This window comes from Salvelinus namaycush, chromosome 40 (genome assembly GCF_016432855.1).
Source record: "Salvelinus namaycush isolate Seneca chromosome 40, SaNama_1.0, whole genome shotgun sequence".
Classification (NCBI taxonomy): Eukaryota; Metazoa; Chordata; class Actinopteri; order Salmoniformes; family Salmonidae; genus Salvelinus; species Salvelinus namaycush.
This window is the reverse complement of record NC_052346.1, coordinates 12,853,814-12,915,260: the sequence shown is the minus strand read 5'-3', so window position 1 is coordinate 12,915,260 and position 61,447 is coordinate 12,853,814. Positions and strand designations below refer to the sequence as shown.

The window sequence follows — 61,447 nt, the reverse complement described above, 5'->3', positions numbered from 1 at the left end:
CATTTCTGTATGGGCCTCGCCTTGTGCATGGGGGCATTGTCATGCTGAAACAGGAAAGGGCCTTTCCCAAACTGTTACCACAATGTTGGAAGCACAATCGTCTAGAATGTCATTGATTTCACTTTACTGGACCTAAAAAAAACAGCCCCAGGCCATTATTCATCCTCCACCAAACTTTACAGTTGGCACTATGCATTGGGGCAGGTAGCGTTCTCCTGGCATCTGCCAAACCCAGATTCGTCCGTCGGACTGTAAGATGGTGAAGCGTGATTTATCACTCCGGAGAACACATTTCCATAGATCCAGAGTCCAATTGCGAGCTTTACACCACTCCAGCTGACGCTTGGGATTGCACATGGTGATCTTAGGCTTGTGTGCTGCTGCTCGGCCATGGGAAACTCATTTCATGAAGCTCCAGACAAACAGTTCTTGTGTTGACGTTGTTTCCAGAGGTAGTTTGGAACGCGGTAGTGAGTGTTGCAACCGAGGACAAGCAGTCCCGTTCTGTGAGCTTGTGTGGCCTACCACTATGTAGCTGAGCCATTGTTGCTCCTAGACATTTCCACTCACAATAACAGCACTTACAGTTGACTGGGGCAGCTCTAGCAGGTCAGAAATTTGATGAACTGACTTGTTGAAATGGTGGCATCCTATGACGGTGCCTTTTCAGTACAGGTCATTGTTTGTCTATGGAGATTGCATGGCTGGGTGTTCAATTTATACACCTGTCAGCACGGGTGTGGCTGAAATAGCATAATCCACTAATTTGAAGGGTTGTCCACCTACTTTTGGCCATGTAGTGTATTTTATTGTGTTTGTATCCACACTGTATTTCTTAATAAGCTTCTCTATAACCGAAACTGTAGCTGCAATCAAATGTGTTTCTTCTTGATGGAACAGGGAACTTGAGTTTATGGAAGTGTTTTTCCTTTATAATCTGACAACTCCTGCTGAGACGAAAGTGCATGCAGAACCACAGAGTTACTGCTGTGGAGGGATGGATAAACGGATGGAATGAATGGATAGGACGCCATCAACTTCATGGATTCATCCATGTCATTCACTAGGACTTTCCCAATGTTTGTTGGGGTGATGGCACACCAGACCCAGTGATGAAGACATTGCACATGTTGTCATATCTTTATTTCAATTTGTTTTATTTTATTTCTCTGTGTTGCTTTTTTTGTAGTTTATGCATAAAGATGAACTAATATGCCCATTGTGCATCTGACTGATTTTTGAAAATGTTTATTAAAGCATGTGTGTTAGTTGATTCTGTAGCCTAATGAGGGAATAGTTGCTGAAAAAGGTGCAGGTATAAATTCCCTGTACCTCAACCACGGTTGATATAAAGCCCTGGGCATGATTCCATTTTTTTTGTTTGGGTGGTCCTTGCAGACAAAGACCCTCTTTGCAAACCCTTTCGCTGTATACTCTATGCGCTTCCTCGTAAGAACAGCCAATGTTATGTTACGGATGGTTTGTACGTTGTTGACAACTGTAGCATTTTAGCTAGGCCTAACCTTAACCTAATTATCCTAACCTGCTATGTTAGGTATTCTAACCTGCATGTTAAAAAACATCAGTATTGCCACAGCGACATGTACTTGGATGTACCCAGGTGAAACACTATCCTGTTGACAACAGTGGAAGTCCCATGATGCTGCAGGCCTGTCCAGACTTGTCTGAGTTGTGGGATAACTCTTGTCAGTTGGAAAACAAACTCCATAGGGATATACTACAAGCAGAATCAATGAGTTAGCCAGCTAATTTGCCTAAATATTCTGTTTTTTTTTTTTTTTAAGAAAAGGTTTAAAATGGGAATGGTGCCTTCAGAAAATATTCATACCCCTTGACTTATTCCACTTTGTTAAAGCCTGAATTCAATATGATTTCAATAGTTTCTCACCCATCTACACACAAAACTTTGTGACTAAGTAAAAACATGCTTTTAGAAATGTTTGCAAATTTATTGAAAAATTAAGTACAGAAATATCTAAATTACATAAGTATTCACACACCTAAGTCAATACTTTGTAGAAGCAAGCACCTTTGGTGGCGATTACATCTCTGAGTCGTCTTGGGTATGTCTATCAGCTTTGCACATCTGGATTTGGGGATTTTCTCAAGCTCTGTTAAGTTAGATGGTGAACAGCAATCAAGTCTTTCCACAGACTGAAGCCATTCCAGCATTGCTTTTGGTCATTGTCCTGTTAACATATATCTTCACCCCCAGTCTGTCATTTGCACTCTGAAACAGGTTCTCATCAACGATTTGCCTGTATTTGGCTCCATTTATTGTTCTCTCTATCCTTACCAGTCTCCCAGTCCCTCCCTCTGAAAAACATCCCAATAGCTTGATGCTGCCACCACCATGCTTCACAGTAGGGATGGTGTTAGATGGGTAATGAACTGTACCTGGTTTTCTACAGACATAACATTTTGCATTCAGGCCAAATAGTTACATTTATGTCTCATCACACCACAGAATCTTTTGGCTCATGCTCGGTCTTTCACGTGCCTTTCTGTAAACTCATGTGCCTTTTTCTCAGGAGTGGCTTCCATCTGGCCACTCTCCCATGAAGCCCAGATGGGTGAAGTGCTGTAGAGACTGTTGTCCTTCTGGCAGGTTCTCCCATCTCAGCCAAGGAACTCTGTAGTTCTGTTAGAGTGGTCATTGGGACAGCCAGCTCTAAACAGTCTGGGTAGTTCCATATTTTTTCAATTTCCACTCTGACATGCGCTGTCAACTGTGGGACCTTATATAGACAGGTGTGTTTCTTTTCAACTCATGCCCCCAAAAATGAATTGGCCACAGTTGTAGCGACATTGCAAGGATGCTCGAAGGAAATTGGATGCACCTGAGGGGTGTGAATACTTATGTAAATTAGATTTCTATTTTATTTTAATACATTTGTGAAAAGTTCCAAAAACATGTTTTCCCTTTGTCGTTATGAGGTATTGTGGGTAATGGGTGAGAAAAAAAATATATTTTGAATTCAGGCTGTAACAATATGGAATAAGTCAAGGGGTATGAATAGTTTCTGAAGGCACTAAAATTGACTCAACCAAAAACACAGTGCCTTGCAAAAGTATTCTGACCCCTTGGATTTTTTTGACATTGTGTTAAAGTGGGATTAATATGTCATTTTTTGTCAACAATCTACATAAAATAAATATAGTGCTTGCATAAGCATTCAGCCCCTTTGTTTAGGCAAGCCTAAATTAGTTCAGGAGTAAAATGTGGCTTAACAAATTACTTGTTACCTGGACTCACTGTGTTAAATAATAGGGGTTGTCATGATTTTTGAATGACCAACCCTTCCTCTGTCCCCCATACATACATCTGTAAGGTCTCGCAGTCAAGTATTGAATTTCAAGCAAAGATTCAACTACAAAGACCAGGGAGCTTTGAAAGCCTCATAAAGAAGGGCAGTGGTTGATAGATGGGTCACAATAACAAATCAGACATTGAATATCTCTTTAAGCATGGTCAAGTTCATAATTCTGCTGTGGATGATGTAAACCACCCAGACACAAAGATAGTAGTCCTGAATTGAGCTGCAGGACAGGAATGAAACTGCTCAGGGATGTTTCCATGAGGCCATTGGTGATTTTACAACCACTTCAATGGCTGTGATGGGAGAAAAACATAAATATACTAAAAATGCATGCATCTTGTATGCAACAAGGCACTAATGTAACACTACAAAGAAACACAGCAAAGGCCTAAATGTAAAGCCAGCACAACACTGAGTAACTGCCTCCTTACTTTCAAGCATGGTGGTGGCTGCATCATGGTATCGGTATGCTCGTCAGTGGAAAATACTGGGGAGTTTTTCTATATAAAAATAAATGGGATGGAGCTAAGCACAGGTAAAATCCTAGAGGAAAACCTGCTTCACACCGGAGAATGGGAGAGGAATTCAGCAGGACAATAACCTACCACAAAAGGCCAAATCCTCACTGGAGTTGTTGACCAAAAAGACAACGTTCCTGAGTGGCCAAGTTAGTTGACTTAAATCACCTTGAAAATCTACTGCAAGACTTGATAATTGGTGTCAATAGCTGTCATAGCCATGATCCCCAACATCATAAAGAATAATAGGCAAATATTGCACAATCCAGGTGTGGAAATCTCTTAGTGACTTACCCAAGACTCACAGCTGTAATCAATACCAAAGTTGTTGTAACATGTATTGACTCAGGGAGCTGAATACTTATGCAATGACTATTTGTCACTACATTTTTATGAATCTTTAAAAAAATAATCTTCCACTTTGACAAAGTATTGTGTAGATCGTTGACAAAAAAATTACAAATCAATTTTAATCCCCCTTTAACAATTACATGCGAAGAAATCCATGGGGTCAATACTTCTCTAAATTAATTTAAGCTTTCTTAATAAACCAGAAAATCAGCAATTATTTCTGGTTGTTCATCCAAGTTACCTGGCTAACTCATTGATACTGCTTTGTAGTATACCCACAGGCATTCTTGTATGCAAACAGGCAAGCAAATACAGACACACATACAAAAACCACTAGAAACAGTCTCTCCATTGAGTCATTTATTTGTAAGGCACCATAGACATTTCCTTACTGCTGAGCGCTTCTTTCAGTCATGTTGTGTAGTCAATGTTTCAGTTTGGTTGGTTTACATTGTGTGACTTTTCCCCGCCACGTCTTTTCTTTTAAATGAAGCTATAAGTATTGGTTTTTCATAACACAAATGACATACATTATCGCCAAGTACACACTTATGAAGTTTCACATACAATGACAAAAATTAAGAGTTTTAAAAATTACATTTACAAAGCTCAACAAGGAGGCGACATTTCCTCAGCATTGTCAAGGGGGCAGGAGAGGGGGGGGGGGTATTGGATAGTACCTCTTTCCATAGCACATCACATAATACACACGCTGCATTGAAACGTCATCTTCCATCACACGCATACACACTAAAAGCAGCTTTGAAACATACAAAAATGCTTAAAAAAGTATATGTATATTGATATAGTTATATAAATGGGCCCTTCACAACAGAAACACAAACCATTCATGTCCAAGTTTTTCTCTAAATTCAATCAAACCTGCCATAGCAAAGTTCACAGTGTCTTGGTTTACAAACTACTTCCCAAAAACGCTCTTCTTATTCTGAACATTTAGACATCTCCCTGTGAGGGGAGTCTACCTGGCAGCAGTAGTAGGTTTTTAGGGTCCTGTGATTTTAATTAACCCATTGGGGGGGATAAAGTCTGTAAATACTGTAATGGGTGTTTGATTGAATATAGCCCTGGGTCTGGTTTGGCTTTGCTGCCACCTACTGTCCTGGAGAAGAACTAAACCTTATCGCCTCGAATTAGAAAGACAGTTATGCATCTGAGGGTAGGTTATAGGTTAGTGCGCTACGGCTGTGTTCAATGGTTTGACAACATGCTCGCTCACCACACATTCTAGCTCCAAGTGCTATGCTAACCAACAGAACGACATATGCAAATGTATTCCTCTCCCTTTCCACCAATAGGATCTGATCTGAATGAGCACATGATTGATGTGAAGTTTAGGTCCCGTTAAGATTTAGGCCCCGTCCAGGATCAACCCTTACCCCTTGGACACTTCCTCTGTCTAGGGGAAAGTGCCTAGGGACTGGACCATAGACTTGGTCAGTTAAGAGAGTGGACAGACAGGGGCGGGAGGGTGAATACGAAAAGGTGGTTCGTAAAAATAAAACTTAAGTTTGCGCACACACACACCCTAGCTCCTGACTTTTACACTTGACTGTCTTATTCAAGTGGCCCTTTCAGAACACTGTCTGTGAGATCAGTGTGCAGAGTTAGCAGTAACTCTGCAGCCAATCAGCAGAGACCTACAGGAGGAAGTTGTCCCTAGACACTGATCAAAGGTCAGTAATGTTTTGATCGTTTAAATCTGAGCTTAAGGGCAACTTCTACTAGGAGAAGAGGAACAGAGGTCAGGGTTAAAGGGTTAGAGCTGAGATGGGACCAAGTCACAATTTTGCAAGTCTCAAGGTTAAGCTTTGAGTCAAGTCCCAAGAAATAACGGGCAAGTCCCAAGTCAAGTCCCACAGCTCAGGTCGAGTCAAGTCACAAGTCCCTAATTTTGGGTTTCGGGTCCTCAAGTCAAAGGCCAAGTGTTTTTTTTTGCCAATTTCATTGCAATCATTTTGGACCAACGCGTTTTAAAAACTGACTAACAGGGGTTTCCTCTACAGACACAACAATTGCAATTGGACAATACAACTCACAGGGCTTGCTTTATGCAGGTTTGCATCGTGTAGGCCTCTGCAACTTTAATTCAAAAGTAACTCACACAGTCCATGTAAATCAGTAGTGTTTGATTAATTTCAGTTAATAGTTTTGGATTGAAAAGGTCAAGGTAGCCTAGCCAGTTCAAGTTTGAATTTAACTTAAACCAAATTTGATCACATTCACATTTTCTCCTGACACAAATAATTGGTCTATAAAATAGGCTACATAACATTACCACCTGGTTGTTGTCAGTAGCCTAGTTGATCAGACAGAAGTCATCTCGTTTTCTTCCCATACAGTTTAGGTGTAGGCTGCTGTAAGAGTTCTTGCTTTTGTTTGTTTGGAGTGATGTGTTATCACGTTTGCTAAATAAATACCGCAGGACAGTGGAGAGTGGCGCGCTTTGCTAGATGACGTGCTTTGTGCCCGGCCTGCGAGAGCTGTGATTTCCGTGAATATCATTGGTGAAGACAGAACAAAACTCAAAAAACCTGCAGCACTCCGATATGAAGGACAGAGAGGCCTACCGTGTGAGCAAGATGACAAACCAAGTCTCGACTCACATAGCTTGTCCAAGTTAAGTCACCAGTCATAAATGCTCAAGTCAATGTCGATTGGCAAGTGTTCGTTTCTTTTTGCCAAGTCAAGTATCAAGTCATGAAATGTCCAAGTCACGTGACTCGAGTCCACATCTCTGGGTTAGAGGTCAGGGTAGTATCTGTTGGCAATGGGTTGTCAGCGGCAATAGTGAAGAGGAGGAAAGGAAAAGAGGAAGGAGTCAAACAGAGGAGACCTGTCCAACAGGCTTGGTGACAAACTGATTTGATGATAATAGAAGATGAAAAAGAAGGATAAGAAAGCAATGGAGTGGAGGCCCAGAGAGTAACTCTAAAGAGCTGAACCACAGGGTGACACCTACTGTATGAACACTCAACTCACCACCCCCCTCCCCTTAGCCCTCCCACAGTAGATCCACTCCTGGTTGTCCATCAGTCCAACTTGTCTCACCCCTCTCTCCACTCCTTCCCATTCACACTCCACCATCAGTCGGACTTGTCTCCATCCTCTTCCCTCTGTTCTCTCTCTGCTGCGTCTCTGGCCTTGTCTTCTTTAGCCAGCTGGGCCTGAGCCTGGTGGGGAGGAGACCAGAGAACAAAACACAAGGAAGAGAGCCGTGAACTGTCATGTGTGTGTTACCTGCTAGAGTGGTGCGCGCGTGTGTGTTACCTGTAGGGGGGGGGGGGTGTTGAATGTCAGGGTCAGGGCTCTACGCTGGCATTTTATACAACGAAAACATGTGCGCCTAAATAGAAAAATGTAGGTGCGCACACAAATAAATGCAGGCGCAAATTGAAAAGTAGTCGAGGTAGTGTTTTAATTGTCTCTAGGGCTGGCACAATGATCTGTTAACAGTGTCTGTTTCACAATTTTTCAACATCTCCAGCACTACATCAACGAATGTGAAAACAGTGAATTTCTATGTTTTGTAGTCAAAAAGACAGGGAGATAAGTGTTTCCAATGACATCAACCAATTCTTAGACAATTTAGTATGGAATGCCTACTCCTAATTGGTTAAAATTATAAGTAGGCATTCCATACTAAATTGTCTAAGAATTGGGTAATGATGTCATTGGAAACACTAATCTTCATCTGTCTTTTTGACTACAAAACATAGAAAAGTGTTGAATATGAAGTAAACATTTTTATGACATGTCCCTTTAAGTGAGGATTCCACACCACAAAGCTAGAATGCTGGCTTGCAAGTATTGGGTCGGCCTTACAATACTTGCAAAACATAAGCTTTCATTCACCTTCAAACTCTAACCTCAAGAAAGCTTTTTCCTCACTGTTGGATGTTCTTGTATGCTTCCCGCTGGCAGTGGCACTGGCTAGCAGTGCAACATTGGCGCAAACGTCACTTAGTGCTAGCGAAAGCTTCGTCTTCTTGTGTTGCTGGTGACTAGACAACCATAGACTCAGCCACATCCACATCAGTATCACTGGCAGACACATCGGCCTCCTGTTGTTGATCTTGTCGCTTAAAGCTGCAATATGTAACTTTTTGTCTGGCCAGGCCAAATTAACATAGAAAAGTGGAGTTATAGATCTGACATTCTCATGGAAAGCTAGTCTAAGAAGAGGTAGATACGTTCTATGTCCACTATTTCTATGCTTCTCGTTCTTAAGTTTATTTTTTGCGTCTTTTACGTTCAGTTTTGTACACCAATTCAAAACAGTGAAAATACAATATGTTTGGTTATGGAAAATATATTTCACCGCGGTTTAGATGGTACAATGATTCTGTACACTACCTGCTTGTTTTGTCACAAACTGAAATGAGGCGAACGGTTAACATTTTTGCAACCAAGCGGAGCGATTTCCTCATAGTACACCTTTAAAATAAAATGTGATCCTCTTCATCCTTCTCCTGACAGAAGCGAATGCAGATCCTCTCAAGGTAGCTATTCAAAGGCTTGCGTTTCCAGCCTACTGAGGTAGTTCCAGCCTCTGACTACATTAGGCTACGATTGGCTCGTTGAGCTGCATGTTGCATTATGGTATTCGTAGTTCTTCGTGCGATTACCAACCATAAAAAAGCAGAAATACTACAACCACGGCAGTATTGGTTTTGGGGGTATAAGTCCCTACTTGAATATATCACTTTTGCTATTAGCGCACATTTATTTTTAGTCACATATGCGAGTGAAATGGTCACACTGTAGAGCCCTGGAGGTGTGTGTTGCCCGTGTAAGGTGTGTGCGTCGCTCGGGTCAGGTGTGTGTCTGTTACCTGTGCATGTGCTGCCTGTGAGTGAGAGTGCGAGGCCAGGATGGAGGACAGGGACATCAGTCCGGCGCTGGAGGTTGGAGGGAGGCTGGGAGCAGACAGGCCCATGGGGAGAGAGGCCATCGTGGGGAGGCCCAAGCCCTGGAGCTGAGACAACTGGTGCACCTGGAGCTGCTGCTAAACGCACAGACAGATACACATGGTTATATACACACACATATTCATACACAAGTCACACACACACACCAGCACACACACCAGCCTACCCGTATGATAGAGTTCATCTCAGGAGGAGTGACCTGCTTGGCTCTCTCTATGGCCCCTAGGACCTGCTGCTGGTGCTGCAACACACACATCCAAACACATTTAGCTATTGTACAGAATTAAATAGATTGACATTGTACAGCACGTTGATATGGGATTATGTTATCCTAAAGGAAAAGTATGTGTAGAAAGGAGTGTAATACCTCTTGAGATAGGTAGGGGAGCACCTGAGCACAGATCCCGTTTAGTCTCTTCACGATCTCAGCCTGGGGAGAAGAGACAGACCGACAGTCAGAATCATAGAGAGGTTTCTAGTGTCCAAAGCCCGTTTTAAAATGGGCAGCACCATTGAGTACACTCACCATTTTGAAGTAGTTAACTGAGTGTTACTTCCTATGGGTTAAGGAAGGATCACATAATTCCATCCAGATCATCGGTAGGGATCAGCCAATGACTTATACTCGTGAGGAAACATTCCATAACTGCAGATGGCAGTAAATCGCCAACCTTGGCTGTATACCAGTTGAAAACAGCACACTTTAGTTGGCCGTGTGCACCCTTTCAGTTTGTTAACCAACTCAGTAGTAGAAGAATGTACTACTTCAAAATGGAGATGGCCTCAATGGTGCCAATGCTCTCACAGATGCCATAATGGGAAAGATACAATGTTGCGTCCTCTAAAGATCTCTATGGTCAGAATACAACACTGGCTTTACAATATAACACAGTACCAGAGAGAGAAGAGGGGGAAGAGAGAGCAAGAGAGAGAAAATAAGCTACCTGTTTGTGCATTTCAATGTTCAGTCCATAAGACATCTCGTAGTACTGCAAAAAGAAGATTTGGGGGTTTGTGACATAACACTAACATACTGCAGAATTCCAAATCAATCCCTAGCCCTCAATACACTTGTGTACAGTACCAGTCAAAAGTTTAGACACACCTACTCATTCAAGGGGTTCTTTATTTTACAATTCTCTACATTGTAGAATAGTGAAGACAAACTATGAAATAACCCACATGGAATCATGTAGTAACCCCCCCCCCCCCCAAAAAAAGTGTTAAATCAAAATATATTGGATATTTGAGATTCTTCAAAATAGCCACCATTTGCCTTGACAGATTTGCACACTTGGCATTTTCTCAACCAGCTTCATGAGGAATGCTTTTCCAACAATCTTGAAGGAGTTCCCACATATGCTGAGCACATGTTGGATGCCCTTCCTTCACTCTGCAGCCTTACTCATCTCAAACCCTCTCAATTGGGTTGAGGTCGGGTGATTGTGGAAGCCAGGTCATCTGATGCAGCACTCCATCACTCTCCTTCTTGGTCAAATAGTTCTTACACAGCCTATTGGTGTGTTGAGCCATTGTCCTGTTGAAAAACAAATGATAGTCCCACTAAGCACAAACCAGATGGGATGGCATATCGCTGCAGAATGCTGTGGTAGCCATGCTGGTTAAGTGTGCCTTGAATTGTAAATAAATCACTGACAGTGTCACCAGCAAAGCACCCCCATACCATCACACCTCCTCCATGCTTCACTGTGGGAACCACACATGCGGAGATCATCTGTTCACCTACTCTGCGTCTCACAAAAACAAGGCGGTTGGAACCAAAAATCTCCAGTTTGATCTCATCAGACCAAAGGACAGATTTCCAACGATCTAATATCCATTGCTCGTGTTTCTTGGCCCAAGCAAGTCTCTTCTTATTGGTGTCCTTTAGTAGTGGTTTCTTTGCAGAAATTCAACCATGAAAGCCTGATTCACGCAGTCTCCTCTGAACAGTTGAGTTGGAGATGTGTCTGTTACTTGAACTCTGAAGCACTTATTTGGGCTGCAATCTGAGGTGCAGTTAACTCTAATGAACTTATCCTCTGCAGCAGAGTTAACTCTGGGTCTTCCTTTCCCGTGGCGGTCCTCATGAGAGCCAGTTTCATCATAGCGCTTGATGGTCTTTGCGACTGCACTTGAAAAAACTTTCCGGATTGACTGACCTTCATGTCTTAAAGTAATGATGGACTGTCGTTTCGCTGTGCTTATTTGAGCTATTCTTGCCATAACATGGACTTGATCTTTTACCAAATAGGGCTATCTTCTGTATACCAGCCCTACCTTGTCACAACACAACTGATTGGCTCAAACGCATTAAGGAAAGAAATTCCATAAAAATGTACATTTAACAAGGCACACCTGTTTTTTTTATTTTTTATTTTTTATTTTTTTTTGTATTTTTTTATTTATTTATTTATTTATTTTATTTTTTTGGGGTGGATCAGCTTAATATTGCGGAAAGAATGTTGCTTCCAATGTAATTGTCTGCATCATTTCCAATCCCCCATATTTTTTTGGGTAAATATATATATCCATACACGCATGCATACATATATACATATATACATACACATACCTATATAGACATACATACTTTTTTAAAGAATATACCTTTATTATTATTCCCCGCAACCCTACCACCGCTCCCCCAATTGGAGTAAACTAATAAACACTTCTGCTTTTACCTTCAATTTATACATCTTATACCTATTTTACAGACACAGACTACTTTATAATAGTTCTCTCTTGTTTGTTCTTAGTCCTTCCTCTATTTCTGTTGTCCATCCAATTTTATTTCCACTTGTAACTGTGCTATTTCACAAAAGCTCCGCACCTATACACATTTCACAGATCCCGTATGCCCTACATTGTTTATCTTGTTATTAGTCCCACCCTTCAGTTCCACTCAACCCTTCCCATCTATCTTCCAACATCATCCATTTCGGATTTTTATTTGCCATATATTTTTCAACTGTGCTGTGATGCTTCACAAAAGATTTGAACCTTCCTATTCTCATAGCTTCTACAGATTGTAAATTAAAAATAAACATTTTTGCTAAAATAATTATTATATTATTGATTGATTGACTATGGCTTTTCAAATCCCCCAGTATTGCTATCTGTAGCGTTAGTTCTAGGCAAATGTTGCAATTCTTCAGCCATTCCTGGACCTGTGACCAAAAACGAGCTACATATGGACAATACCAAAATAAATGATCTAATGACTCTGCCTCCTCACAACAGAATCTGCAGAGCTGGGAAGATTGTATACCCCATATATATAACATTCTATTAGTTGCAAGAATTTTGTACAGTAATTTAAATTGAAAAATTCGAAGTTTTGAATCCGGCGTTGTTTTGCGTATCAATTCATAAACCATGTGCCATGGAATGGGTACATCGAAAATCTCTTCCCAACTATTTTGCAATTTATATGGCACAGCTGTCAGTTTTTTGGTCCTTAAATGAAATTGGTATATGTTTTTATTTATCACACTTTTCTTTAACCATTTATGTTCTTTAATACAGGGCCGACATACAAGTTCCTTACTTTTTTCCCCTTCTACTTGCCTCTTCCATTTTTGTGGTAATGCTGCAATTAATTGGTTGTAATTTTGGGTAGAGCAGACATTTCCATATGTCTGTGTTAGCTGCATGTGTGACATAACTCCACCAGTCCTATTTATGATATCATTCACAAAAATTATACCTTTTTTAAACATTTCTTCGATAAATACAGTTTTTTTATCAATTACTATATTTGAATTTAACCACAATATTTGTTGTACTATTTGTTCCGTCCTTTCAGGTGGATTAAACTGAAATTGCAACCAACTTTCTAAGGCTTGTTTAAAAAATAAGGATATTTTGGAGATTATTTCCTTTTCAAACAACCGAAAGTGAGCAGGTGTAATCTGAATAAAGGGAAAAAGGCCCTTCTTGAACATAGGATGAGACATTCGTACCAATTTACTAGAGAACCAGTTTGGATTTAAGTATAACTTTTGTATGACTGATGCCTTTAGTGAGAGGTCTAATGCTTTAATATTTAATAATTTCTGCCCTCCGAATTCATATTCGTTATATAAATAGGCCCTTTTAATTTTATCTGGCTTGCCGTTCCAAATAAAATGGAATATTTTTTGTTCATATAATTTAAAAAGCAGGTCACTAGGTGTAGGCAAAACCATAAGCAAATAGGTAAACTGTGATATGACTAAAGAGTTAATCAGGGTGATTTTTCCACAAATAGACAAGTATTTTCCTTTCCATGGTAGCAAGATCTTATCTATTTTTGCTAACTTTCTATAAAAATTTATTGGAGTGAGATCATTTCTTTCTTTTGGGATTTTTATACCGAGTATGTCCACATCTCCGTCAGACCATTTAATTGGTAAACTACATGGCAATATAAAATGTGTATTTTTTAGTGATCCAATACGTAATATGGTACATTTATCATAATTTGGTTTTAATCCAGAGAGGATAGCAAAGGTATCTAGATCCTCTATGAGGCCGTGGAGAGACTCTAGTTGTGGTTTTAAAAGAAAACATGAATCATCAGCGTACAATGACACCTTAGTTTTTAAGCCACGGATTTCTAATCCATTAATATTAATGTTTGATCTAATTTTAACAGCTAACATTTCGATGGCAATAATAAATAGATATGCCGATAGTGGACAACCTTGTTTTACTCCTCTAGATAGTTTAAAACTTTCTGAGATGTAGCCATTATTTACTATTTTACACCTAGGGTTACTATACATAATTTTAACCCATTTTATAAGAGATTCCCCAAAATTGAAATATTCTAGGCATTTATATATAAACTCCAGTCGTACTTTATCAAAAGCCTTTTCAAAATCAGCTATGAAAACCAGACCTGGTGTCCCCGATATTTCATAGTGTTCTATTGTTTCCAGTACTTGCCTTATATTATCTCCAATGTATCGTCCATGTAAAAAACCTGTCTGATTAGGATGAATAATATCTGACAAAACTTTTTTTATTCTATGCGCCAAGCATTTTGCTAGGATTTTGCATCACAACACTGAAGTGTAAGAGGTCTCCAATTTTTTAATTGGACTGGATCTTTATATATACCACTTGGGTCCTGTTTCAGTAATAACGATATCAGACCTTCTTGTTGCGTGTCTGATAATCTACCATTTATATAGGAGTGGTTAAAACAAGCTAATAATGGTCCTTTGAGTATATCAAAAAAAGTTTTGTATACTTCCACTGGTATGCCATCCAGCCCTGGAGTTTTCCCATCCTTAAAGGCCCCAATTGCATCAAGCAGTTCCTCCTCTGTAATTTGGCCTTCACATGAGTCTTTCTGTACAGATGTTAATTTTACATTATTAATAGGAAAAAAATCCATACAATTAGTTTCAGTTAGTGGAGATGGAGGAGCCTGAAACGAAAACATATTCTTAAAGTACTTTACTTCCTCTTTCAAAATATCATTTGGTGAATCATGCGTGACTCCATCATTTGTAACAAGTTTTAATACTTTTTTTTTGGTAGCATTTCTATATTGAAGATTGAAAAAGAATTTGGTGCATTTTTCCCCATATTCCATCCAGTTTGCTTTATTTTTATAATATATTACACTGGATCTTTCTTGAATAAGTTCCTCCATTTCTTTTTGTTTTTCCTCTAACTTATTCTGTGCCTCTATGGTACCGTTTTTATTGCTATCTAACTGTACTGTTAGTCCTTCAATTTCCTTTGTTAATATGGACTCTTTTGATCTAAATTCCCTTTGTTTTATAGATGAGTACTGAATTGCATGGCCTCTAAAGGCACACTTAAGTGTCCCATACAATAAGGGGATCTGCTGTACCTATGTTATGTCTGAAAAAGTCAGTTATAAAATCTTCTGTCCTAGTTCTAAACAATTTATCATCTAGTAGACTTTGATTAAATTTCCAATATCCTCGCCCACGTGGAAATTCTGTAAGAGAAATATATATGCCAATTATGTGATGATCCGACCGCATTCTGTCCCCTATCAACACATTTTTAACTTTTGGTGCCAGAGAGAATGGTATAAGAAAGTAGTCAAGACGACTAGCTTGATTCAGCCTCCGCCATGTATATCTCACTAAATCAGGGTATTTAAGTCTCCATATATCCACTAATTCCAATATATCCATGACATTCATGATTTCCTTAAGGCACACCTGTTAATTGAAATGCATTCCAGGTGACTACCAAGAGTTTGCAAAGCTGTCATCAAGGCAAAGGGTGGCTACTTAGAAGAATCTCAAATATAAAATATATTTTGATTTGTTTAACACGTTTTTGGTTACTACATGATTCCATATATGTTATTTCATAGTTTTGATGTCTTCCCTATTATTCTACAATGTAGAAAATAGTATAAATAAAAGAAAAACTCTGGAATGAGTAGGTGTCCAAACCTTCGACTGGTACAGTATATCAGAGAACTGCAGTAATGGCCAATGTGTATCCTAGGTAGGCTAAAAGTAAAAGAAGAGGTGATGATGTCACTCACCATGATGTAATGACGCTGCATCTCTGACTTCTCACTAGCTAGCTTGTCACACTCCATCTTCAAGCTGATTGGATATATGACAACATTTGGTTACGGACATGTCTGTGTATATGAGTGAGTGCATGTTGGAATCTGAGTGCATGCAGTGTGTGTGACTTGAGTGTTTGTGGGTGTGTGTGTAGGTGGGTATTTTGAGTGTGTGACTGAGCATGTGTGTGTTTCAGTGTTACCTATGGTATTGTGCTTGTAGGAACTGAAACTCGTCCTTAATGCGGTCGCAGGAGTCGGAGGTGGTGAACTTGAGAGGCTGGGAGGACTGGGAGGAAGCCTGGGGGACAACACAATAACAAACATACAACAGTCAGAATCCCCAAGACAACAACAAACAGTTAGACAATCAACAAGATAACAACAATCAGTGAGAAGCTGCGTTTCCATCCCCTACCCTTCTCACTGACGTGTGCATTTCTTCACTCCCCCTGTATGTGGGACTGTATGGGTATGTGATAGAAAGGGGACGGGCACGGTTTGTGACTGTGTGTATGTGTGTGAGACACATGGGGGTGATATTGAATGTTCAGTAACAGAGGGATTGACCTCTGAGATGAACCTTATAGCAGGGGTTTTTCTGTGCTTTTACTGAGGGGGGGGGGGGGGGGGGGGGTGTTAGCGCAGGCTGAGAGGATGTGTGTGTCTGAGTATGGTCAGGGTTAGATGAGAGTTTCCAGAGGTGACCAACTGACAAGAATGACCCCAGGCTGAGTCAGAGCCATAATCCAGCGTTAAGCTTCTCACCAAGGCCTTACTACTTCAGACTGGTAGAAGGATGCCACCACCCAAATTACACTAGGGCTCTACAACTACCATCCTGTAGACTTACTGACTGTGAATGCTTTTGCTCCAGCCCCTACACAAACACACTTGATTTAGCTAATCAAGGTCCTGATGAGGTGATTAGTAGGGCTAGAGCAAAAGCCTGCACACCCAGTAGCACACACACAAATAGCTCTCCAGGAGGGGCTGGTCATCCTTGGAATTGAGAGAGGACAGGTTTATGCAGGGGCAAACCCTGATAGTGTGAACTAGGATCCCGGCCTAGGGGGTAGTAGGACGCTAAAGAGAAAGAAGAAGCACAGAAATAGGCTCAACCATATCAAATCGTGTACATTCTTATTTCCCAACCAGTATCATCATTAGCGCACCAGTATTCAATTGAAAGACCTTTAGGCCTAAGTTATATAGCTACAACATCCTGTATAGCTCAGTTGGTAGAGCATGGTGCTTGCATCGCCAGGGCTGTGGGCTCGATTCCCTGGGCCACACATACCTAAAATGTGGGCATGATTAAGTCGCTTTGAATAAAAGTCTGCTAAATGGCATATTTTATTGTATATTACATCCACTTCTGTTGTGATGGCATAGGGGCTGGTAGTATTTGGGACTTCAATGTAACCAAGGATCCAAATTAAAGACACCCTTGATTGAGGATTCAATTGATAGTTAACTTTTAATTATGATTGTATGAATTGACTTAATTACACATGCCCTTACGTGTTAGGTTTGACTGAAAGACTGACAAGAAAAAAAGTTAGCGAATTTGTCTCCGCAATCTAGTTAGCTACGTTTTATTAGCACATGTCACTTTGCTGAGATATCCCTGTTCAAATATGTCACATAACGTTACTAATGAGTGGCAAACGTTTAGTATAATATTATAGACTAGCTAAAAGGTAAACACCCATTTACAAAGCTTAATGAAAACTGCTGTAGTTAGTAATCTTGGTAGCTAACGTTAGCTAGCTAAGAGGGAGCTAGCCTGGAATGTAAACAAATGCCGGGGGCGCGTGACAGACAAGCGATTGAAACCATCATCAACAACACAAATGAAAACATACCACGGCGTTATGGCCATCGTAGATATCCCCATTTATTCTTACATGGATAAAAGCTTAATTGCTTCTGTAGCTAGCTAGAATAGCTCGAATTTAGCTATCATCTAGCTAGTTATGCTAACGTTAGCTACTTACCGAGTGTCTTGATTGTGGAAACATCATGTCAATGGATTTATCAGTGTTCCTCAGCAACCAGGATAAAAATATATAGACCCCGTTTTTGGACAACTATAGCGTCTTTCTTTCTTTTTAGACAGCTACGTTAACATTAACTGGCTAGCTATTTATCTTAACGTTATCTAGGACACCAGTTACCCGGTCTCGCGTAGTGATAGTTTTTTTTCTCCAACGTTGTTGGCTAGCTAGCGTTGCTTTTGATTTGGTTCCTTGTCAAAAAATTAACAAATGGCACCAAAAAAGGCTGAACACCAAGACGTGCAACGTTAGATAATATGGCACCGATTGAAGAATCTTAAAATAAATCTGGGCTAGGTAGATGTTGACTAAGTAACAGCAATATCCTTTCTTGTTAGCTAACTAGCTAGCAAATCTTAGCAGAGAGAAGCGAGCCAACGTAAGCTTAGGTAGCAGATTTGTATATTGTCCAATTCCTCGTAGATATTATAGCTGTCAAGTGGGGCAATCGTGTCGAAAATCTGTTCTTGAAAACCGTCTTCAATTCCACAATGTGTTAGCTAGCTACCGTTAGCTGGCTGGCTAGCTAATGTCCACACACAAGCCTTCACTAGCTGAAACCACCCCTTGCGCTACAAAATGTACGAGTCATCGATGAGCGGGCGTTGCATGTGATGAGAGAAAGAGGTGGCGCTCCGAAGGCCCATTTTAGATGTCAAATGTATAAAATTACAGTTTGCGGAAGTGTTGCTGCTGCCGTGTGCCCCCGGTGGAAGGTGTGCAGAACTGTCCTCCGATGATGCACGCAAGTGTGAGATGTGGTGGTTCCCTAACACTCATAATAGCCTTCTCATTTAATGTATAATAACCCCAATCCCATAACTTCGTAATCATGATCCTCAATGTAGACGAAATATGTCCATCACTGATTATTTCTATTCTGTGACACTCCCATCTATTTCACTAGCAGAAGTCACAGAATGACAACGGACAATTCGGAGAAATGACAGCATTTCAATAACACCAAGAGAGGATGGAAAACCTCTATATAGAGCCAAGCCATATTGTATAGACCCTCTTTGATGGAACAATGGCCAGGTCCAGAAACAACCCCTGTTGTTCCTAACCATAGGCACTTGAAGGCCTACTTATCAAATCCTATGAGAACTACACAAGTGCATAATGGCTAGAAGAGAAGGGCTTGGGTCGTTTCTAGACATGGCATATGCCAGACTAGTCATTAACCACACACACACACACAAAATCAACAAGTATACGAACAAATTTATTTCAATTTAAAACAGATACCTTGTCATTATGTTCTCTCTTAGAAGGCGACGATGATCGTAATAAATCATGTTCATGTTTGAATGAGGATCAGGCAACAGTGGTTGAAACAAATGCATGAAAACACACAGAAAAAAATGAAGAAATATGGCGAGTAATGCAAATCAATAATCCATAATAACCAACCGATCAATCAATAACCGATTCCACCCTTTCATAAAGGTCTCTGCATCAGCCAATACATTTTTCTGAGCCCTCACCTCCTCCCAACACTAAATACATGCAATTATATAATTACACAATTTTAAAAAAAATGTGTACTTATAGTTTTTGTTAGGGGTGGCGTAGTCGAACATGCCACGTGTTTAGGTCTCTGGTGTTCTTAAAAATGGGACCATCCAAGATGGCTGTCCCCTGATGATGATGTCAGCATTGGCACTTAAGAGAGAGAGAGCCTGGCTCTAGAGAGTTGGGTTGGCACACAGTATAATACATCATTTACATTTGGTTTACATACAAAATAAACAAAAACAAAAACAGCATTGTATATTTTATACACCAACTAAAACATTTAACCCTCAGGTTTCCTTAGATTAAAAAATAAATCAAGTGGTCCTAAATACAATAGTGTTCCGGTAATGTTTTTTTATCTTACAAAAAAGATTTAAAGGAAATTAGTCAAGCTAAGTTCTCAATATGCACCATGTCCATGTTAATCTGACCAGGTAAAACTCTGTGTCCTAGTTACAGCCTAGGAACAACTCTGGGCACTAATGTGCAGACACTTCAGGAGTGCCAACCAATTAACCCACAAGAAGTGGAAAACAAGAGATTAGTAGTGTTTCCTATAAATATGACTGATTAATCACCAAGTCAGATGATTGTAGTTTGGGCTGTTTTCACCCTGCATTGTGGAGGCAGTACAGGAGCCCAAGTCCTTGTCTGTTTGGTATGCGAGTTGTATTCAACACATTGTTTGTGGGCAGGTCAACACCGAATGAAATACTGAATATCATACTTGGATAACATCCTCTAATACTGGCTGCAGTGTACAGGCTTTAGTTCCAGTACAACACTAACACACTTGGTTCAACTAGCTGCGGTCTAAATCCAAGACCATGATTAGTTCTCAATCAGTTGACTGGGGTGTTAGTGCTGGTATGGAACAAAAGCCTGCACAGGTGTGCTAGAGCTGTGTGTTGCGCAGCTATGCTTTAACTTGGAATATAATTTTAACACCTGGTTTAACACCCTGCCTCTACTGTAGGAGAGTCTAATGACAATGTGCAAAATCTCCTCAAAAAGCACAAAGCACACCCCCGGATGGTAAAACTAGCAGTAGGACAGTAGAAGGAAAGTTCCCCTTAACACTGATCTAAGGTCAGTTTTGCATCCCCCCTAATGGATAAAGGCCCAATGCAGACGTTTTTACCTCAAAATCAAGTCAATTCTGGGTAACAATTAAGTACCATAATGCGATTGTTTTCACTCAAAATTGTCAAAAAAATGAACCAAAATAGCTTCTTGGCAAGAGTAATTTCTCAAGCATGAATTTTGCTAGGACTGTCTGGAAGTGGTGGTCTGAGTGGCGAGGGGAAAACTGAAAACTAGCTGTTACTGGCAGAGAGGTTTGAAACTTTTTTTTAAATTGGTCTATTAACTAATTTACCACATGGTGATATCAAACAGACAAACCAAAACTCAAACCCACCAAAACAGGCAGAAATTTCAGGCGGTCTTTTCAAACAGCTCTTACACTAAAATAGCATTATCACCATTTCTCACAGTATTATTCCAACCTTAGTGTGGAAATCTATACAAAACACAGGAAAAATCACATTTGACTGCACTGGGCCTTTAAGGTTAGCATTGAGGGAGGGTAAGCTGATCCACGATCACACCCCTGATGATAACGCATCAAACAGTGAAGTAGGGAACTTGGGGCTTGACAGATTCCCTCATTCGGAGCTGGAAGCTTGTCTGATCCACTGTTGATCCAGAGAAAGATCAAGTAAAAAATGAATGGTAGTGTTGGTCATGTATCCTACCACAGCTGCATTCACACACGGTCTTTGTTGAACAAAATGATCCCCACAAACACTCTTGAGTGAATGGCTTAGTTGACTGTGAACCTAAAACCAGGGGTGCACAACCCAGTGCTTCGAAGTCTGCATTCCTGCTGGTTTTCATTTCTCCCCGGCATTTACTTGATCAATGAATGTTACCAATTGGCTGGGGATTGCAAACACCTGATTTCACAGGTAGAAATCCGTTTTTGGTTAGAAGGCAACAGAAAAAACCCAGCAAGACTGCAGCCCTTGAGGACAGAATGCAACCGTGTACCCTTGTCCTCTACTGCCCATCGCTTTCTAGGATTTTTGAATTCACTCATTGAATTTCCACTCACTTCATGAATTGAAAACCGAATTGAGCCCTGTCTTATACTAGTTCTCCCCCATCTGCCTGTCTGATGCATGGCGATAGCCCTTAATGAGAATAATGAAGAAAAGTTGCCTGTAGAAAGAGGTTCAAAAGTAGATCTGCAACGTCACTGGTTCTATCAAAGCAAGCCTCGGAACTTGAACTAAAACAACTCAAACCAACGACAAAGCAAACTGTGTTTAAATTACAACGACAGAGCAAGCATAGACCGTACTGGTCTCCAATCACTGGTTATAAAAATTCACCTACGTTCATATGGTACATTTCCTATGTATGCAGTTACAGAGCTGTGCCTATTAGAAACCCAAGAGGAGAAATACAAGTTTTCATCAATGAAACGAAACAAAGTGACTTAATGTGAGAAGAAAACCATAGAATTTAACATGGATATAGATAGAATGGCAAAGTACATCTGGAATTGTCTTAAGAGAAAAAAAGAAAGCAGAGATTTAGTACATACTATAGTAGACGTTTGTTTTGTTACAGCAGTTTAGACTCAAGTCTAGCCCCGACCGCATTTCAACATGATAGAAACAAAAGCAGTCAAATTATCAACACCTTCAAACCTGGTTCCATAAATTATTAGATAAATTAAAAAAAAAAAAATCTTTATTTAGTTACTCTTTTAATATCATGTCTTTTGTCAACATATTGTGAATAACTAATCTGCTCTAGTGTTAGTAGGGAGAAGCTGCAGAGGAGAGCCGAGGATCTAGAATGTTCTGAAGGTTCTAGACTAGAAGGCTCCTGATGGTTAAGAACCTCTGTTCTGAGACTGTTTCTTTCCTCTCACTGCAGCCCTCTATGTGTGTAGTCCTCTTATAATCAACTGATTATCAATAATCAAACAAATCCAGAATCACAGTATAAATACTAGTAAATTCATAGGAAAACAAAAAAACAGTACACTATCGGGAAAAAAATGGATTTTCTTCTCTTTTTTCTGTTGTTGCCAAAGATGGTGTACTGTACCACAGAGTGTTTTTGTACAGGAGCGTTTCTGTGTACATATATTTACAAACAGAAATATACACAAACAATAACTTTTTGACTTCAGAGTATGCTTGCCTGGCCATCTGGGAGACAGGATCTTACGTCTCCTGCTCCCACCAATCAACAACCACCTCTCATCAACAAACAAAAGTGTCTATACAGTAAAAAAAAAGAAGGTAAACAACATATAGCTTCCTGTGTGTCTGGAATAATGGATGCCACCGTGTCATTTGTGGGGATGGATTGCCCAGAATCTCCAGAGCACATCTAATTGGGTCGCTGGGCGACTTAACACGTGATGTCATTCTTTCACAGACTGATGTACCGTACGGTGATGACATCATATCCATACATGACTCCCTCCCCCTCAGCAACTGTCCAATCAGAACATAGTAGCGAGTATCGGATGTTCGGTAATCTTAATGTAGCGTGTATCAAACAGAACGTGGTACTGCGGATGTCAAACGGAAGGTTTCGATCTATCAGTCAGTAAACCAGTGAAGGAGGGAAGCGATGTGATCAAACCTAAACATGAACAAACACAACCGTCTGTAAAGGATAAAATTATAGTCCGTTTCTGATTACCATCTTGTTTTTGTGATATTTTGGCTATTTTTCAATTTTTTTAAATACAAGATTTTGTTTTGTTAACCGCTTCTATAACTTTTCAAACAACTTCTTAGTCATCGGATAGAAGTTGACATAGCAACAAGTTACTATTATTAAAAACTATTTGTAAAAAAGCTCAGCGATACACAGATTTAATCAATTTGCTTTTTCCTCTCCCTCTGGTGCTTTCAGTCTTAGTGTATTTTGTCTACATACGTAATTACTTTATAACATATTTAATTATATTTTTTTGCGTTTGCGATCCTCACTCGGAGTATACATTCATCGATGCGAGGTGGAAACAGAATCCTTGGTCTGCCCTCTCACTTCTGTGTGACATCACTTCCTGCTCGCGTCCTGGTGGCTTCCTTTGTTACCTCATCGTCTCCACCCCCCTCCCAGTCTATAGCCCCTCCTTTATAGAGTGAAAAACGTCACCCCCTCAAGTGTTTTTTGTCTTGCGGTTGGGTCACTCCTTCCGCAAATCAGAGGATGTGATCTCAGGTCAGTTGACTGAGGGTTCAAGGGTTAAAGACCCACAGTTCACTGACCGCACTGGTCCTCTTCCTCACCTTCTCTCACACACACACACACACACACACACACACACACACACACACACACACACACACACACCCCCCCCCCCCCCCCCCCCTCCCGTAGTCATGGCATGTGTGTGGAGAAGAGGAGACTGACAAGCTGCTGAGAACGAGGGAGAGGACAGGCTTATGGCAAAAGGGTAGAAAGAAGGAAGGAATGGGAGAGCGAATGGGAGGAGAGATATTGGAAGAGGGGGGTCTTAAATCGCTGGAGTGAAAAGCAGGGGGGGAAAGATCAACTAGATGTGTAGGTGTGTGTAAGCTTCATAAGTGTGTGTGTGTAGGCTAAGCTGTGCAACTGGGAAGAGTGTGTGTTTGCGTGCAAGAGTCTTTCAGACCAGGTTGTATTCTTTGAGGTTGAGCTGCAGGATGGTGTCTTTGACGGCAGCGAAGACGAAGCGGATGTTCTCGGTGTCCGTGGCGCAGGTGAAGTGGGAATAGATGATCTTGTCGCTATCCGGGTTCAGGTCCACAAACATCTTCAGGATAAACTCCCGGCCCGCCTGGGCATCTCGCTGGGGACCTGGGGCAAACACACACACACACACACACACACACACACACACACACACACACACACACACACACACACACACACACACACACACACACACACACACACACACACACACACACACACACACACACACACACACAGTGAATCCCGCATCACGGTAGTCAGGAACCATCAGTCACGCGGTATATCACTAAGGTAACTGTAGACAGACACACACACACCATCAAACTCAGGGAAGTAGTCGACCAGGTGGGAGTATGAAATCTTCTCCTCCAGCAGATCCTTCTTGTTGAGGAACAGGATGACTGAGGAGTTCTGGAACCAGGGGTAGGTGATGATGGTCCTGAACAACGCCTTACTCTCCTCCATACGGTTCTGACAGCGGGACAGAGGACAGTTAGTAAGGGTGTTTGATGTGTGTGTGCCGTGATGTGTGCGGGCGAGTGTGTGGTATCTTTGACATGATAACCACAGATCTAGGATCAGATTACCTAACCACAACACCAAAAATGAACCATTAGGGGATAAAGGCATATCAGATCCTGGATCACTGGAAAGAGTCAAATTCTACCTAGTGCACCAATGTTTCACTATGGGAAACCGTGTAGACAAAAAGGCGAACCATCTCTCCCACCTTTCCCTAGTGCGTGTGTACACACCTCGTTGTCAGATTCCACCAGTACTTGGTCGTACTCGCTGAGGGCTACCAGGAACATGATGGAAGTGACGTTCTCAAAACAGTGGATCCACTTCCTCCTCTCTGACCTTTGACCCCCTACATCCACCATCCTGGAGCATGGACGGAAGGAGGAGAGGTGCCAGGACACGGAGGACGAGAGAGAAGAGATGTTAAACAGTGTTGTTGTGTTTGTAGAACAACTAATAAGACTGTCTAAAAACTCTAAAATGGCTTCCTGAATCCATCCATGCAGAAGGGTTGGTGCCAATCAGTCCTCATTGATTTTCTATGTCTGTGATTTAACTCCACGTACAGTTAGTGTATGGATGGATTCAACAGCTACATGAAGACCTAGCCCAAAACCACACACATATACAGAGGATGGTGGAAAACTTGAGAAGGTTCAAAGTGAACTTGAGATGTAGAATCCTAATGACCGCCATTTTGGCACCTAACGTTCCAAGACAATCCCATTCAACTGAGACTCTAAACGAGAACGTTTGGTGGCAACATGGAGGACAGTTTGTTCACTGAACTCTGTCTCATCTATGGCCCTGAGAGGTCACAGTTAGGAAAGCCTACGGTGGAAAACACACAGATCATAAACTGACATACAGTACCAGTCAAAAGTTTGGACACACCGACTCATTCCAGGGTTTTCTTTATTTTTTACTATTTTCTACATTGTAGAATAATAGTGAAGACATCAAAACTATGAAATAACACATATGGAATCATGTAGTAACCACAAAAGTGTTAAACAAATCAAAATATATTTTAGACTTGAGATTCTTCAAAGTAGCCACCCTTTGCCTTGATGACAGCTTTGCACACTCTTGGCATTCTCTCAATCTGCTTCATGAGGTAGTCATCTGGAATGCATTTCATCTAACAGGTGTGCCTTGTTAAAAGTTAACTTGTGGAATTTCTTTCCTTCTTAATGCGTTTGAGCCAATCAGTTGTGTGTGACAAGGTAGGGTTGGTATACAGAAGATAGCCCTATTTGGTAAAAGACCAAGTCCATATTATGACAAGAACAGCTCAAATAAGCAAAGAGAAACAACAGTCCATAATTACTTTAAGACATGAAGGTCAGTCAATGCGGAAAATTTCAAGAACTTTGAACGTTTCTTTAAGTGCAGTCGCAAAAACCATCAAGCGCTATGATGAAACTGGCTCTCATGAGGACTGCAACAGGAAAGCAAGATGGTGTGGGGGTGCTTTGCTGGTGACACTGTCGGTGATTTATTTACAATTCAAGGCACATTTAACCAGCATGGCTACCACACCATTCTGCAGCGATACACCATCCCATCTTGTTTGTGCTTAGTGGGACTATCATTTGTTTTTCAACAGGAAATGACCCAGGCAGTCTAAGTCTATTTGACCAAGGAGAGTGATGGAGTGCTGCATCAGATGACCTGGCCTCCACAATCACTTGGGGGATGAGTTGGACCGCAGAGTGAAGGAAAAGCAGCCAACAAGTGCTCAGCATATGTGGGAACTCCAAGACGTTTGGAAAAGCATTCCTCATGAAGCTGGTTGAGAGAATGCCAAGAGTTTGCAAAGCTGTCATCAAGGCAAAAGGGTGGCTACTTAGAAGAATCTCAAATATATTTTGATTTGGTTACTACATGATTGTGTCCAAACTTTTGACTGGTACTGTATGTAACATACAGTGTGGAAACAAATGTAGGTAACACTTTACTTCTTGAAGATCTGACTTGAAACTGCTTATTATCATTACATAATTTAGATTATGTAGGCCTATGTTGTAGGCAGTTTATAACTTTATCTATGCATAAAGTGTTACCCAGTGAATGGATCATCAGTAAAGAGTGAGCGGTGCCTAAAACCATTCACAAGTTGCCCCTAACCTCAGATCTAGGATCAGATAACCTTACCCCAATTCCAAATATTAACCATAAGGGGGATGAAGGTATATCAGATCCTGGATCAGTGAATGGAGGAACATTCTACCTAGTCCACCCCTTGGCAAGATGGGAGGGCAAAAAAGCAAACCTGCTCTCCCACCGTTCCCTAGTGTGTGTGTCTGTGTTCCTGAAGCATTAGCCAAGCGCAATAGTGCAACCCTGGTGGAGGTGAGACAAAAAGAGGAGAACGAGAGAGAGGAGGTAGAGGACTAGGAACAGATGAAGACTGAGGAAGGGATGAGAATACAAAAGGGAAGAAGATGGAGGGATACAGAAGGCACCTCTGATGATGGCAGGATTCCTTTGCTGGGTGAACGACAGGAGTGTGTCCTCCGAGTAGTTCTGACTGGAGTGTGTGTGTGTGTGTGTGTGTGTGTGTGTGTGTGTGTGTGTGTGTGTGTGTGTGTGTGTGTGTGTGTGTGTGTGTGTGTGTGTGCGCGCATGTCAAGGTTTCTTCCTTCCGTTTTTCTTTGCCACTGTCTTCCTAGGTTGTCTTTTAGGTTTTGTTAAGCGTTCTTCTGTGTTAAACGATTCAAGTAGAAGTAAAGTTAAGTCATGTAAAATGTTAGTCTGTCTGATAAAGTTACATTATGTACCAGGAACTGACTCAGACCAGGTGAGACTTGTTCTAAGTCAGTGATCTTAATCAATGATTTAACATCCAGGGAAAAGGAAACCAGCAGTACTATGGTCTTTGAGGCCTAGATTTGCATAGTCCTGTCTTTGAATTAAACAGATTGTTTTTTTCCAGAGGTGAATGTATGTGATTTAATTTGTGATGAAACGCCCTCCTGCTGTAGCATGGGGTACTGCAGTCCACAGAGACCAAGAGCCAATCAGAGCCCTGCAGGACCCCAGGCCCGAAATAACATCCTTCACTGGGAGAGAGAGAGGACGACCTCCTTTCCTCTGCCAGGATGAACAGAGGGGAGGAGAGGAGAAAGAGGGTGACCCATTTTAAAAAAGACGGGCGCCAGAATATAGGACTTTGGACTCACGAGGATGTGTGTGAGTGTATGAGTGGAGGAGGTTGGGTGTGTGTGTGTGTGTGTGTGGGAGAGATCAATGGTGGAGATCAAGCCTACAATAAAACACAGCTCTGTCCACTGCTGAATGAAGAGTTCAATGATAGTTATGGAACAACCAGAATGTATGACATGCGAGATGTACACGCACACATCGGTATGCCCTGTCCAAATACTGATAAGTGTATCCTTCCTTAATTTAAAGTAACCACTAATTAATGACATGACTGGATTGGTGAAAGCTTAATGTGGGACCCTAACTTTCACCTATGCTCTCATGCCAAACTGTGATTACTTTGAGAAAAGGAGAATGCATTTTAAGAAGTAATGGAACAGGGCCAAGGGATGATTCACTGCTTAACATGACTGCACAAGGGCACTGATGCTGATGCTAGCATCCCCTTCCTGAATTATGCATTTGCTAGGCTAATGTTAGCACCTTAGCCTCTTCTACTTGTGAAAAGGATGCTTTTTCTAAGCTGACGTTAGTCGCGCCACCTGACTGATGCTTTTGCTAGGCTCATGTTAGCACGTTAGCATTGTCTACCTGAAAATTATGTATTTGCTAGGCTAATGTTAGCAACTCCATCTGACTATGGCATGTCTGCTAGGCTAAAGTTAGCACGCTAGCATTGTCTACCTGAAAATGATGCTTGACAAGTCGAAGGGGTACTCTATGATGCCGGTGGTGGGGATTCGCACCCTCAGAACATCTTGCTGTGTGGGCAGATAGTTGTTGTCTGAGATACGGTCCAGATCAGTTAGATAGCTACACACAGAGGGAGAAAGAGAGAGAGACAGAAAGAGACAGACCACAGTCATATAAAGCACGGTAGACAGTAAGCATTACCACCACACCCCCCTACCAATCCAGAGAAGGTGGATCAGTCCAGTGTGGAAGGCTTGGGCGACCGTACCAAGTCTAGAACAGTAGTGTTGGTCCGTATTAGGCTTCCACCACCACCCGAGCACCATACACAGACCCACTCACCCCCCAAAGCAACTCTGAGAACGGCCGTTTCAGGTCTTTACCTTCACAATAAAAGGCTTTAGTTTAGTTGTAGCCATTTTTGCATCAACCCAACAAGCCATTTTAATGCTATTTCGCATAATTTCTAGTTTGGGGTTCTGCAACGATTGCATAACAGTTGGGTTGTCCTGAGTGGGCCCAGTCTCAGAGAGGTGCTATGTGGGGACCTGGGTGTGTGTGTGTCAGTGTGTTGCAGGACAGTGACATAGTGAGGACGTCGGTGGCAGCAGCAGAGGCAGAGAAGGAGCAGTCCCTCGCTGCAGTACCGTGACGGTACCTGAAGATGCAGTTCTCCAGGTCAAATGGGTACTCTATGATTCCTGTGGTGGGGACCCGGACACGAAGCACATCCTGCTGAGTAGGAACATATCCCTCCGCGGTGACGCGGTCTATATCACTAAGGTAACTGCAGACACACACAGACACACAGTCTATCACTAAAGAAACTGGATGGCTGCACATACACACCAACATGCTGACCAGACTGCTCGTTTGCGCGCCATCAAGCGCATGTTGATTTTGTCCACCCACACCAGACGCGATCAGGACACGCAGGTTGATTTTGTCCACCCACACCAGACGCGATCAGGACACGCAGGTTGATTTTGTCCACCCACACCAGACGCGATCAGGACACGCAGGTTGATTTTGTCCACCCACACCAGACGCGATCAGGACACGCAGGTTGAATTATCAAACGAACTCTGAACCAACTATATTAATTTGGGGACAGGTCGATAAGCATTATATAAACATCGGGTTGTTATTTGACCTGAAATGCACAAGTTCCTCTACTCCAACAATGAATCTACAGATAAAAGGGTAAACGGAGTTTGTTTCTAGTAATCTCTCCTCCTTCAAGTTTCTTCTTCTCCTTTGACTTTATATGGCGGTTGGCAACCAACTTTAAGGTGCATTACCACCACCAACTGGACTGTGGACCTGATTTCATCTTTCAAATCGCACACGTGGGTATTTGCTCCTAAAAACCAATGAGGAGCTGGGAGAGGCGGGACTTGCAGCGCGTCAAGCATCACAAATAGAACCAAGTTCTATTTTAGCGCCTGGCTACGCAGACGCTCGTTGACTCCCGAAAGCAGTGTGGGTGCAATCATTAAATAACATGTACAGTCGTGGCCAAACGTTTTGAGAATGACACAAATATTAATTTCCACAAAGTTTGCTGCTTCAGTGTCTTTAGATATTCTTGTCAGATGTTACTATGGAATACTGAAGTATAATTACAAGCATTTCATAAGTGTCAAAGGCTTTTATTGACAATTACATGAAGTTGATGCAAAGAGTCAATATTTGCAGTGTTGACCCTTCTTTTTCAAGACCTCTGCAATCCACCCTGGCATGCTGTCAATTAACTTCTGGGCCACATCCTGACTGATGGCAGCCCATTCTTGCATAATTAATGCTTGGACTATTTGTGGGTTTTTGTTTGTCCACCCGCCTCTTGAGGATTGACCACAAGTTCTTAATGGGATTAAGGTGTGGGGAGTTTCCTGGCCATGGACCCAAAATATCGATGTTTTGTTCCCCGAGCCACTTAGTTATCACTTTTGCCTTATGGCAAGGTGCTCCATCATGCTGGAAAAGGCACTGTTCGTCACCAAACTGTTCCTGGATGGTTGGGAGAAGTTGCTCTCGGAGGATGTGGTGGTACCATTCTTTATTCATGGCTGTGTTCTTAGGCAAAATTGTGAGTGAGCCCACTCCCTTGGCTGAGAAGCATCCCCGCACATGAATGGTCTCCGGATGCTTTACTGTTGGCATGACACAGGACTGATGGTAGCGCTCACCTTTTTTTTTTCCAGATGCCCCAAACAATTGGAAAGGGGATTCATCAGAGAAAATGACTTTACCCTAGTCCTCAGCAGTCCAATCCCTGTACCTTTTGCAGAATATCAGTCTGTCCCTGATGTTTTTCCTGGAGAGAAGTGGCTTCTTTGCTGCCCTTCCTGACACCAGGCCATCCTCCAAAAGTCTTCTCCTCACTGTGCGTGCAGATGCACTCCCACCTGCCTGCTGCCCTTCCTGAGCAAGCTCTGTACTGGTGGTGCCCAGATCCCACAGCTGAATCAACTTTAGGAGACGGTCCTGGCACTTGCTGGACTTTCTTGGGCGCCCTGAAGCCTTCTTCACAACAATTGAACCGCTCTCCTCGAAGATCCGATAAATGGTTGATTTAGGTGCAATCTTACTGGCAGCAATATCCTTGCCTGTGAAGCCCTTTTTGTGCAAAGCAATGATGGCGGCACGTGTTTCCTTGCAGGTAACCATGGTTGACAGAAGAAGAACAATGATTCCAAGCACCACCCTCTTTTTTTTACCCCCCTTTTTCTCCCCAATTTTGTGGTATCCAATTGTTAGTAGTTACTGTCTTGTCTCATCGCTACAACTCCCGTACGGGCTCGGGAGAGACGAAGGTCGAGAGCCATGCGTCCTCCGAAACACAACCCAACCAAGCCGCACTGCTTCTTAACACAGCGCGCATCCAACCCGGATGCCAGCCGCACCAATGTGTCGGAGGAAACAGCGTACACCTAGCAACCTGGTCAGCGCGCACTGCGCCCGGCCCGCCACAGGAGTCGCTAGTGCACGATGAGACAAGGATATCCCTACCGGCCAAACCCTCCCTAACCCGGACGACGCTGTGCCAATTGTGCGTCGCCCCATGGACCTCCCGGTCGTGGCCGGCTGCAACAGAGCCTGGGCTCGAACCCAGAATCTCTGGTGGCCTTAGACCACTGCGCCACCCGGGAGGCCCTTCACCACCCTCCTTTTGAAGCTTCCAGTCTGTTATTCGAACTCAATCAGCATGACCTGATCTCCAGCCTTGTCCTTGTCAACACTCACACCTGTGTTAACGAGAGAATTACTGACATGATGTCAGCTGGTCCTTTTGTGGCAGGGCTGAAATGCAGTGGAAATGTTTTTGGGGGATACAGTTCATTTGCATGGTAAAGAGGGACTTTGCAATGAATTGCAATTCATCTGATCACTCTTCATAACATTCTGGAGTATATGCAAATTGCCATCATACAAACTGAGGCAGCAGACTTTGTGAAAATTAATATTTGTGTCATTCTCAAAACTTTTGGCCACGCCTGTATGTGTACATTTATTTCGCAATGCTCGCAACGTGAGCACTGTGGTCAGCATGTAACACACACACACACACACACACACACACACACACACACACACACACACACACACACACACACACACACACACACACACACACACACACACACACACACACACACAAAGGGCAGAAGAGACTGATTAGCTGTAATACAACAGGGTTTTGACAGGGGGCAGCGTTGGGAGCGATTCTTCAGCCCTGGTCCTGGAGATGCCCTGGAGTATGCAGGGGTTCGTTTTCCAGCCCAGTCCAACTCAAACACCCCCATTTCAGCTTATCAAGGTCCTCACGTCCAATTAGCTGGGTGTCAGCAGAGATGGTGTCCTCTCATAACATTAACAGGCAATCAACCAGGAATCAAAGATCAACATTACGCTCACGCTCACACACACGAGTCACTATATTCTAAGGTTTGACTTAACTTAAATGTCAGCAATAGATTGTGTAAATGGTAAATGTGTGTGTAGTAGTCATTTTATTGAAGAATAAGTACTGGAAAATTATTTCCAGAACCTTTAGAAGGTAAAGCAATGGTGTAAGTTCAATATCAGCTTTCAATTAGCTGAGTGTGAGGGGTGGAGAGAGGAGTATATGAACTGTAGTGTGTGTGTGTGTGTGTGTGTGTGTGTGTGTGTGTGTGTGTGTGTGTGTGTGTGTGTGTGTGTGTGTGTGTGAGAGAGAGAGACAGTCGGTCTCTCACTCTATTTCTATCCATCAGCTCTCCGGAGTGGGGGCAACCGGTCGAGAGGCACTGCAGTGAACCACACACACACACTAAAACCCACGCGCAAATGCCTTAACCCCAACACACACATCCAAGTGCGCTCACATCCACCCGAACAACCTCTTACACACAGAGACACACCAGGACATACTATTTAGTGGAGTCTGATAGCTGGTATTCCCTGCGTCTGTCGTAGGCCTCCTGTATCCCAGGGTCGGCCCACAGGGTCTTGATGGCGCTGATGTAGGGCTGGTCGAAACCACAGATCTTCTCTATGTCCACCTCCTTCACTAACATGGCATTAGACTGGGGAGGGAGGGGAGAGACAGACAGACAGACAGACAGACAGACAGACAGACAGACAGACAGACAGACAGACAGACAGAGGGAAGAGTGAGTGCATTGGAACTATATTGTGTTTGTGTGAGTGACTGTGGACGTGTTCTGACCAAGCCAATTCTGGTTGTGTGTGTGGAAGGCAGTGTTTTTTTATGGTTGCGTTAGTACTTCCTACCCGGTTCTGTTCGTATTTGAAGGGGATCTTGAGGTTCTCTGTGGCTTTGATCATAGACTGCATGGAGGTGAAGATGTTCTGGTACACCAGCCTGATGAAACCCCTCTTGTCCTCCTCTGTGTAGCCCGCCCCGTGGATGATCCTCATCTGCTTGATGAATGTACTCTTCCCACTCTCTCCTGTACCTGGACACACACATAGAACACCCGCTGTTAGCACCACTCTCTCCTGTACCTGGACACACACATAGAACACCCACTGTTAGCACCACTCTCTCCTGTACCTGGACACACACATAGAACACCCACTGTTAGCACCACTCTCTCCTGTACCTGGACACACACACAGAGCACCCACTGTTAGCACCACTCTCTCCTGTACCTGGACACACACATAGAACACCCACTGTTAGCACCACTCTCTCCTGTACCTGGACACACACATAGAACACCCACTGTTAGCACCACTCTCTCCTGTACCTGGACACACACATAGAACACCCGCTGTTAGCACCACTCTCTCCTGTACCTGGACACACACATAGAACACCCACTGTTAGCACCACTCTCTCCTGTACCTGGACACACACATAGAACACCCACTGTTAGCACCACTCTCTCCTGTACCTGGACACACACACAGAACACCCACTGTTAGCACCACTCTCTCCTGTACCTGGACACACACCTACAGTGAGCTGTAGTCCAGCACTTAGGATTTGAAATGATACAATGACTACTAGGTGAAAGTGCAGACTGTCAATCAACTTTGAGGGTATTTTCATCCATATTGTGTTAACGGTTCAGAAATTACAACCATTTTTTATACATAGTCTCCCCCCCCATTTTAGGGGACCAAAAGTATTGGGACAAATTCACCTGTGTATTAAAGTAGTCAACATTTTTGCATTTGGTCCCATAACCGTAGCATGCAATGATTACATGAAGCTTGTGACTCTACAAATATGTTTGATGCATTTGCTGTTTGTTTTGGTTGTTTACCATTCATTTTTATTGGGCACAAAATAATGTAGTGTGTCATTTTAGAGTCACTTTTTTAGAAAATAATTCTTTCTTACACTTCAGTTTCTTACACTTCTACATTAAATGTGGATGCTACCATGATTATGGATAATCCTGAATGAATTGTGTATAATGATAAGTGACAAAGTTAGAGGCATAAATATCATACCACCAAAAAATGCTAATCTCCCCTGTTATTGTAATGGTGAAAGGTTAGCATGTTTTAGGGGTATGATATTTATGCCTCTAACTCTGTCACTTATCATTATACACGATTCATTCAGGATTATCCATAATCATGGTAGCATCCACATGTAATGTAGAAGTGTAAGAAACATATTATTTTCTAAAAAAGTGACTCCAAAATGACAGATTTTTTACCATTAATTTCTATTGGGCACAAAATAATCCGAAACAAACAGCAAATGCATCCGAGAGACAGAGAGACAGCGAGCGAGACAGAGCGCGAGACAGAGAGCGAGACAGAGAGACAGAGAGCGAGCCAGAGAGACAGAGAGCCAGCCAGAAAGAGAGAGAGACAGCCAGAGAGACAGAGAGCGAGACAGAGAGAGAACGAGACAGAGAGAGAACGAGACAGAGAGCGAACCAGAGAGCGACCCAGAGAGCCAGCCAGAAAGACAGAGAGACAGAGAGCGAGCCAGAGAGACAGAAAGCGAGCCAGAGAGACAGAAAGCGAGACAGAGAGAGAGCGAACCAGAGAGAGAGCGAACCAGAGAGAGAGAGTGCGAGCGAACCAGAGAGACAGAGAACCAGAGAGACAGAGAGGCAGAACAAGAACCAGAGAGACAGAGAGGCAGAACAAGAACCAGAGAGACAGAGAGGGAGCCAGAGAGACAGAGAGCGAGACAGAGAGCGAGCCAGAGAGCGAGCCAGAGAGCGAGCCAGAGAGCGAGAGACAGAGAGCGAGAGACAGAGAGCGAGAGACAGAGAGCGAGAGACAGAGAGCGAGAGACAGAGAGCGAGACAGAGAGCGAGACAGAGAGCGAGACAGAGAGCGAGACAGAGAGCGAGACAGAGAGCGAGACAGAGAGCGAGACAGAGAGACAGTGAGCGAGACAGAGACAGAAAGCGAGCCAGAGAGCGACCCAGAGAGACAGAGAGCCAGCCAGAAAGACAGAGACAGCCAGAGAGACAGAGAGCGAGCCAGAGAGCGACCCAGAGAGACAGAGAGACAGCCAGAAAGATAGAGAGACAGAGAGCGAGCCAGAGAGCGACCCAGAGAGACAGAGAGCCAGCCAGAAAGACAGAGAGACAGCCAGAGAGACAGAGAGCGAGCCAGAGAGCGACCCAGAGAGACAGAGAGACAGCCAGAAAGATAGAGAGACAGAGAGCGAGCCAGAGAGACAGAGAGAGAGCGAACCAGAGAGACAGAGAGCGAGCGAACCAGAGAGCGAGCGAACCAGCGAGACAGAGAGCGAGCGAACCAGAGAGACAGAGAGCGAGCGAGACAGATAGACAGAGAGCGAGCGAGACAGATAGACAGAGAGCGAGCGAGACAGATAGACAGAGAGCGAGCGAGACAGAGAGCGAGACAGAGAGCGAGACAGAGAGCGAGCGAGACAGATAGACAGAGAGCGAGCGAGACAGATAGACAGAGAGCGAGCGAGACAGATAGACAGAGAGCGAGCGAGACAGATAGACAGAGAGCGAGCGAGACAGAGAGCGAGCGAGACAGAGAGCGAGCGAGACAGAGAGCGAGCGAGACAGAGAGCGAGACAGAGAGCGAGACAGAGAGCGAGACAGAGAGCGAGACAGAGAGCGAGACAGAGAGCGAGACAGAGAGCGAGACAGAGAGCGAGACAGAGAGCGACCCAGAGAGACAGAGAGCCAGCCAGAAAGATAGAGACAGAGAGCGAGCCAGAGAGACAGAGAGCGAGACAGAGAGAGAACGAGACAGAGATAGACCAGAGAGCGAACCAGAGAGACAGAGAGCGAGCCAGAGAGCGACCCAGAGAGACAGAGAGCCAGCCAGAAAGACAGCGAGACAGAGAGCGAGACAGAGAGCGAGACAGAGAGCGAGACAGAGAGCGAGACAGAGAGCGAGACAGAGAGCGACCCAGAGAGACAGAGAGCCAGCCAGAAAGATAGAGACAGAGAGCGAGCCAGAGAGACAGAGAGCGAGACAGAGAGAGAACGAGACAGAGATAGACCAGAGAGCGAACCAGAGAGACAGAGAGCGAGCCAGAGAGCCAGAGAGCGACCCAGAGAGACAGAGAGCCAGCCAGAAAGACAGCGAGACAGAGAGCGAGCGAGCCAGAGAGACAGAGAGAGAGCCAGAGAGACAGAGAGCGAGCCAGAGACAGAAAGCGAGCCAGAGAGAGAGCGAACCAGAGAGACAGAGAGAGAGCGAACCAGAGAGACAGAGAGAGAGCGAACCAGAGAGACAGAGAGCGAGCGAACCAGAGAGACAGAGAGCGAGCGAACCAGAGAGCGAGCGAACCAGAGAGACAGAGAGCGAGCGAGACAGATAGACAGAGAGCGAGCGAGACAGATAGACAGAGAGCGAGCGAGACAGAGAGCGAGACAGAGAGCGAGACAGAGAGCGAGACAGAGAGCGAGCGAGACAGATAGACAGAGAGCGAGCGAGACAGATAGACAGAGAGCGAGCGAGACAGAGAGCGAGACAGAGAGCGAGACAGAGAGCGAGACAGAGAGCGAGACAGAGAGCGAGACAGAGAGCGAGACAGAGAGCGAGACAGAGAGCGAGCCAGAGAGCGACCCAGAGAGACAGAGAGCCAGCCAGAAAGATAGAGACAGAGAGCGAGCCAGAGAGACAGAGAGCGAGACAGAGAGAGAACGAGACAGAGAGAGGCCGAGACAGAGAGACAGAGAGCGAACCAGAGAGCGAACCAGAGAGACAGAGAGCGAGCCAGAGAGCGAACCAGAGAGCGAACCAGAGAGACAGAGAGCGAGCCAGAGAGACAGAGAGCGAGCCAGAGAGCGACCCAGAGAGACAGAGAGCGAGCCAGAAAGACAGCGAGACAGAGAGCGAGCGAGCCAGAGAGACAGAGAGCGAGCCAGAGAGACAGAAAGCGAGCCAGAGACAGAAAGCGAGCCAGAGACAGAAAGCGAGCCAGAGAAACAGAGAGCGAGACAGAGAGAGAGCGAACCAGAGAGACAGAGAGAGAGCGAACCAGAGAGACAGAGAGAGAGCGAACCAGAGAGACAGAGAGAGAGCGAACCAGAGAGACAGAGAGAGAGCGAACCAGAGAGACAAAGAGTGAGCGAACCAGCGAGACAGAGCGAGCGAACCAGAGAGACAGAGAGCGAGCCAGAGAGGCAGAGAGCGAGCGAGACAGATAGACAGAGAGCGAGCGAGACAGAGAGCGAACCAGAGAGACAGAGAGCGAACCAGAGAGCGAACCAGAGAGCGAGACAGAGAGCGAGACAGAGAGCGAGACAGAGAGCGAGACAGAGAGCGAGACAGAGAGCGAGACAGAGAGCGAGACAGAGAGCGAGACAGAGAGCGAGACAGAGAGCGAGACAGAGAGCGACCCAGAGAGCGACCCAGAGAGCGACCCAGAGAGCGACCCAGAGAGACAGAGCCAGCCAGAAAGACAGAGAGCGAGCCAGAGAGCGACCCAGAGAGACAGAGAGCCAGCCAGAAAGACAGAGAGACAGAGAGCGAGCCAGAGAGACAGAGAGCGAACCAGAGAGCGAACCAGAGAGACAGAGAGCGAGCCAGAGAGCCAGAGAGCAACCCAGAGAGACAAAGAGCCAGCCAGAAAGACAGAGAGACAGAGAGCGAGCCAGAGAGCGAGCCATAGAGACAGAGAGCGAACCAGAGAGACAGAGAGCGAGCCAGAGACAGAAAGCGAGCCAGAGAGACAGAGAGCGAGACAGAGAGAGAGCGAACCAGAGAGACAGAGAGCGAGCGAACCAGAGAGACAGAGAGCGAGCGAACCAGAGAGCGAGCGAACCAGAGACAGAGAGCGAGCGAACCAGAGAGACAGAGAGCGAGCGAGACAGAGAGAGAGACAGAGAGCAAGACAGAGAGACAGAGAGCGAGACAGAGAGCGAGACAGAGAGACAGAGAGCGAGCCAGAGAGCGACCCAGAGAGACAGAGAGCCAGCCAGAAAGACAGAGAGCCAGCCAGAAAGACAGAGAGCGAGCCAGAGAGCGAGACAGAGAGAGAACGAGACAGAGAGACAGAGAGCGAACCAGAAAGCGAGCCAGAGAGCGAGCCAGAGAGCGAGCCAGAGAGCGAGCCAGAGAGCGAGCCAGAGAGCGAGCCAGAGAGCGAGCCAGAGAGACAGAGAGCGAGCCAGAGAGACAGAGAGCGAGCCAGAGAGACAGAAAGCGAGCCAGAGAGACAGAGAGCGAGCCAGAGAGACAGAGAGCGAGCCAGAGAGAACCAGAGAGACAGAGAGAAAGCGAGCCAGAGAGAGAGAGAGAGCGAGCCAGAGAGACAGAGAAAGAGCGAACCAGAGAGACAGAGAGCGAGCGAACCAGAGAGACAGAGAGCGAGCGAACCAGAGAGACAGAGAGCGAGCGAACCAGAGAGACAGAGAGCGAGCGAACCAGAGAGACAGAGAGCGAGCGAACCAGAGAGACAGAGAGCGAACCAGAGAGACAGAGAGCGAACCAGAGAGACAGAGAGCGAACCAGAGAGACAGAGAGCGAACCAGAGAGACAGAGAGCGAGCCAGAGAGGCAGAGAGCGAGCCAGAGAGCGAACCAGAGAGACAGAGAGAGAGCGAGCCAGAGAGACAGCGAGCGAGCCAGAGAGACAGAGAGCGAGCAAACCAGAGAGACAGAGAGCAAGCGAACCAGAGAGACAGAGAGCGAGCGAACCAGAGAGACAGAGAGCGAGCGAACCAGAGAGACAGAGAGCGAGCGAACCAGAGAGACAGAGAGCGAGCGAACCAGAGAGACAGAGAGCGAGCCAGAGAGACAGAGAGCGAGCCAGAGAGACAGAGAGAACCAGAGAGACAGCGAACCAGAGAGACAGAGAGCGAACCAGAGAGACAGAGAGCGAACCAGAGAGACAGAGAGCGAGCCAGAGAGGCAGAGAGCGAACCAGAGAGACAGAGAGCGAACCAGAGAGACAGAGAGCGAGCCAGAGAGACAGAGAGCGAGCCAGAGAGACAGAGAGCGAGCCAGAGAGACAGAGAGCGAGCCAGAGAGACAGAGAGCGAGCCAGAGAGACAGAGAGAGAGCGAACCAGAGAGACAGAGAGAGAGCGAACCAGAGAGACAGAGAGCGAGCGAACCAGAGAGACAGAGAGCGAGCGAACCAGAGAGACAGAGAGCGAGCCAGAGAGACAGAGAGCGAGCCAGAGAGACAGAGAGCGAGACAGAGAGCGAGACAAAGAGCGAGACAGAGAGAGAGACAGAGAGCGAGCCAGAGAGCGAGCCAGAGAGACAGCCAGAGAGACAGCCAGAGAGACAGCCAGAGAGACAGAGCGAGCCAGAGAGACAGAGCGAGCCAGAGAGACAGAGCGAGCGAGCCAGACAGAGCGAGCCAGAGAGCGAGCGAGCGAGACAGACAGACAGAGAGTGAGCCAGAGAGCGAGCGGGCGAGACAGAGAGCCAGCGGGCGAGCCAGAGGGAGTGCCAGAGGGCGAGACAGAGGGCGAGACAGAGAGTGAGCGAGCGAGCGAGCCAGAGAGAGAAAGTGAGGGAGGGAGTTGTGTTGTGAGTGCCAGAGTGAAGGGGAATCCAGTGAGATCCGTGACAACAGCTTCCACCAGAAGGAACCAGACGATTGTCAGATCGCCACAGCCATGTTCTCCTCCTCAGACCGACACCCCCACCAGAACCACCCAGAGCTCCATTCAACCCAGCCTGCACTGCAGTATCCATTCACACAGTGGCTCGTTTCACCCCCATGGTCAACTACAAAGCATAGAACGGTTTGGGGTTACTATGAAATCCTACTGCTGTACGACCAACTAGTTAGACTACCCTCACAGTTTCCATAAAGGAGTGCTTGCTCACTCCCACCTCATGAATTTAAAATCATTGGCTTGGTGTAGGTATGGGCTACAGGGAGTTTCCACTGGCTTCGCATTCCTTCTTTCACCAGTCCTTTCCTTTCCAATCCATGAAGAGGAATGAATGAGTGCACTTCCGTGAGAAGAGTAATAATCGTAAACAGAGGAATGGGTTCAAATGAGGCTCCATCCAACCAATGACATACACTGAACAAAAAAGAAAACGCAACATGTAAAGTGTTGGTCCCATGTTTCATGAGCTGTAATAATAGATCACAGAAATGTTCCATACGCACAAAAACTCTCGCTCAAATTTTGTGCACAAATTTGTTTCCATCCCTGTTAGTGAGCATTTTTCCTTTGCCAAAATAATCCATCCACCTGACAGGTGTGGCATATCAAGAAGCTGAATAAACAGCACGATCATTACACAGGTGCACCTTGTGCTGGGGACAATTTTTAAAAAGGCCAATCTATAACGTGCAGTTTTGTCACAACACAATGCCACAGATGTGTCAGGTTGAGGAGCGTGCAATTGGCATGCTGACTGCAGGAATATCCACCAGAGCTGTTGCCAGAGAATTAAAATGTTGATTTCTCTACCAACATCATTTTAGAGAATGCATTTTAATCGATGAACATTTGAATGCACAAAAATACAGTGACGAGATCCTGTGGACCACTGTGTGTTTTTTTTGTAAAGGTGTCTGTGACCAACAGATGCACATCTGTATTCCAAGTCGTGAAATCCATAGATTAGGGCCTAATTTATTTATTTTAATTGACTGATTTCCTAAAACTGTAACTCAGTAAAAATCTATGAAATTGTTGCATGTTGCGCTTCTATTTTTGTTCCGTATATAATCCAGGGGAGGCATGGGATTGGTTCAAACAAAACTGTCACATGACCTGACTGCCAGAAGTAGACCCTCGTCTTTCCTGCAGAAACTCGGGACCCTGCCATACCCTCATCTCCTTTAGCTAATACAAGCCTCTCCAGGGCCCAGCCAGACACCATGCATTACAAAACAGTACTGGGAACAGGTCTAATAGATTACGCTAAACTGTTTATGCTCTCAGATATGTCAAAGGTTCTTTGTCCCAATACTACAGCCATCTGTGAGTGAGTGAGATATAAGGGGGGGGGGGGGTATGGAAGACAATAACAGCCATATCATTGAGTGAGATTAAACAACTTGAGCCGCTTGTCTTTTAAAGGAGTGGTGTTCCCCTCCAGGCCTACAGGTCCACAATACCGCTGCTTCTCTGTTCTCCCTGGTAATTCATTGATTTATGTCACCAACTGTCCTCACCTGGGTCGTGTCTAGCACGCACGAGACGGAAAGAAACGGCGAGGTACCATCTGAACTTGTCCAAATCAGAAATTCACAAAGTAACCATTTTAGCTAGATTTACTTCAGCTAGCAGGCTAAACCCTCACTAGCCAAGGGGGCTGCTGGTAACCCATATTTCTCAGCCTCTCTGAACCATATGCACAGAAATACACATATACCCTGAGGCAGGCTACCAACAGGCTACTGCCATGTCAATCCCTAAACACAGATCTGCTATATCTGCAAACTGAAAGAGCTGGAGAAATAAACACCAACACCTACATTCAAGGTTTTTGAAGAGCAGCCATCTCTCGGTTGCCATGGCAACCCCTCTTCTCTCCCCCTGCAGTTGTTCCTCTTTCTTTCCTAGCGGATAGTAAATATAACTGTGCCTCAGGCTCTCTCTCTGCTGCTATGTAGAAGGGCCCTGCTCCTCTCTTCAGTCTGATACAATACTGAGGAGGAGGATGAAGTTGTTCCTAGACAACTGTTGTGCTGCTGCCATGTTGTGTTGCTACCATGTTGTTGTCATGTTGTGTTGCTACCATGCTGTGTTGTCATCTGTTGCTGCCATGCTATGGTGTTGTCTTTTGTCTCTCTACATGTAGTGTTGTGGTGTCTCTTGTCGTGATGTGTGTTTTGTATTATGTTTTTAATCCCAGCCCCCGCCCCCGTAGGAGGCCTTTTGGTAGGCCATCATTGTGAATAAGAATTTGTTCTTAACTGACTTGCCTACATAAATAAAGGTTAAATAAAAAATATATAGATTACCAGTCAAACGTTTGGACACGCCTACTCATTTAAGGGTTTTCTTTATTTTTACTATTTTCTACATTGTAGAATAATAGTGAAGACATCAAAACTATTAAATAACACATATGGAATCATGTAGTTACCAAAAAAGTGTTAAGCAAATCAAAATATATTTTAGATTCTTCAAAGTAGCCACCCTTTGCCGTGATGACAGCTTTGCACACTCTTGGCATTCTCTCAACCAGCTTCATGAGGAATGCTTATCCAACAGTCTTGAAGAAGTTCCCACATAAGCTGAGCACTTGTTGGCTGATTTTCCTTCACTCTGCAGCCCTACTCATCTCAAACCATCTCAATTGGGTTGAGGTCGGGCGATTGTGGAGGCCAGGTCATCTGATGCAGCACTCAATCACTCTCCTTTTTGGTCAAATAGCCCTTACACAGCCTGGAGGTGTGTTTTGGGTCATTGTCCTGTTGAAAAACAAATGATAGTCCCACTAAACGCAAACCAGATGGGATGGCGGATCGCTGCAGAATGCAGTGGTAGCCATGCTGATTAAGTGTGCCTTGAATTCTAAATAAGTCACTGATACTGTCAACAGCAGAGCACCACCACACCTCCTCCACCATTCTTCACGGTGGGAACCACACATGCAGAGATCATCCGTTCACCTACTCTGCGTCTCACAAAGACAGTTTGGACTCATCAGACCAAAGGACAGATGTCCACTGGTCTAATGTCCATTGCTCGTGTTTCTTAGCCCAATCAAGTCTCATCTTCTTATTGGTGTCCTTTAGTATTGGTTTCTTTGCAGCAATTTGACCGTGAAGACCTGATTCATGCAGTCTCCTCTGAACAGTTGATGTTGAGATGTGTCTGTTACTTGAACTCTGTGAAGCATTTATTTGGGCTGCAGTCTGAGGTGCAGTTAACTCTAATGAACTTATCCTCTGCAGCAGAGGTAACTCTGGGTCTTCCTTTCTTGTGGCGGTCCTCATGAGAGCCAGTTTCATCATAGCGCTTGATGGGTTTTTGCGACTGCACCCTACCTGCACCCTACCATGTCACAACACAACTAATTGTCTCAAACGCATTAAGAAGGAAAGAAATTCCACAAATTTAAGAAGGCACCTGTTGAAATGCATTCCAGGTGACTACCTTGTGAAATTGGTTGAGAGAATGCCAAGAGTATGCAAAGCTGTCATCAAGGCAAATGGTGGTACTTTGAAGAATCTCAAATATAAAATATATTTAGATTTTAACAATTTTATGGTTATTACGTGATTCCATATGTGTTATTTCATAGTTTTGATTTCTTCACAATTATTCTACAATGTAGAAAATAGTTCAAATAAAGAAAATCCCTTGAATGCGTAGGTGTGTCCAAACTTTTGATTTTGTGTGTGTGCACACACACACACACACTACTCAAGTTCAACACAACGTCCAGATTTTTTTGCTGACCGCATGCTATCTTTCTGTTTCCCTGAAGAATTGTATGTTAAACAAACACATTCAACGTTTGTGTGCATTTACCAAATCATTTTTCCAATGTAGTGTTTAGTGTCCGCTAAAAATCAGTGCTGTGTGTTTCTGTTTGCTGAGGTATTTGCGCAAGGTTCCCCTATTATTCTGCTCTCTTGCCACCATCATATCTGATACCACATACACCCCTCTCTTTACCAGACGTGTGTGTGTGTGGGCTGTGTGTTTCACCCTGCGCTGTAGTCTCGTGGGCGTTTTTCTAAGCACTGCTGTCTTTCTCGCGCTGCAGCCTGGAAAGACCCAAGTAGTGTCAGCTAGTAAAAGGTGTGAGAGTGTATATGTAAGCGTTGCTCTGGTTCGCTCTCTCTCTCTCTCTTTGCCGACTGGGAAGGAAAGCGTTATCAAACCCAGCAGTGTGATCTATTAAAAGGTGACCTCCGTTTTTTTAGGTCGCCACCAAAAAAGAATGGACAGATTCTAGTTCTGAATATCCCAAATGCTTGACAGGGAGGAGAATGAGGGACGGGAGAGGCGAAGGGAAGAGAGAGGAAGGGGGGGGGGGGGGGGGGGGTGGATGATAATGGTGGAGATGGTTTCCAGCCAAGGGGAGTGGGAGGAAGACAAAGATTAGGGGCATGAGAGGAGAGCTGGAGTAAGGGCGAGGCTGGGTGAAGAGAAGGGGGGAGTGGGCTGAGGGAGAGGAGGCGGGAGTGGGCTGGGGGAGTGGAGGCGGGAGTGGGCTGGGGGAGTGGAGGCGGGAGTGGGCTGGGGGAGAGGAGGCGGGAGTGGGCTGGGGGAGTGGAGGCGGGAGTGGGCTGGGGGAGAGGAGGGAGACAGAGGCTGGGTGAAGAGAAGGGGAGGCGGGAGTGGGCTGGGGGAGAGGAGGGAGACAGAGGCTGGTAGTGTGCTCTAGAGGAGAGGAAGCGACAGAACAGAAGCGAGATGGAGGGAGAGATCTTATGATAGGGTCACGAGAAATAAATCAGACCTCAGACTGATCTTTCACTGAGGACACAGGCCGTGTTCCAGTACTGTAACACAGCCTCTTCTCTCCTTGGGCAATGTCCCAACACTGTTACAGCCTCTTCTCTCTTTGGGCTGCATCCCAATACTGTGAAGGGGAAATACAAAACTGACCTTACATCAGCAGCGTCTTTTATATATTATACGGTACCAGTCAAAAGTTTGGACACACCGACTCATTCCAGGGTTTTTCTTTATTTTTACTATTTTCTACATTGTAGAATAGTGAAGACATCAAAACTCTGGTGACACTGATTTATACAAAAATTCAAGGCACACAGCATTCAGCAGCGATACGCCATCCCTTCTGGTTTGCGATTAGTGGGACGATCATTTGTTTGTCAACAGGACAATGACCCAACACACCAATAGGCTGTGTAAATACTATTTGACCAAGAAGGAGAGTGATGGAGTGCTGCATCAGATGACCTGGCCTCCACAACCACCCGACCTCAACCCAATTAAGATGGTTTGGGATGAGTTGGACCACAGACTGAAGGAAAAGCATCCAACAAGAGCTCAGCATATGTGGGAACTCCTTCAAGACTGTTGGAAAAGCATTCCAGGTGAAGCTGGTTGAGAGAATGCCAAGTGTGTGCAAAGCTGTCATCAAGGCAAAGGGTGGCTACTTTCTAGAATCTAAAATATATTTTGATTTGTTTCAAACTTTTGGTTACTACATGATTCCATATGTATTATTTCATAGTTTATGTTTTCATTATTATTCTACAATGTAGAGCATAGTAAAAATAAAGAAAAACCCTTGAATGAGTAGGTGTGTCCAAACCTTTGACTGGTACTGTACATAGTAGATTTCCGATTTAGAAACAAATAAAAAACACTGAACCCCAACAAACCAGACCAAAGTCTGCACATGCAGACACAACCTGTAATATCTCAGAATGGATTTCCTCTGCTGACAGTTCAGTGCAATTTAACTACTTTTCTAATAAGTTCAATAATTTTTTTTATTCTGTTTCTATGTCTGGATTCCGTTTTTATAGGGCCCTACCTAGTGACTTATATGTGTGTGTGTGTGTGTGTGTGTGTGTGTGTATATATATAAGTGTGTTTGCAAATCCAGAGGTAGACATTTGCATTGTGGTAAAGCAGACTGCTGATAACAGGTTAGGTGAGGTTAACCAGTGGTGAACTGTGGTTGATTATCTGTGTAGCTCATTTCTGGATTTCCCCACTGTGGGATGGGAACGTGATCATAGACCGTGTCCATGCTGCCCAAGCTTCGTCAACAATGCCTCACACCTAACAAAAAACACAACTACTACGTATTTTTCGATTCGTTTTTCCCCAAGGTGGTTTTGTTGTACCCTGAACCTGTTGTGGAAACGTAGATGTGTGTGTATGACTTTAGAAAGGAGAAGAAATAAAGGACTATTCAGCTAATCATAGTTAACACAGAGACATTTGGAGCGAAGAGACAGGAGCATGCCTGCTGGGCGACCCAAAGTATACGTATCTCTCTGGCAGCATTTAGGAGACACACACACACAAGTGGCAGCCCTAAGGCATACAACACACACCAGCTGCCTACCAACTGTGGTTATAGAGATCCTGTGGTCAGCACCCCAGGCCAGTCAATGTTACCTACGTTACCTATGTTACCTGTGACACCCCACCTTCCTTAGTTGGCCTACCTAAAAAAACACACACACACACACACACACACACTTATCCCCAAGCTTAGGGAAAGAAGGGGGAACAAACCAGTGTATCAGTTCCATTCTGACATCAACAGGGGGGAGGGGATATAAAGAGACAGAAAAAAAGGAGTGATGAGGGGGGTTGCAGAGAAATAGGGATACAGAGAGGGGGAGAAAGAGACGTGGGGGTCTGACCACTGGGGTATAAGAACTGGAGACTGCGTCCAAGATGTCCACCCTGTTGTTTTCAAGGTAATCTACTCACGTTCACCAATTCATGGACCGTCTATATCCGGGTTGCACCCGGTTTATACAGACCAGCATCAAATGTGCACTACCACTCAGTGCGCACAGGGAGCAGCGGGGCCAGCCACAACAACGTCATCACCTTAGACATCTGATGAATATATAAATGTTAATATCTTTGGCTGTGAGTGACAAATTAAGTTACTTTTTTTGGGGGTGAATTTTCGGCCTCTGCTACAATTATTTGACTAATTCCGATTTTTTTTGTCACAAATGTGATGACTAAAGGGTCTGGATCTTCTTAGGGGCAAGGCCATTTGGCCTTCAAGAGGAGCCCAATGTGCCAGGGCACCAAGGCCATCTGCTAGGGCTACCAAGGCCATCTGCTAGGGGTACCAAGGCCATCTGCTAGGGCTTCAAGGCCATCTGCTAGGGCCCCAAGGCCATCTGCCAGGGCCCCAAGGCCATCTGCCAGGGCCCCAAGGCCATCTGCCAGGGCACCAAGGCCATCTGCCAGGGCACCAAGGCCATCTGCCAGGGCACCAAGGTCATCTGCCAGGGCCCCAAGGCCATCTGCCAGGGCACAAAGGCCATTAACCAAAATAGTCAATTTAAATCGATTTGAAAACTGAAACACTTATGTTTTTCGTAACAGAAGTTATGTAAATGTACAGAAATAATTAGCCTACATGACGAAGTGCAGGTGATAGCCTATGCGTATTGGCAAGAGCATATCATGTCCAGACCGATGCTGACATGAGGGAGGCGCCTGAAAATGTAGCCAAACTTTAAATGAGACTTTTAATTAATTACATAGATACAGGCTAAACGCCAGTCATGTTTGATAAATATAAAGTAGGATCATTATTACTATCTAAAGGCTTGATTCTGTCCACATACTTGAGGGACTGTTCGTTCCGATAGGAAAGAAAGGCCAGTGCCTGATGTGCACTTAAACATCACCCAATCTGAATGGAGGGAGTCAACATTTTGAAACTACTTAACCATAAACGTAATTGGTTAAAACCTGGAAGTTTATCATTTTATGAGGCATGTCTTACCATGTTCTGACCATAGGAATGTTAAGGGGATTATTTTATAAACACTTCCTCATATGCCATTGAAACCAGTGTCTCATGTTCTCAACTTTCTTTTGTTGTCCAGCAGCCAAAGACACAATCCTAGTCATTAACAACCCATGCATCTTTCTAACGCCTCGATCACACCGACAGCATCATTGCATTTTGTACACCAGAAGTACATTCATTTCCAATGGAACGCTGCGTTTGCCATGCAGCATTGCGTTGCAGTGCGTTCTGTTTGATTCATAGGTTGGATTTATCAAATGCAGAAATGGTAGCATAAGGTGAATGTTGAACTTTTGTTGCACGCACAATGACAATTTAGGTGTAATGGAGGTATACATTTCTGAAGGGTATTTTTCATCTCTGTCATATGAAACCACTCGCATGTGTGGTGCACTTTTGCTGCTAATTGCATTTTGGAACATTCATGCTTATAGCCTACTGCCGCGTGCGCATTGCTGTGCTTTATAAATGTGAAGAAATAGCCTAATAGTTCATCAACATTTTCAGCTTAACTTTCTGATCTGTTGCATCAGCCTCATTGCTTAAAAAAATAAATAAAATAAAAAACTTATGTACAGTTGTTGTATTAATTTGGGTTCCGTCGCATCCCACAACTGTCCCAGAGTGTTTGGGATATTTATTTCCTGCACAATAGAACGTCTCAACTTTTGTACTATGGGGCATAGTAGATTGACATAGGCTAGTGCTTTTGCTGTTCATTAGGCATACTCATCTTGTTGATGCGCCTCGGAATAATTTAACTAAAATTGGTTTGTTTTTTTATTCCGTTTCTGTCTGGATTCCGTTTTTATAGGGCCCTACCTAGTGATTTACGTGTGTGTGTGTGTGTGTGTGTGTGTGTGTGTATGCAAATCCAGGAGGTAGACATTTGCATTGTGGTAAAGCAGACTGCTGATAACAGGTTATATGCACATCAGAATTCAGATAAGAATGGCCCGCGGTTGCATCCCTGATGAGTCCGTCTTCACTTGTAGCCTACTTCGGAGCTGCGATGCCAGTGAGAAGGACCCAATCACGTGACAGGCATTGGTTAATAAGAATTTAATTATCTGAGAAAGACATGTGAGCGAGAGGTGCTTCGGAGCAGGGTGATTGGCAGCTGGGAGAAGGGAAGAATAATTATTGTATTCAGCGCAAGGTCACAATGGCCACTTTGGCTGCAAGGCATGGATTTTTTTTTTGGGGGGGGGGGGGCATTACGGCCATGGCCGTCGATGCCGCCTGGAAATTCGAGAGCTGCTTATTAGGAATTTTCTAATCTGACTTCTCTATGTGGCAATTATCTTTCTGGGCTGGGTGTCAGTTAAACTGCAGTACCGAAGCAAAACTGTAGGAGCAGTCGAAACAGTGCTTCTAGAACGGAACCTTGGCCCCTTGGGACTGACAAGGGGGTAGTAAATGTGACAATTTCCCCCTCTACCCTCACAAGGATCAAAACTGCAAAAAAAAATAACATTGCATTTGCAACCACTTGACTTGGCAGTACGACACAATTTTTTTTATTGGTCGCTAGGGTACAAGTGAAAAAAAAATGTAGCTGGTCACGTTAGTCTTTGGTTCACAATTAGCTTTTCAAAACAGCAATGGGTAAGTAAACCAGGTATTCAAAAATGTTTGAAAATGGTCATCATGCAATGTTTGAATTAACTTTGTTGTAATTTTTACCCCCTTTTTCTCCCCAATTTTCGTGATTACGATTTTGTCTCATTGCTGAAACTCCCCAACGGGCTCGAGAGAGAGAGAGAGGCGAAGGTCGAGTCATGCCTCTTCCGAAACATGACCCACCAAACCGCGCTTCTTAACACCTGTTCGCTTAACCCTGAAGCCAGCAGCAATGTGTCGGAGGAAACACCGTTCAACTGACAACCGAAGTCACCCTGCAGGCGCCCGGCCCGCCACAAGGAGTCGCTAGAGCACGATGAGCCAAGTAAAGCCCCCCGCCCAAACCCTCCCCTAACCCGGACGATGCTGGGCAATTGTGCACCGCCCTATGGGACTCCCGGTCACGGCCGGTTGTGACACAGCCTGGGATCGAACCCCAGGCTGTAGTGACTTCGCAACACTGCGCTGTAGTGCCACTTGGGAGGCTGAATGAACATTTCTAAAGGCATTCCCCAAAAAAGCTTCCCAATTAAATTACTGCAAAGTAGGTCTACCTGGCAGAATGATATCATGATGATTTGTATCAATCGCAGGACATTTGTTTAGCAAACTGCCATCAGATGTAGCCTACAGTAAAAACACAACTAGCCAAACAATGGTCTCTTGCTAGTTTACACAAATTAAAGGGCAACTACACCCTCCAACGTTGCTTTTGTTCTCCTGATGTGGTTTAAGCATTGTTGTGGACTTAAATACAGAAATGGAATGTTCTTTTCTATAAAAAGGTGATTTTGAGAGTGAACCTGAAAAAAAACTATGATAACTCAGAAGCCTGGAAAAATAAAACCGCGCAAACTGAATTTACCAAAGGATAAAAACTGATTTTATAGAACCCTACAAAGTGACTTCAAAAATCTTTTAACACCCTTTTCAGATAAAATAAAATCTTTGCACAATTTTGTTCTCTCCAAACAATCAATATAAATTATATTGTCAAGTTAAAATGTAATTTCTTTGTGTATGGAGGGTAGGTCATTATAGACTATAGCTACTATGGCTACTTGCTCAGCCCGCAAGCGAAAGATAACATTTAAATGATGCGTGCATCATCCGCTTTCCCTGGTCAGTATTATTTTAATTCGGGCCAGTAGCTTCCAGTTGGCACTGGCCCGGTGTGCCAGTGGCAAATGTACCTGAATGTCAAGCTCTGCTAGGGCATGTGAATATAAAAGACAGCTAGTCATTACTAGGTTCTGTATGGAATGCAGGCACATTATGAGACACAGGTCAGGTCATTATCGCTGAGCAGCGGTGAAAAAACAGGATGACCAAATCATGTGCTGGCGCCATCAACTGAAAACGTTGGGAGCACCAGAGCCACTAGAATAAAAGTTAGTCTAGAACTCTGCCTCATAACCCCCCTACATCTCCAGAGAGAAATGCATGACCCCGTTTGGGCTGTGTGTGCGTGGTGTTCCATGAGGATTGGCGGCTGTGGGACACACACTCGATTAAAATGCTCTTCATTAACAAGGTGAGCACCTGGGAAAGTAGGCTGACTTCTGAGTGTGTGTATATGTGTGTGTGTGTGTCAGACTGTGAACCAGCCAGTCAGTCACAGTGGGTCAGAATCCTATAAAAAGTTTGGTGAACCTGAAAATCGTGTTGATGGCCTAGGAGGTAAAAAAAATGGAATATAGAATTATGCAATTTTTTTGTAATAGTATTTATGTAATGCAAGTCAGATCATTATCCCTAAACCTGACCCTTGGCATGGAGGGATTTAACACACACACACGGCTGTCAAGTCTAGCTCAAGAAGCATGACAACATTCCCTTATATGACCAAAATAATGAGAGAACACCTGAGTCTTCTCTCCTCCAGGCTATTTCTGCTCTGACCGTCACCAGGGTTTAGAACTAAACCCCTCAGCCTGCCCCTGGCTAGTGAGTGACCACCCAAATTGAACTTCATCTGAGCTAGTTTCTTCTCCATTGGGAGAGTCTGAGCCCTGCTAGCCCGACATGGAAACCCCTCCCATTTGGAGCGAAGCAGCAGGGCAAGAAAGTGACTGAGTAGGCAGCAGTTCATTTAGCCAACAGCCCAGGTCACCCAGGCCACAGATACACAGCTTCAAGTCATGCTGCAGCAGCCCCCAGCCCAGCCAGCCAACACAGCCCCAATTCAGGCAACAGCTGTCCCCAGCCCAGCCAGTCCCAAGTCAAGCAACAGCAGCCCCAAGCCAGCCCCAAGTCGAGCTGCAGCAGCCCCCAGTCGAGCTGCAGCAGCCCCCATCCCAGCCAGCCAGTCCCAAGTCAAGCAACAGCAGCCCCCAGCCAGCCCCCAGTCGAGCTGCAGCAGCCCCCATCCCAGCCAGCCAGTTCCTAGTCAAGCTACAGCAGCCACCAGCCGAGCCAGCCTAGAGCCCTCTCGGTGTTTTGACCAAGTAGAGGAAAACGCCACCAGAGCTGTGGAGCATGGCTGGTCCCATGACCTGATATGGCCCTCAGCAGCACATGTTACAGGGGAGATGGGAGGGGGGGGGGGGGGGTAGAGAGTGAGGTCTCCATGGCCTGTCCCATCTTCAGGCATCGAAACTCAACTTTGGTCATACAAGCACTTCAACCAACCGAGCCATAGGAAACCACAGTATTTGCATGTACAATCAACTCCTGATAAATGCAACAGCCTGGGACTCTGGTACTCGTAACATCATGCATTGAACAGGAGAGTGAAGAACTATGGAGCTTAAAAACAAGGTAATTGACCTGGAAAACCACACACAGCCCTAGTGAGACGTGTGACTAATAGGAGTCAGTGACATATCAGTCTAAGCTTTAGCCATGTTTAACAAAGCCTATTATAGACCTGGACTAATCCTTCTTTACACCTCCTTATCCCCGCTCAGACACACAAATGCACAGCCTTAACTCACTTAGAATAGTCTGTGTACAGCATGACTGGTCACAAAGAGGCACAGGCACACACTGCCTCTCACAGAAGACCCACTGACAGACTAAAATCTGAAAATCTGATACAGGAAGTAGACTTCTCCACTGATCAGGGGTAGCTGATCCTGCAGAACTAGTACTGGCTTTAGTTCCAGCCCTGGTCCTAGACTCACACAGCATTGCATCACAAGAGTAGGAATAGTCAGTAGGTATAAACAGAGATATATTGATGATGAAGTGAGCAGTCCCAACCCACACATCCATCATCTCTGTGCTCCACTCTGAAGCAGTAGAATTGAGAAATGGAAGTGGGGAACAGTAATCCAACTGAGCCTACTGGGTACAGATAGTGTGTGTGTGTGTGTGTACACCAAAAATATAAAACGCAACATGCAAGAATTTCAAAGATTTTACTGAGTTACTGTTCAAAGGAAATCAATCAATAGAAATCAATTAATGATGCCCTAATCTATGGTATTCACATGACTGTGAATACAGATATGCATCTATTGGTCACAGATACCTTAAAAAAAAAAAAAGTAGGGGAGGGGATCAGAAAACCAATTGGTATCTGGTTTCAGCACCATTTGCCTCATGCAGCGTGACATCTCCTTCACATAGAGTTGATCAGGCTGTTGATTGTGGCCTCTTCAATGGCTGTGTGAAGTTGTTGGATATTGGTGGGAACTGGAACACGCTGTCGTACACGCCAATCCAGAGCATCCCAAACATGCTCAATGGGTGACATGTCTGATGAGTATGCAGGCCATGGAAGAACTGGGACATTTTCAGCTTCCAGGAATTGTGCATAGATCCTTGCAACATTGGGCCATGCATTTTAATGCTGAAACATGAGGTGATAGCGGTGGATGAATGGCATGACATTGGGCCTCAGGATCTCATCATGGTATCTCTGTGCTATCAAATTGCCATATCTTAAATGCAATTGTGTTCGTTGTCCATAGCTTATGCCTGCCTATACCATAACCCCACTGCTACCATGGAGCACTCTGATCACAACGTCTGCCATCTGCCCGGTACAGTTGAAACCGGGATTCATCCATGAAGAGCACACTTCTCCATCGTATCAGTGGCCATCAAACGTGAGCATTTGCCCACTGAAGTCAGTTACGATACCGAACTGCAGTTAGGTCAAGACCCTGGTGAGGACGACGAGAACCCACATGAGCTTCCCTGAGATGGTTTCTGACAGCTTGTGCAGAAATTCTTTGGTTGTGCAAACCCAGTTTCATCAGCTGTCCAGGGGGCTGAAGAAGCCGGATGTGGAGGTCCTCGGCTGGCATGGTTACACGTGGTCTGCAGTTGTAAGGCCGGTTGGATGTAAGGCCAAATTCTCCAAAACGACATTGCTTATGGTATTGAAATGAACATTAAATTCTCTAGCAATAGCTCTGGTGGACATTCCTTCAGTCAGCATGCCAACTGCACACTCCCTCAAAACTTGAGACATCTGTGGCCTTTTATGGCCCCCAGCACAAGGTGCACCTGTGTAATGATCATGCTGTTTAATTAGCTTCTTGATATACCACACCTGTCAGGTGGATGGATTATCTTGGCAAAAGGAGAAAGTCACTAACAGAGATGTAAACAAATTTGTGCACAGAATGAGAGAAATAAGCTTTTTGTGCGTATGAAACATTTCGAGAATTTTTTATTTCAGCTCATGAAACATGTTACCAACACTTTGCATGTTGTGTTAATATTTTTTGTTCCGTGTGAAAGAACTTTTTTCAACATGACCTAGGCCAAATATGCTCCCCACAGGTTCAAGTCAAGAATACAATACAGTAGGATAAAATGTGATAAAATAGAGAAAAAAATGACTAAATAGCCTACAATAAAATAGTGTCTCTCTCTGTGTGGTTTGGTTTGGCCTACTTCTCAGAACTGAGCCAGGGTCCACAGGGAAACGACTGGAGAGAGGGGCAATCACACGTGTCAGACAACCTGGGATATGTTTGTAAGTGTGAAACGGGAGCAAACGTTTCTGAAACAGAGCTAGTCTACTGCCCGAAATGAGCTTGTCCAATAGAAACACAATGCAATTTTTTTTATGTCTAAAAGACTGGTAGACACTGGCAATCTAAGGCCAGTTATTTTTCTCCTGAGGCTAAGGTTAGGATTTAGGAACGCCAAACTGATCCTAGAGACCTGTGTCTAAGGACAACTTCTACTGCCAGGAGCGTTTAAGAGTTTCTCCTGATTTTGCCTCCATGCTCTCAGTCATGGGGGTCTGTAAAAGCACAGACACACATATACAGACACACACAAGTATCTACATGCTTCTGACGGATGTTGGGAAGCTGCACCCAATGTTTCATATATACATTTAATTCAGAGAGCACACCAGAACTCGTTCCCATATAGAGCCTAGGCCTAGCTATAGGAATTGCATCTGCCAGGTTGTGTAATGTGTGACCCCCTAGTCCTATTCATCCTTTCAGCTCACCTGTATTCTTTATTTAGAAGTACAACTGTTACAATCTATCACCTTCCAATGGATCATTCATAAAAATAGACGGGAGGGATTTGTTTTCTGCAATACAGTACCATTAACATGACCATATATGCTTAAATTCTTTTCAGCATCAGATTCATTCTGAAATGGACCTCTCCAGTCCTTGTAGTAATAGTATTAGTGGTAGTAGAACTTGGATTCAGTACTAGTCAGCAGATATAACAATATGGTGACACTAACGTTACTCATCTAATAATACATAGTTAGCATAACCACTTGATTTGATTATGAACCATTCCCCCGTTCTAAGAATGAAATTGAAGCCTAGCACTTAGCTAGCTAACTGAACGTATATATACTAATTGACTAGTTAAACCAGGGGTGAGTTGATGGTAAGCAAGATACACAGTTAGTTAGCTAGCAAGCATGCAATGACAGCAAATAGCTAGATGCCAACGTTAGGTAGCTAGTTAGCAAGCACTAGTAGCACCAACAGCTAAAGTGACAAGATGTTGGCCAAGTGGCTTGGTGATTTAGCTAGCAACAGAAGGTAGGTTGCTACCAACCCATCTGACTAACTAACAAACTCGTTTGCTAAACAAACACATATCTAGCTAGCTAACGTGAACTAACTAATACATATTTACTGGTTAGCTAACATTAGATAGCTAGCTAGCTCACTTGGGGGAAAAATGGAGGCCTGAAGCTAGCTAACTAACCTATCTAGTTAGCTAAATTGATATTTCACAAAACGGCAACTAGCTACCTATGGTTCAAAGAAACCCCAAAATATGGATGACAGTTTGCGTTACCGAGAAGGAGTAATTTCAGTTCTCTCCTCGAGTCCCGCTTGTCTCGCCGGAGTTGTTTGTCTATCTCCGCATTGATTCGTTTCGATTCCTTCGCCTCTTCGCTCAGGCAGCAAGCCATCATCGACTCCAAAGTCATCCCTCCTGGTTTTGGCAGCCCGCTGGTTAGAATGGACTAGCTGGTTGGGTTAACTTTAGCTAGGTATCTAATATCACGATCCTCGCTTCTAATGTCTGGCGAGGAGGTGGACTGGAGGGTCTTGGATGGGAATGGGGGAGGGGAGCTAGGGGCCTCGCTGTCAAGTTGTCCCCAACCGAGAACTGTCCGACTTCACCCGTGTACAGATCTCAGCAAATCACGGGAGGATCGACGAAGAGGGGGCAGTGTCGGTGCGAGGGGGTGTGTTGAGGGCCTCTCTCCGTTGATGCGCGCTTCAAGCCTTGTTTAGATTTCTCACGTTAGCTAGCTAGTTGGACAACTAGCTAGCTACCTGGCTAGTTAACTATCCCTATTACCCGCCTCGATTGCGATACCCTGTGTTCACTGACTTGGGTTCGTGCGTCCCCTGGTTCTTGGCCTGACACAACGAACGGGGCTAACTGCACTGTCGCGACATCCAACAAGCTAGTTAGCTAACGTAGCCAACTGTCCGCCTTCTCAGCGACGTCCGCCCCCTAGCTAGAGCCAAGCCACAATTGTCAGTAAAATGCACACAAAGGCAACGCATCCATATGGCCAGTCTTGCAATGGCACAGTCACCACTCCCCAGCAAATGCTCGTCCTCTTTTTCTATCCAACTAAACGCTAGCTAGGTTCCAGCGTTATGTCTCGCTAGCTGAACGACTTCGTGATGTGTCAGAGCTGTGATGCTGGCAAACTGAGAAATGACCATTCCCCAGTCAGATTTGGCTGACTAGCTAGCAGTGCAGCATTCGATTGAATCTCGCATCATTTTTGGCGCAGTTATCGCGCTATCTGACGTTAACTTGCTAATACATTTCCCATGAAAACACAGCTGCTAGTTAAATAAACAGAAAACAAAATGCGTATTGATGGCCTCGCTAGTAACTAGCAGTTCCATTTATTAGCAGATCGTTGCGTTTCTGTTGAAAACCGTGGGCATGGCACACTCTAGCATGATGCCAGGAGGGTACTAGGCAACCAAAGTGAGTGACAGTGGGTTTTCACGTTACATGAGCAGGAAAAGGGGCGGGACGTCTTTTAATTCTGGAGGTGGTTTCTGAGAACCACTCAAGCTAGGTCGATGCATTCAACAAACGGCATACATAAAATGCAGCTAGAAGGCAACGACAAATAATTCAGATTTTTGACATATTGCTTTAAGAGTTCATAATGGATCTATTTGGGGAGATTACCGGTATTCGTTTTTCAATGGCACAGGGATCAGCGGATTAATATCGCAGTTCCCACCCACTCATTATCTGCGGGTTTGCGCTGCAAATGCACGCTATTAGATGATGGAGTTTATGGACGTTAGGGTACTAGGGGGTAACTAGCCCCCCCCCCCCCAGAACAATGTCTAATTGCTGATTCAAATAAGCAACATTAATATCCGCACTATGAGGAGATTTGATGTAAAGTTCCTCTTTTTAATTCACCTTTTAAATCACAACAGTTTATAAAATGACATTCAGGAGCAAAAGGTTTTCAATAGTTGTTTTTAATTCAGAAAATAATAAATAATTGGAATATAATATTGGAATGGAATATGAGTAATAACATTGGAATATAACATTTAATAACAATAACTCATAACTTAACTAATTCATTCAGTGTAACATTGATTTGGCAACTCTCTTATGCTCTGCTATTGCACAATTCTAATTTGTACATAGGTCGCAAATAAAGCTATCCCCAGTAAAAGTGGAACACAACTCATAAGCCCACCTGTGACTAAAAACAGGGAGAGAGATGCCAATTGAAATGCTCTCTCTTAAAAACCTAGCTAGCTCTCTGGCTATATCAAATCAAATCATATTTCTCACATGCCCCGAATACAACCTTACCGTGCAATGCTTACTTACAAGCCTTTAATCTTCTTAGGCCCTTTTTTCTCAATTTCCTCCTGACGTGTGACGTGCCCAAAGTAAATTGCCTGTTGCTCAGGCCAACCAGATTGTTTTTTGAGAGCCCATGCTCTTACAATGGAAAGTATAGGGGCGTACTGAATTCTAGCTCCCAGGATGCAATTCCTATGGCTTCCACAGGGTGTCAGCAGTCTATGTTCACGTTTTCAGGCTTGTAACTTCAAAAACGAATAAGAAAGATCCGTTTTAGTACAGGGACACAGTCTTGGAAATTCGTGTATTGAACATACTTCTTTCCGTAAGAAATATTATAGTTTGATTACATTTTAGGATATCTGAGGAGTAAATAGAAACGTATTATGACTTCAGATTCCTTTCTCTGCATGTTGAACGAGTGGATTACTCAAATCGATGGCGCCAACTAAACTGACTTTTTGGGATATAAAGAAGGATTTTATCTAACAAAACGACACTACATGTTATAGCTGGGACCCTTTGGATGACAAATCAGAGGAAGATTTTCAAAAAGTAAGTGAATATTTCATTGCTATTTGTGAATTTATGAAACCTGTGCCAGTGGAAAATGATTTTGATGTGGGGCGCCATCCTCAAACAATCGCATGGCATGCTTTTGCTGTAATGGCTACTGTAAATCGGACAGCGCAGTTAGATTAACAAGAATTTAAGCTTTCAACCGATATGACACTTGTATGTACCTAAATGTTTAATATCCATCATTTTATGAATATTTATTTTAATTGTGCGCCCTCCAGTTTCACTGGAAGTTGTCCCACTAGCAGGATGCCTAGCCCTAACTAACAATGCAGTTCAAGAAATAGAGTTAAGAAAATATTTACTAAATAAACTCAAGTTTTAAAAAATTAAGAAAAAGTAACACAATAAAATAACAATAACGAGGATATATACAGGGGGGTACCAGTACCGAGTCAATGTACGGGGGTACAGGTTATTCAAGGTAATTTGTACATGTAGGCCCCAGTGATGTACTGGGCTTTATGCACTACCCTCTGTAGCGCCTTACGGTCAGATGCCGAGCAGTTGCTATACCAGGCGGTGATGCAACCGGTCAGGATTCTCTCGATGGTGCAGCTGTAGAACCTTTTGAGGATCTAGGGACACATGCCAAATCTTTTCAGTCTCCTAAGGGGGAATGGGTTTTGTCGTGCCCTCTTCACGACTGTCTTTGTGTGCTTGGACCATGTTAATTTGTTGGTGATGTGGACGCCAAGGAACTTGAAGCTCTCAACCTGCTCCACTCCAGCCCGGTCGATGAGAATGGGGGCGTGCTCGGGTCCTCCTTTTCCTGTAGTCCACAATCATCTCCTTTGTCTTAATCAGGTTGAGGGAGAGGTTGTTGTCCTTGCACCACACGGTCAGGTCTCTGAAACACCCTTTTCAAGGTGGCGAGATGATCAGTCCAAGTAGACGAATGAATTACCACATCGTCAAGGTAAGTAGTACAATTTGGCACATCCGCGAACACAATGTAAACTAGGCGATGAAAAGTAGCAGGTGCATTACACATTCCAAAGGGCGACACAGTATATTGTACGAAGTTATCAGGCGTAACAAAAGCCGAGATGTCAGAAGCTCGAGAGGTCAGAGGCACCTGCCAATAACCTTTTGGCAAATCTAACTTACTAACATAAGCAGCAGAACCAATTCTATCAATGCAGTCATCTAAGCGAGGTAGAGGAAAATAATCCGATTTTGTAACGGAATTTACGTGACAATAGTCTATACATAAGCGGGACGTACCATCAGGCTTAGGAACGAGAATACATGGGGAACTCCAGGAGCTGTTACTGGGTTTTGCCATGTCATTCTGTAATAAATAAGCTACCTCACTTTTCATTACCTCCCTTTTCTTAGCGTTAACCCGGTACGGATGCTGACGAATAGGAGCAGCGTTCCCCACATCCACGTCATGTTCCAAGATGGACGTGCGACTTGGAACGTCCAGAAACACATTGAGAAAACTATTTATCAAATCGGATAAGATAGTTAGTTTGATCGTTATCCAAATGTTCCATTTGAGAGGGTAACTTTTTCAGCATCTCCGAATTACATAAGCGTTCACACTGCTGTAATGTATGGCGTAACTCCAACCCATCCTCCTTATCCTCTAGGTCCCAGCCAGGCTTCAGCACCACGTAGCCATACTGGAGACGGCGGGCTGGACTGGCTTACCAGAGGTGCTGTCTGGAGAGTCACGCATATAATATATAATACGCTTTCAGCATGTTAACATGACACACACGGGAAGAACGCCTACGATCTGGGGTCTTCATCACATAATTGGTGTCACTGGGTTTCTTTTCCACAAGATATGGCCCAGAAAAACGTGCCGACAGAGATGAGCCAGGGATTGGCAACAAAACTTAAACTTGATCCCCTGGTGCAAAAGAACGATCAACAGCCTTTTTGTCATAATGTAATTTCATGCGTTTTTGAGACGAGGAGAGAGACTTTTGGGCTAACATGAATGCGGCGTGCAGTCTGTCCCGCATCTTACTGACATAATCCAACACATTTTTAGGGGACCTACTGGATGTAGGAGATAGGATATGCTCCTTCAAAACTTTTAGCAGACCCCGTGGGATGTCCAAACACAAGGTCCGCAGGGCTGAACCCTAAGGACTCTTGTATTGTTTCCCTAATAGCAAATAGGACAAATGGCACCCCCTCATCCCAATCGGTACTGGCATCCATGCAATACTTGCGTAGCATCACCTTTAGTGTCTGATGCCAGCATTCGAGTGCCCCTTGACTCTCCAAATGATATGGACTGGAGACCTGATGGCAAATACACAGTGTCTTTAACACATTGTTGGTTCCCTGATCAGTTTGGATTACTTTAGGGAGTCCAAATGTAGAGAAGAACTTCACTAGTGCCTTCACCACAGTCTTAGCCGTTATAGTACGGAGAGGGATAGCTTCTGGGCATCGAGTAGCACGTCACATAATTGTTAGTAAGAACTGATTACCTGACCTGGTTTCGGCAACGGACCTACACAATCGATTATCACTCGTTCAAACGGTTCCCCTACCACAGGAATCAGGCAGAGCGGCGCACGAGGAACTGTTTGATTTGCTTTCCCAGTGAGTTGACAAACATGACATGTTTTACAAAATTGGACAACGTCAGCCTTCAAACCTGGCCAGAAAAAAATGTTGAAGGACTAGGTTATAAGTCTTCGTGATCCCTAAATGTTCAGACCACGCCTGGTCATGGGTGTGGCAGCACCTGCTATCGGAACAGTGTAGGAACCACTTGAAGCACTTCACTCCAGTCACTAACTGTGTTATGAGCTGCCCATTTACGCATCAAAACTCCTGCTTCCATAAAGTAGGCGCTCTCCCTAGTTTTAGCTTCCTCAATGGGAGTTACCGAAGCAAAACATTTGCGAAGACTGGTGTCTCCTATTTGACATTATATCACTTTCTCGGGGGTGACAGACAAAAGAATGTCATGTAGTTGGGGCGCGATTTCGCTTTCCCCTAACTTAGTTTTTACGGGGGTAGAAACCGTCGGCCTTGCAGAAGGAATACTCGGTGCATTGTCTTCTACCTCAATATGCTCAAAAATGGAACTAGACAAATCCACCACATCTCCCAGCTTGCAAGATTGTGTCCTAGTTAATACACAAGCAGGAAAATCATGGGGAAATGCTGGAACCAATTTATCATCTACAGTTTTGATTTCTGGGTTGTCTACTACTT

General features: G+C 44.2%; 2 protein-coding genes across 4 annotated transcripts; both read right to left on the bottom strand.

Moving 5' to 3' along the window:
- Positions 1-4,555: 4,555 nt before the first annotated feature.
- On the bottom strand, positions 4,556-18,395 carry LOC120033560 (TLE family member 5-like). 2 transcript variants are annotated; one of them, XM_038979958.1, is made up of 8 exons: positions 17,713-18,395; positions 15,916-16,013; positions 15,686-15,749; positions 10,104-10,148; positions 9,527-9,589; positions 9,326-9,400; positions 9,063-9,236; positions 4,556-7,401 (listed from the first exon to the last, which is right to left on the bottom strand). In XM_038979958.1, exons 1-8 carry the CDS (start codon positions 17,737-17,739, stop codon positions 7,315-7,317), a joined length of 633 nt encoding a protein of 210 aa, XP_038835886.1. In that variant the 5' UTR covers positions 17,740-18,395; the 3' UTR covers positions 4,556-7,314. The 2 variants fall into 2 exon arrangements, with proteins under 2 accessions (XP_038835886.1, XP_038835887.1); XM_038979959.1 differs by having other exon boundaries at positions 9,063-9,233; positions 17,713-18,394.
- A 5,306-nt stretch (positions 18,396-23,701) lies between these two features.
- On the bottom strand, positions 23,702-56,713 carry LOC120033549 (guanine nucleotide-binding protein subunit alpha-11-like). 2 transcript variants are annotated; one of them, XM_038979946.1, is made up of 7 exons: positions 55,658-56,713; positions 33,223-33,407; positions 32,860-33,014; positions 29,105-29,233; positions 24,819-24,948; positions 24,381-24,534; positions 23,702-24,165 (listed from the first exon to the last, which is right to left on the bottom strand). In XM_038979946.1, exons 1-7 carry the CDS (start codon positions 55,791-55,793, stop codon positions 23,975-23,977), a joined length of 1,080 nt encoding a protein of 359 aa, XP_038835874.1. In that variant the 5' UTR covers positions 55,794-56,713; the 3' UTR covers positions 23,702-23,974. The 2 variants fall into 2 exon arrangements, with proteins under 2 accessions (XP_038835874.1, XP_038835873.1); XM_038979945.1 differs by lacking the exon at positions 29,105-29,233 and adding an exon at positions 28,438-28,566 and having other exon boundaries at positions 55,658-56,709.
- Positions 56,714-61,447: the final 4,734 nt, after the last annotated feature.

Coding starts and splice junctions, on each gene's coding strand:
- LOC120033549 (XM_038979946.1), bottom strand. CDS start 55,793: ATGACTTTGGAGTCGATGATGGCTTGCTGCCTGAGCGAAGAGGCGAAG. Junction 33,408..55,657: donor ACTGAAATTACTCCTTCTCG/GTAACGCAAACT, acceptor GTGTGTGTCCAG/GTACAGGAGAGAGTGGGAAG. Junction 24,166..24,380: donor CTACTTCCCTGAGTTTGATG/GTGTGTGTGTGT, acceptor TGTTTGCCCCAG/GTCCCCAGCGAGATGCCCAG.
- LOC120033560 (XM_038979958.1), bottom strand. CDS start 17,739: ATGATGTTTCCACAATCAAGACACTCG. Junction 16,014..17,712: donor TTCCACAATCAAGACACTCG/GTAAGTAGCTAA, acceptor GTTGTCCCCCAG/GCTTCCTCCCAGTCCTCCCA. Junction 9,590..10,103: donor ACATTGAAATGCACAAACAG/GTAGCTTATTTT, acceptor TCTTCTCCCCAG/GCTGAGATCGTGAAGAGACT.